The sequence below is a fragment of the Helicoverpa zea genome, chromosome 9 (assembly GCF_022581195.2).
Source record: "Helicoverpa zea isolate HzStark_Cry1AcR chromosome 9, ilHelZeax1.1, whole genome shotgun sequence".
Lineage (NCBI taxonomy): Eukaryota > Metazoa > Arthropoda > Insecta > Lepidoptera > Noctuidae > Helicoverpa > Helicoverpa zea.
In genome coordinates, this window is record NC_061460.1 from 1,307,490 (window position 1) to 1,379,578 (window position 72,089).

Genomic DNA, 72,089 nt, shown 5'->3' on the forward strand with positions numbered 1-72,089 from the left:
ATAAAAATAACATGAGACAACTCAACAAAAACTTCCAAGTACGTAACACAGAGCCCTCAAATCGCCGGTAGAATGAAAAGATAATCACGCTCCAAGTTACATGACACAAACTTGTTGGCCGCGCAGTCATTACTAGAAATTGGAGCCGATTGTCGGACTAGCGGGCCCTAACGGAGCTCGTACGTGATCCTGACTGAATATTCTTCCGAGCCACGCACTGTGAGACGTGACCATCCCCTTTTTTTGCACATGGAGAAGTAGTAAATGATAATGTTTCTGTAAATAAAAGTTTGTCGTAAAATTTTGTGTTATTTATATTAGGTGCTTATAAAACTGTAACGTATTTTAGTAGTAAAAAAGTAAGATTTTAGTTATGCGTAAGTTATTGACATTGCAAAAATATTTGTCATATTTGGACCACCTACCAGATCGTATGATACACAAAGCGCTTAAAATTCAAATCGAGTTAATATTGTATGTAGACGTCTCGTTTTATTTTAAACTAGAATTTAAGCACATTACCAGCCTATCAGTTAAAAAGCATACAAACAATAAGCAGTCGCAAAATTGGAACAAAGCTATCGTTTAAAATAATTTTTTGTACCAATAGCACTCCATTTACTCAATACTCCTTGAAAGCACGGCCGACTTCACCAACGTTACAAAGAATGAAGTTACTCTCGTATACGTGAATAATATAAAGTCGATTGTTAGACGCATTTTCTGTCTTTTTGCAACCTTCAGTGTTTTTTTTTTTTGATAATTAGGTTATTACTGAGTTGTATATGTTCAGATACACGAAAATTAACACAGTCATTAAATAGATAAGTTCTTATAATGGATTCATATTAAAAAAAGTACAGATTAAGCTTCGTTTTTTGAACTATAAACTCATATTAAGCTGCTGAGCTCATTATTTGGCTATTTAAAAGCACATAACAGTCTATTCAGTTTCTACGTTAAGCCTAAGTTTCATCGTAAAAATAAGTTTATTTTTTTCGCTCAAAGTAAAGACCCCAGATTTTAGTGTTCATGAAAGTTTTTTCAGGTCGTTTTCTTAACACAGGTCAAAAGAACAATGTTGAAAGCTACAAGTTTCTAGATATATGTTTCTGAAGCCAAAACTTCAGATGAAAAAGTAATTTCTAAGTAATAAAGGCAGGTATTTTTATTATTTATTCGCTAAATGGTATCATGTTTCCGAAAAGGTATGATAATAAGTTGTATAAGTTTTTGTCTGTGTGGTATAAATATTTTCTTTGAACTCAAAAAATAGAGATCAATTGCTTCGCAGAAACTGTTCCTTGTTTACCGTATTTCACTCGCATTGTCATCTTTTCAGTTATTTTCCCTTAATATATATACCAATAGACATAAAGAAAGTATTTCAGCTAAACAAAACAAAAAAAAAAAAATTAAAAACCGAAGAAAAAAAAATCTTGCTCTAATATATAAATAATAAAAACAAATCTGCTTCGATTCTGCGATAAAAAGGGAAACGTACACAAGGCTACCGTATTTATCTCGTCTCAAGTTGCTACTTATGGAAATGGGTCAAACTGGGCGATAGGCTAGCCATTTGTCACCACTCTGCTATTATCTCAATATTTTAAGCCCGTATTTTATTCGCATTTTCCGTTAACATTGGTTTATTGTGTAACTTGTTAATAGGTCGCCTTTTATTGTTTACCGATGGGAAAATAACTGAAGTAGGTATGTTTATTTTATTCTGCTTAATCTTTTTAAAATCATGTTAGGAGGTCACTTTAATTTTAGTCTAAATAAATGCAACGAAATATTAGATATTTGGTAAAACTTTTATTGACTTATTTGTAAAGAACAGTCACTGAATTATACTATCCTTAGAAAAAACACCTTCTGCAACATCGTATCGACTTCACACAATATAAAGACTTCATTTGAATGGAATGCAGCGCTTTATCTGTTCCATCATCAAATCAGATGAGCTCCATAGATAGTGGATTACAAAGACTTGCAAGTGCAGACCTGCGTACTCACAGAAATGAATGCAATCTTCCTCCCCAAGTCTTTTGCGTTCATTTTCATAAAACTCTTCATATAAAAGCACGGAGATTTGACTCTGACAAACGAGACTTGGCTCCTACTTTATTGAGTGGAGCTAAACTTTAAATTCATTGAAAAATTGCGGTTGGAAATTTTATTCTATTATGTAGTACAGTTCGGCTTGTTTCAGCGTCCAATTTTGTGGCTACATTTCAAGATGACCCGACGTTAAAGTGATATGGTTTCATCAAACCCTGTTTGGTAGCGCTACAATTACTACCTGCCTGAAATTTTACAACCTACCCCAGATGATAAGCACTCTGTAACAAGGTCTTAAACTTGGTGTCGTGGGAGACACTACAATTTTATGATCCAAATATACAAACAGACACATAGTCCTGATACCACATAACATTTGTCAATGTATTCATGCCTAGACAGCGTTTAAATAACCGTTCACAAACTTGCCATCTAAAAAAAAACTCAGCCAGCATGTCTCAAAAAATATGGCTATAAAAACAAATCTGAAGTGGGTGGAAACTGCGAGCATCGAGTCGGAAGGATCATAAACTAGTAGCAATAAGGCCGGGACATATTTTCGCGCGGAATTGAAGTACACACACAGCAGCAGTCGTAAGACAAACAGCATTTACGTAAATGAGCGTCTCAAACGACGCGGAGTCTATTACATTGGCCGACAAAATTCGTTGGGGAAAGAGCAAAAAAACACAGACAAAAGCAATGACATTTATCTAATTACGGGATCGCGATAAGGGCGCGTGAGGGGGTGAGAAGGAGGAAATTTGAGGAGGGCAGGGGAGTGCACGACTGGATGCTGTGCCGCAGTCGGTTAAAGGCATCCGCGCGCTCCGCTCGTCTCGGCGTCTCCATTTTCGCAGTCGATATCGCGTTGCGAAAAAATATTTCGTGTATCCCGTGCGTGTTTTGCATCCAGCTCATGGCTCCAAAAGTGTACCTCGGAATTAAAACTTAGTAAAGTGCCAAAATGGAATAATGTACGAATAAAAATGTGAAATGTACAGTGAAGGAAAAAGTTTTTGCTGTGTTACGGATATTTAGTTTTTATTTTCAATATGCCAGTACTTCTAGTTTTTGGACTTTTTGTGGGTAAGTTAACGAGTTCATTATGATGCGCCGAAGTAGTTCAAAGTTGTTTAAATTTTTAAAGATCTTTAGTTTTTTTTTTATCTATGTTTTAAAGAATATGGCGCACTCAATTTTTTTTATACAATGTTTAACAAAAATTCTTTGCTTATTACTTTGCTTTTATTTAAAAGCTTAGTAAAAGCAATAAAAATAGCTTTTTTATTTTAAAGATCAGCGCTTGATGTACAACTATATCCAAAACGTACGATGACCATTCTATGAGTGCATATTTATTACAGTATCATCCTCCGAGCCTTTTTCCCCAACTATGTTGGGGTCGGCTTGGGGTCGGCATATTTATTACAGTATATTGTACTTATTTTAATTGTGTAACAACTCTAGATAGATCTCAATTTAAAATGATAATTTTCGCAATCTAGCGCTTCGCTTCAAAGTTCAAAGGTCCTAGATTTAGCACAAACATTAATCCATTACACTGCTTTACACAAATTATACTTTTTACATAATATTCTTTTTGTTTCTCATGAATGTTCACGTTTATTAGAATGAATGAATGAACGAACATGTAGGTTGCTCAATTGCAAGCGGAGTGAGGCTGACGAATGCTTCTACTTACGTGAATTAATGCTCTGTTGGTAATCAGAGCGGAATTTTAAACTATACATCCTGAATTCCTGGTAGAATAAAAATAAAATTAGAGTTACTTCTAAGAAAATCGCGAGTAAAATTACATACTTTTAAATTATAGTTAACGTTACGGTTAAGGAAATCGCGTTTCGAGTTCTATCCGGTTTTAATTGGATATAACTGAAAACTTATTGAAGTGGTAGATACTGCATTTTCAATAGCATCAATGAACTGATAAAAATATAGGGCAGCCATTTTGAAAGGATATATTGAAAGGTACAGAATATTGAATCGAGATTATATAAGAAATTGGAAGTTATTGCCCTAATTCGATTTTATCAAGATACCTACTACTTAGCGGTTGCCCGCGGTTTTATTCACGTTCTTGCAGCATCAATTCCCGAAACCGGATAAAAGTAGCTTATGTCCTTTGCCAGATAGTGGGCTGTCTGTCTGTATACTGCATTTCGTTAAAATCGCTTCTGTAGTTTTGGCGTGTGTCGCGAAAAAAGGACAGCTTCTCTCGCATTTATTTATTTGAAGCATTGAATTGAAGGTGTATGGTGAATGAAATGGTCTCCACGATGATAAGATATTAAATAAAAGCAATGCGTAAAACCTACATATTTGATGGTAGGATGCACTATGCACTATTTAACTATAACCATAACCAAACCACAACCAGCCATAAAATTGTCGCCCATTGGTCAAATTGGCGATTTTAGTTAATTGGTGCAACGTGCAAACGTGCTGGATTTCCATAAGTTACTTATCCGTTGATTTGCTATCAGAGATTGAATTTTGACATTAGCTCCACATCAATTATGTCGTATTTCAATATCTAATCGCAAACCAACGGATAGGTTACAGAAATCGGGCTTAAAACAACAAGTCGTCCAGTTCCTATCTACCAGATCATAAGAAAACCAAGAAGTTATTCCTTTATACATTAAAATTGTCAATAGAAACTACTCTTCTTAACACCTGGCACCCTAGTACCTATTATCAAATTAATCGTCACTTTAGAGCAGATTATGTTACATGAAAGGAAGCTAGCTTAAAAAGAAAGAAAAAGAAATGCACTGGGAAACTAAAAAAGTATTTTAGCTACTCCGTTCTTTCATTTGAGTCGTTTTGTGGTATCGCTTCCGACCAGTCTACTTCATCACCTCGAGTGTCTAAAGGATTTTTATAATGCAGTTAAATTTTTTTAAGCTATTAAAATTCTCTTTCTTTTGGGACTTTTTCATTAAGAGATTTGTCGTCAGGCCAGGTAACGCACGGGTCCGTCGATTATCGGATTACGGGTCCATGGTTATATGGTTAAGCAACACATGGCGCGGTCAGTTCGTAGATGGGTGACCATATTCCGTCATAATGAGTTCTTCTATGCTTTGGCAGACACTTTTGTCACGGCTTGTCCGGTTGCTGTCATTTGAAAATGAAAATTGAGGATTTTCAACACAATTACACACACAATTACAATTTACAAACATACATTACATATTTTGAAAATACTGTAGCTGTTTTTATCAAATTTTATACTCAAACTATACAACAAAGATTGTATAATTGAAACCAATTAAGAAGTGCTGTATGTATGTCACGCAATATAAAAAAAAAAACCCGTTATAAGGGTGGGCCCCGTTGTACGCACCGTAATCTGCATAAAAATGTCAACGCATTATTAAAAAATATATTTAAAAACACTCTTTCACTTTTTCTATATAAAATATTTGCCATGAAGCTGTAAACACAAGAGTTTATCGTACATTTAGTTTTCGTTGAGGCGTTTTACAGCGCTGGTCATGATCCGTGAAAGAATTCAGTCATGTGCGATGGATCGGGTGTTCATTGGCTGTTGGCTTTTGAGCGCTGAGCCTTCACTTTTGAACCGATGTGTTAATTTCACAAGTACTTACTTATAAGGAACGGTAGGTACTAGATAGATGGGTGGTGACGGAAAAAAGGTAGTGATAGTTTTATCTGGACTTATGAAATTACACTAATGAAATTACATTATACATAACTAATTATAAACGTTAGGACGTGTGTTGGTGCTTGTTACCTTTTGACACAAAACTACTATTCAAATTATATGAAACTTTATAGAAATAGGTATTCTTTCATCTGTAACGATTACATAAGAAACTTAAATGAACTGTGTAACCGACCACAAAATTATACTCGCTCATAAGATTAATTTCTGAAAGTCGGCTTTCATTTAATTAGTATCATCATAATCTACATCATTATGTTCTCAGCCTTGTTTGGTGAAACTTTATATTTTAACAGAAAACCTAAAAATAGGTACTTTTTGTTGCCGACCAAACAGCGGTCGGACCAATTTGGTACATTTCTCTTTTTATAAATGTTCGTCATTGTCCTAGTCCGAATACGGTTTATAGAGAAAGAAAAATTGCTTGAGCGTCCCGGGAAATGGGAAAATTCTTTAAACTCGGAATGCCATTTTCTATGGGATTTTCGTGACAAGACACATGCCTTGTTTTGTTGTTTGGACAGATGGTAATGCGTATAGTTAGTTTTCAGTAGATTTTTTCACGTTCTAACTGCCTAGCCTTTTTTGAACTTTCAAACTATGTTGGGGTCGGTTTTCAGTCTTAATGGGATGCTGAGTACCAGTATTTTACATGTAGCGGCTGCCTATCTATCAGATACCCCTGGAGATTAAGAATGAAAAAAAAAAAGAATGATTGAAGATTAGTTGTCACACTTTCTGGCTTCTGATTTCCTGTAACGACTACCAAAGATGTTCAAATAACAGCCAGGATTAGGACCCACCAATATAAGAAAGCATGTGAAATTGTTCCAAAACGCAAAGACTTTTTATGTGACAGAATAATTAACATGGATGTTTTCTGCAGAGCATTATTAGCTTCAACAATACTTTTTTTAAAGAATCGTATATTAGGTACCTAGTTCATGTACCGATCTGAACTAATTATTGTCATTAAATTCCTCCCTAGTAACTTACAATTAATGATAAAAACCTTCGCAAATCAGTCTTATCAACATAATACGAAAATTACTATTCCAATCTACTGCACTTTATACGACAGTTGAACCTAAATCAAATGTATAATCGAGTCTGAATACTAAGATATCACTGTTTAACTATGCAGACTAACGTTTGGGGTCCTGATTGCCAATTTACCTGGTCGACCTTCTAAACTGAAAAGCACTTTAAACTTCAGTTAGACTTAACTGTACGAGTTACTTCAGTTTGAGTTATAGATAACTGCTCTTTAGTGACAGATAAGTTGCCGTCGATGGTTATAGTTTATAACGAATAGCTATCTGATGACTAGGATAATATAAAGGTGCACAGATTGATTCGTTTTTAGACAAAAGCCTTTTCCGTAGGTTTACGTAGGTGTAGGTTAGGTGATTCTGTTACCCAACAAATAGTCCTGAACTTTAAAAATGATACAATACTCTTATGTAATTTATTAGAAAAAACACTATGGTGTCCTTAAAGTAGTCAGCTATCTTATTTATCTAAAATATTAATTTCTGCAGTCAATCCTTATTGAATGTTGAAATTAAGTATGCATCCAGTAAAATTGGAAACAGCTCCTGTTCCCCTGAAAAAAGTACAAGAGTTTCGCAGAAAATAATAATTTTAGTTTCGACGATGTTTTCCACAAATATGAAATCACTAGAAATCCTATAAATAACTAGCGGCTGAGTCATTCGGACTCAGTAAAGAAGTACTCAAGCGTTTAGTGACCCATTTCGTCTGAGCGAGGGTGCTCGCTCATCACCACTTATTCACTTGCCTCGATCCGTAGAGATTCGATAATCTCTGCCATCCTGGTACACTGGATGAATGGACAGTCGCAAATATTATGTGTAAAGTAGGAATTATGCGTCATATTATTATCATTCCTTTTAAAATTAATTTAAATACCTACTAGCGGAAAACCTACTGTAGCTAAGTTAAGTTATTTAATCGGAAACCTAATTGAAATCACGACATAAATGTAAGCAATTTTATATTCATATTATTACTATTCTGAATGTTGGATTTTTTGTAACGTCAATACGTGAGGTTAGACCGAAGTAATGCTTTCATTTTCCCTTATTGCAATTTCTTATTTTTTTTTTTTAATATGACTTGTATTTGTTACTTAAACTAAATTACTGTAAAATTTCATCAAAAATCGTCGACTGGCTTTTTACTACTTACATATTGAAGAGTAACCCAAACCATATAATATCACTTATTAATATTAGCGTGAAAAGTGGTGATAATGACTAAGAGAGCAGCTTTGGTCAAGCATTTGACAAGCAACGCTCCAACTTTGTCGATGCAAATAATCGTCAAATTAATAATGACAGCGTGGCGTTGAGATTTTGAGATATCAGAAAGGACACAATTGTATTTGAACTTATCGTTAGTTGAACCAGCTCAACTATTGAGTAAATACTAATATTGGTTACTGACCTACACCAAGCCGTGCACCAATTGAATGGTTTGATTGATTTCCTATTTGGTGATAGATGTAGGTTCCTGTGTTAAGTTGTTATATATGTGCATGGCATCTGACAACCATGCGTTAGTAATAACTGAATGAGTTTTGGACTTAGTAGTGGTCTTATTTAAAAATAAAACGTAAATCATGATTCATATTTTACTAGCTGTTCACAGCGGCTTTAATTGCATTCTATGTCCTTTCTCAGGCTCTAGACTCTCCGTTGTCATTTAAATTGGTTAAGAAGTTTTTTAGTGAAAGCGCGATAGAATACCAGAATTATTTTTGCACTATTAATATTTTTTGGGATTCTTGTGAATCCGCTCTTGGTCGTTTCAAAAAGTTAACCTGCCCCCTAATATCTAGACAGACATGGCCTTACTACAAAAACTTTAACCACTGTTTTACACTTGTCTAAAAAAAATGTGGCTCCAAAATGAACCATATGTCAACGTCATAATTTGACATTTTTTTAAACAAGTCTTAAACTGACGTTAAAAAGTTTTAGTAGTTAGTAAAACGGACAGAGTTTTGTACAACTGACAATCCTACTTATATTATAAATGTGAAAGTTTGTGAGAATGTATGGATGTATATTTGTTATTCAATCACGCAAAAACGGCTGGACCGATTTGATTAAAATTTGGTATGTAGATAGGTGATACCCTGGATTAACACATAGGCTACTTTTTATCAACACACCAAGCGGGTGAAGCCGCTGGCGGAAGCTAGTATTAAATATGACTACCCATAAATAATTTTATCCCATCATAAAACATATCACGTACAAGATTTACCATAACCTGCGAATAATATTCAAACGTATTACTTGAACTGTAAGCGTAAAATCTACCAGGATCGCATAAAGTGTAACATATCTTATAAAATTTCATTTGGGAGCGTCCACGTCTTGATCCTTTAGAAGACTTAAAGCCGAGACCTCAATATCTAGGATATTAGCGAGGCCTCGACCCATTTACTGGGACAGTTTGGAAGCTATCGGCACGTAGATAGCATTAATATATACTGTAATATAGTGCGACTGAGCGAACGGCTGCTTTCCTTATCATAGACATTGATATTATATACGGTTGGACTGCCATTGGACGGCGTTAGTTAATCTTACTATCGTCTCGGACGGTGGGCTAATGTGGGGGCTTTAATGGCACATATATGCCTTTAGTTAAATATATTTTCTTGGGAAAACATGGAAGAAAGATTTTCAGATTTCTGAAGATTAAAAAACATATTGAGAATATTTTCAAGCTGTTTCTGTTTGATCCAAAGAGCATATTTCTTATGAAATCGGCAATATAAAGAAAATCCTTTTAAATATTTTAATGCTTTTTCTTTCATATTTTCCAAGATATTTGCGTATTTTCATTACGTAGAAAACATGGATCAAGATCTTATGTAGTGTAATATTTTCATTGGATAAAAACTTTTTTTAAATCCAGTATATTTTTAAACAGTTGAACTGTAGTATACAAGCAGGGGTTGCCAACATTGTAAAAGCTATTTCAACCACAGTTGGTTAGTTCCTAATGAATCATTAATTACAGAAAGTTTTTCAGTGTAAACAATTGTGAAGCCGAAAACAGGCGGACGACCATTATTACGGTGTAAATAGCCATTCTTGTTTACCCCATTAAGCTTTCTATGTTCCATGAGAAAGTGAAAAAGTTAAAATGTTAAACAGTAGGTTCATGTTGCTGGAACTAATTTCTGTTAGGGGTGTTTGATTTCAGAAAAGCGGGTGAGGCATAGTTTGTATGTATATTTATAAAAGCCTATAAAAGAAGTGAGATCTGAATAAGTACCAAGTTCCATACACATACCTTAGTTAAAAATAGTTACTTTTTAATGATGTTACTTGGCAAGTTTTCACACACCTTGTTATAAACCTACTAAACGCAATGAATCAAGTATTTAATTTTCTATTAAAACTTGCCAAGTAACATCATTAAAAAGTAACTATTTTATAGGCGAAGTATTCCCATTTTATCGAACTTGGCAGTCTTTCACATTTTTGTTTTGGGTGGGATTTCATTTATTTTTGTAAGGTTGTTTATTTTATTGTTTTCTTATTATTAAGTTTTGAATATGCACTATGCTTCTTACAAAGAAATAAACTAGATTAACTAAATGGACTAGATTTACCAACTGACTGACATGACATGTTATCATATATTATGTTCGTGGATCAAAGTTACACATTCGTTATTTTCGAAAGTGACTCCCACTTGGCCGTTTTCAGATTTTTACTTTACTTTGACTAAATACAAACCTTTGTAACGAATTTCAGATCGGTACGACCATTCGAAGATATATTATATAAATATAGATAAATTTAGTTCGTTTTAGTTCCTTAGGGGTATAAACACCTTCATTATTTTGAAACCGACTCACACTTGGCCATTTTCAGATTTTTCCCTTTACCTTGACATAAAGACCTACCTCCATGCCAAATTTCAAGTCAGTACGACCATTGGAAGTGGTCTAGGTTTTTGATGAGTGAGTGAGTCAGTCAGTGAGTGTATAGTAAAAATAGCGATTTTCTGACGTCAATATCTCAAGACCTATAATAGGTATATTAATGAAATTTTGTATTTTAGATAAGTGAGGGGGTCTCAACAGATATTAGAAATTTGATATGCGTAAATAAAATAGATTTTGAGTTATAGGGGGGTCGAATTTGGCCCGAAATGGTTCGTGTAATATAACCCACGGCCGGTGTGTCGCTTTTTTTGCTCGAACTTGGCGGACACACTGCCGTGTGTCTAGATATTTTACTATGTAACCGCTAAAATAAGATTTACGTTTACAAATGTATAGATAGGGCTATGGCTTTATGAAACTTTGTTTTTCATTTAAACAATTTAGGTGTTAATTTCATCGAAAGCAAAACAGTGAAAAATTTGTATATTTTTGAGGTGCTTAAAATTTTTGTAAGAAATAAATAAATCATTCTTAATAATAATTCACTGTTATGAAAAAAGTAAGGTAAATAAAGCCAATTAATTAGTTTTTCCTTTTTCCGTACCTACTGCTAATGAGTTTTGTTTGTAAATGTCACAACATTTGTTTTATTTGATGGCTGGCAATTAACCGCCGATTACAAATAACATTGTTGCCCAAATTCCCCGCTAGAGGTCGCCCTCGATCACTCACTGTCATTATTTATCTCCATTAACACAAGTAAAGGAAAACCTTATTCTTTTGGGCTATGATTGGCCGATTATTATGTACCTGCATAGCTTCTCGTGGTTTCTTTCCACGTTTTTCTTTCTCTGCTTAAAATACTCAAAATATCATTTTTATACTTATTTAAGTAGTATGAGTATATGATGTTGAATAATCTGATGTTTAAGCTACATTAGTGCTAAGTAATATCAAAATCCGTTTTATCCAGACATCAACACTGTCACGGATGTAATATTAGTGTAGAGTATTTTAAAGCTGAATTATTCTATATATTTTTTTTTTAACATTGAAAAATTATTTGAATATTAAACTGCCCATCTATCGAGAAATCAAATCAAAATTCGTTTATTCAAACTTGGCTGCAAAACAGCACTTTTTGTACTTTACAAAAACAGCAATTTACAAAAGACAACCCCCAAAACGCCCACCCTTCACCACTTCCTATGTGTTTTTGCTGGGAAGAAGTGGCGCAACAAACTCCCCAGCAACACATGTCTGTCTGTAGGTTAGAAGAACCTTTCAAAAAATTATTGAATTGACATTTGTATTCAGTACGTATTGCATTATACAATATGCAGCCACCACATGCTAGCTAGCACTCACCCTACATGCCTTAACTAACTCAAGCATTGAATGAATTTAATGAAAAGAAAATTAGCCTCCAATCATTAAACATAAAATTAAACCTAAATGTACCTATCTTTTCCAAATACAAAATACAGAAGTGAATATCAGGCATCTTTGAATTATGACCATTTCTGACAGCTGTAACACCTACATACTACTGCTCTCCTAGTACAAAAAACTAGGCCAGCAGGTTGTCACTTAGTCAATGAAGATAATTTATTTACTTTCCTGCCCAAGATCAAAGGGCTGGCCAGTGGGCACAAAAACAAAATACCCCTTTTTACATGTCACTGCCAAAATGGGCCGGTTGCTTTTCATTTTCATATTTTAGAGCAAATTGCGTGTGTAAAATATACATTGTGTCGCTTTTACTTTTTACCTCCACATACAGATAGATACGTAACAATTTAAATAAGTAATTTCATCACTTTTATAAGTCCAAAACGACTGGATTTTTTACCGCCCACTTTTTTCCCGCATTTCAAGTGAACTACTTCCCGCAACCGGATGAAAAAACGCTATACCCATAGTTTAAGTTTAAGTGTGGGTCCACACTGCGAGCCTAGCGCGGTTGCGACGACGGGCGCGAAATATCAAACATATGAAACGCGCCTTTGCGTCTATATTGAAGTGACTAAGGCGGAAGCCTAGTGCGATGGGACTGAGCGACACAGCGAGCGTAAGTTTCAAACGCTTCTAACTTCGCGTTCTGGCCACACTACGGGCCTAGTCATCGAGCGACCCAATGCGCGGACGGCGGGGGTAACAAACCAGTTCGATCTTGTCGTTCGGCGTATGTGCATTTATATTCGTTTGTCTAAAAAATGGCGGTGAATACTGAATCGTTCATAAGTGCAATTCAATCTAAACCACCGATCTGTCAAAGCAAACATCCACACCACAATAATCGCACAATAACAAGAAAGTTATGGAGTGAAATAAAAGAACAATTTCCTATAAGTCAAGGTGTTGCACTCCTGATGTACGTCACACCGCTACAAGAGCTCGCGCCTTCACTGTGGCCACCCGACGCCACCGCTCGCCGCGCCCGCCTAGGCTCCAATCACCGTGCTTGCAGTGTGGACCCACACTAAGTTTCATAACTCAATCCGCTATTATTTCTTTGAGTGACACATATCTCCGCATCTATCCATAAATATACCGGAACCCGAATTTTCACGTTTATAATTTTAGTCTGATATCGGCTGAATCAATTTTTCATACAACTCCAACTCCTCTCACTAATTTCACTGATAAAATAAACGTCAGTTTTTTAAACAACTGTTTACTGTAAATTTTTACGTTCAATTCTCAAATAAAACTGTTGTTTTAAGAAATACTGACATTTATGTTGCCGGTGAAAACGGGTCTAGGTGTTATGAACATCAAAAAGATTCACATCTAAAGGTACTGGCCTAGTTTTTGAACTGCGTCAAAAGCTCAATTTAGCCAGCAATGTCGTAAGCAATTTTAGCAACTCCATATTATCATATCACGTTTACCAAAGATTAGAGAGGTGCCTACTCCGTGCTTTCAGCGTCATAATGAAAATTTCATCAGAGAAATTTTCTCTTGGCCTAGTATCACTTATCCGCGCTTAACCTTTGTTAATAATTTATGTGAGACTTAAGAAAAGTTATCAAGTATCTTCCTGCCTTTTAACAAAGAGCGTTACGGTATAAAATATTCATAAATTATGCTGTGAGAGTATTATGGTGTAGTCATAGGCTGTAACGAGCTTGAAGCTGATGGTTCACATAAATCACCATCATCTAGCTGGTAATTATAAGGTGTGCTTGAAACTTGAGAAGCGGTTAAGACGACCGCAATTTTTATTAAATAAGTTCTGTTTTAGGGTTCTTTACTCGAAGAGAATAACGGGACCCTGTTATTAAGAGTGAACCATGATATTTATCGACAACGTTATAACATCAAATTCCGGAAACTAAAATAAAATAAATATTTTAGGAGGTTCTCTAACAAGCGTGTTTTTTTTGCTCGTTTTATAAATAATGGTACTGAACCCTTTATGCGCCAATTCGACTGACACTTGCCCAGCTTTTTAAATATGAGAAGTGTTTAAAAAGTTTTCTAAAGACAAGAAAAAGGGGCCTTTATAATAGTAACGCTTTATCATTTGATCTTATAAAGATGATCGAGTCCAAGATAGTCGAGTAAGGTCAACAGCCTGAAAGTTGGACAGTTGATCTAAATATAAAAATATCGACATTAGATACCTAACAATTTGGGCTGTGGGTATCAGGTTAGAGTTGGTTCATTATATTTTTTGTCAGACACACGGAGCTATTTTAAGAATTTTTATTTGAATTACTATAAATACCTAGGTGCTGAAAGAACGGTCTATGTTGTAAAACATAATGCTGGCATAGAATGTCAATTTTCCTCACAAAAATATTAGATACTCTTCGGAATTCTCGCAGCACGCAATAAAATCTTATTTCACTCCAGAGATTTAACATTTTCCATCTATTTATATAAAATAACCGCTGAAAACTCCCATAAGGACATAAACAGATTCATCAGCATAAAAATATTAGCAAAGGAAATTTTACGATTCCATTCTGATGCAGGCTCCTTCCTTGTATCTCATAAATTAATTTTACATTCATTGTTTGTGTTCTATGCTCTCCTGGTAATAGTTGTTGGGAACTCGAAGCGTTTTGATTTAATTATGTTTTTCTTTGCAACTAATTTTGTTTACTGAGAAGAATAAATTGTCGGCGCTAAGTTTGCCAAGTGAAAAATGTTAATGTACTTTGTAAAGAAAGAGCTTTTACTGAACTTCCTTGGCCTTATGATTTTATAGCCCTAATTAATTTTTCTGCAGTGCAGATTAATCACGAAGCAACCAGAATAAAATTGTTATACCCCACCCATGTTATGTGATTCTTTATACCTTCTTACGTATTTTGTGAAAAGTGTACTAAAATCAAAATGATGTTGGCGATCTAAACCACAATATCGAAATAAAATAAGCGTGAATTAACAACAACAAAAAAAAAAAACGTTTAGGGTGCTCTTTTTTGTTAACGAACTGCCGCTGGCTGGTTTGAAAGTTTTCAAATTCAGTTTGATGAAAGTTGAAACTAAATAAACTGCCAGAAATTTTACGGAGTTACCCATAGCCATGTTTGTGACCTAGATAGAAGTTTTTCCTAGCTATTGTTTTATGCTAACAGCAGAAACTTATTTTTTACGTAACTTAGATGTAAATGAAGAGATGAAAAGCTATGGGACTCATACGTCGTTTGCCTTGATATAAATATTTGTGCCATTTTTATTTTCATGAGTACAAGGAAATTAAAATAGCTACATGTCAAAGAAATAGTCACTTTACATAATTTAATATGATGCATAACATTTGAATGATATAAGATTTAGATTATTTTTTCGATACATGTAACACGACGTAATCTATGTCTCTTCTTCATGAGCATTTCTAAGAACTGCATCCATTTCTTAGTAGTAACTTAACTTCTCATAGCTATTCTGCCTAGGTATTTGTTATCAATTTCCGATCACTGGAATCGGACAACTTTTTAGAATCGGCCTACGTTTAATTGAGGATGAATATAGCGCAGTGTTCCAAAGAACCGATTCCATCTGCGAGAATCGATTCTCCGAAAGAAAACAGTCCAATTGCTTGTTTTCAATTTACTGTTCCTACGCCTCGCCTGAGGGAAATCGTTCCAAAATATTTCAACAGATTTCATGCTAACGTAAACATTGGTTCGTGCACCAGGAGTTCAAAAGATAGGTACAGATGCATCGAGCAACCGTATATGTTGTACCTACAAATAGGATGCATTCAAATAAAATATTATTTTTATCAACTACACCAGTCCTGTGTCATGTAATTGGAGCAATTCAGTTTGCTGACAACAAACGCGAACACAATCATGCACATAATTGATTAAAATTCTCAACAGAATTGGAACTAAGCTATTAAATCGGTTTCCTATTCGCTGCACGGCACTAATTAGCCAGCTATCGCATACTACAGCAAAATTGGGGTATTATGCTAATTCTACAATCTAGCGCTTTCAGCGTTGAGCTAGCAATCTGCTAAGTACAAGCTTAGCGATAGTTGCTACATCATGTGCGATATGAACGCGATTGTGCTCAATGGAGATTAGCGTGTATAGGTGTTGAAACTGTGACGGCTTATTCATTTATGCGTGCCTGGTGCCCGGCTATGGTGTGCGGTTATTTTATTGCGCGCAAAAACGTGTTAAAGCGAAGCGAAAGCTAGTATTAAATAAATAAAGTTTGAATAGCCATCAATACGAGTTGGCACCGCCAGCAGCACCCGTTCACTCCGTTTTGTGGTTATCGTGTATATCCTCCGAGCCTTTTTCCCAATCATGTTGGGGTCGGCTTCCAGTCTAACCGGATTCAGCTGAGTACCAGTGCTTTACAAGAAGCGACTGCCTATCTGACCTCCTCAACCCAGTTACCCGGGCAACCCGATACCCCTTAGTTAGACTGGTGTCAGACTTACTGGCTTCTGACTACCCGTAACGACTGTCAAGGATGTTCAATGACAGCCGGGACCTACAGTTTAACGTGCCATCCGAAACACAGTCATTGGTGTCTAAGATATACTTAGAAAAGTTGCATTGGTACTTGCCTGACCTGGAATCGAACCCACGCCCTCATACTCGAGAGGTTGGTTCTTTGCCCACTAGGCCACCTTGTCTAAATTTTTATATTAGCAGCAGATTAATTAATTCTTCTCTTATACCTAAAAAATAAAGCCGTCCCCAATATAGTTGGGAAAAAAGGCTCGGAGGATGGACATACCTTACAAATAAGTTACTTAATAACTATCTCGTCATGAGTAGATTTTATAACCATTTAAAAATGGTTTTATGCGTATATTTTTTCAATCTCCAAACCATAAAACGCTATCAAAACAAAAACATTACAAGAACAGATGCAGAACTTCAAATTATTTCGCAATACAGTACAAACAAACACACTAAAATCTGTTACATTTAGCACATTGTGCAAAATTAGTTTCCAACTTCTTAATCAGTGTCCGCGCTTAACAAAAACTGCACAAAGTTTGTGCAAACTTGTATATTGCACAATGTTATCGGTATTGCAAAATCTGAGCAATGGTTTTGCTGGGTAGCAATGCACAGTAATTTTCTTTGTGAATAGATCGTAAAATGATATGGCTGGTGTAAAGTAAGTTTGTTTTATAGCGAAAAGCGGTGAAATGTATACTGATTTATTGCTGTTTTAGATTCAGTGTCCTGTTTCATACATATATTACGCTCGAGAGCAATAAATCGTGGTCAGTTAGAAATATTGCACTCACCTACTTCTTTCGTATTCCCGTCAACTTCGTAATATGTATGGCAAAATATATAGCACAGTTAAGATAGTAGCTCGTCCTCCCCGTTGATGGCAATTATTGTAATGCCCTTATAATTCCTTAACATTTTTTCATGAAATAAGCGTCGCTCAAAAGAACTTCCTTGTTTTCATTTCTTTAATGAATAATTTAAAAGAAATTATGATTACTGCTACTCGAGAAAATAAGATTCTGTTTCATAATTTATTTAGTAGCAGATGGAATTCTAGAACATTTTAATGGAATTAAACGTAGGAAAATAACAGGGCTTTAAAATTAACTGAATAAATAGGTATATTTTGACGCGCAGTTGTGATTTGACCTTTAAACATCGAATAAATCATAACTCTGTTTAGAAGCGCTAAGTTTGGTATATAACTTCTAAAACATATGCCGTCTTACCACAAAAACTTTTTAACGTCAGTTTAAGCCTTGTCTAAAAAAATGACAAATTATGACGTTGACATATGGTTCATTTTGGAGCGACATTTTTTTTAGACAAGTGTAAAACAGTGGTTAAAGTTTTTGTAGTAAGACCAATGGTGTCCTAGTACATAGTCACTGAGGTTACTGTGGTAATTGTGTTGAATAAACAAACAGCTTACAAATTAATATCAAATAGCACATCTGCGTTTATCTGTGATAGTAAGATAGTTGATTGGTTTATGTGAATTATATGTAGTAACTTAAGAAGATTAACTATGTACTACTGGTTTGTTGCCCGCGGTTCCACCCGCGTTCTGAAGGAACTACCTCCCGCAGTTACATGTACTTAAAGTATGTTTTCCTGTTTTTGGTTTCACGCTAGAACTATTAATGAATTTAAGTACACAAAATAGTCCACGGGAAGCGGCTGAAATCACGGCTAGCACCTGTATTAAAGATAAAGATAAGATGAAATCTCCAAAAAATATGTATGTATATAGGCACATTTTACCCATTAATAAAGATTCTCTTTCTTTTGTCCGCAGTGATAGCCACGGCACACAACATAACATTCCTGGAGGTTCCTCGATACGGCGACCCCCACCAAGAAGCGAACCTGATCTGCCACTATATGAACGACCACGATGACCCGGCCTTACACTCCGTCAAGTGGTACAGAGGCAACAATGAGATATTCCGGTTCACGCCAGGCCAACAGGTAGGTGTACAATACTTAATTAAGTACAAAAAGAATTAGTAAAAAACCAACTCCGTCGAAAAAAGGTATATTGAACAATTGTTAGGGGATTGTTGTATGGAACACTAGAATACCCATGCACATTGCAGACTTAACAGTCGGCCGACAATTGACCCGAGGGTTGGCTAGCCTTTTTAAAGAAAATCTTGATTCCAATCGAAGTTTTCAGGCGGCCTGATGCCGACTAAATACCTGATCTTTGTAATGTGCGTACCATTCATCTTCATACTGTTTTATGAGCCCAAAACAACCATCGGTCAACTAAAAGTTTGCAGTCTTACTTCTTTAGCTATAATTTCCTCGTGTGTCCCGGGCATTAGCGACTGACCAACACTGCCAACAGGTGGGTTGAGAAGTAAAAACGTTGAGAAGTAAAAACGTTAATGATGTAAAAAGAGGAAGACGTTGCAAGTTATATTATGATTTGCGAAATGTGTGTTTCACCCGTGTCCGGGCTAAAAAGTCGACTACGTAAGTGTGTAAAATTTGACGCATTGGAAAAATTGTTTTATGCAATTTACACAAGGTTCGTTGTATTAGGTACAAGCAGTAGAAGTCTGCCCTATGTCTTCAGAACTTTGACACCTATCTCTTTAGCTGCCGAACTTATCTGTCAAGCTGTCTTGTCACCTTAGTGGCTTATGTAATTTAATGTAATTTATGTTATCATTGTAATTTCAGTACTATAGCATATTTTTGCCCTGTACTTAACAATAAAAAAGCCGTCTTATTTCGCCACGAAGCCTAATGGCCACTTGAGAAACATTACATATAAAAGCTAGCCCAGATAGTGGTCGAATGAGTTTCTACAAAAATCCATTAGCAAAAGCATTATCATAATTAAATAACAATAAACAATGCGAAACAGGGACCTTTGAAGTAGCTAAAAGTATATAAATAATATACAAAAACCTTTTCGAAATAGCTGTAATGGGATAAAATGTCTACGAATTAAGCTTTAAGTTGTAAACAATGTTGCGTGTTGTTAACATTTTTGAAAAGGATTTTTCAATTGTTTTAATGTGTAAAATAAAGAATATTTTTGATTACCAATCGTGATTTTATGGAGGTTCTAACAAGATACCCTGTTTTTAGCCATCAATGGCAGTGATAAAAGCAGAATGTATATTTTTGTGGATCTTTAAACATAGGTACATAGACATCCTATTTGGGAAACAACAGTTATTGAATACTCCAATCTTGTTCTGTACACAAAATGTACCAACATAAATATGTTCTAGCAATGTTTTAACGTTTTTCGTATGAAACTTTATTTACATATTTTAGCGGGATTAGAGCAGAAATGGGTTGTTGCGGTTTGCAAAATAAATAACACTGGATAAAATGGGAACGTTCGTTGGTTTTTTGTATTTTCCAGGTCCCGCAAATACAATGATTTTGTCAACATATTTACATTTTAACGATTCTATTGTTTTTTGTACGAAGCTTTTATATGCGTGAAACTGTAATCTTTTATCAGATAAAATATTATCTCGGAACGCGTTGTGTCTAATTTTCTATTCAGCGGTAATGGAAAATATGGTTTAAGTGTTTCCAAGAGGATGATTGAATATTCGAAAAGGAACAGGCTTTTGTATTTTAAATGAAACAGTAGCTATTCATCTTTTTTGCGTTGTGTAGGTGTCGTGAAAATTTATGTATTTTTTTTGCTTTTATAGTGGGCTTAGGATAGGAACTATATCATCATCTCCCGAGCCTTTTCCCAGCTATGTTGTCGTTGTCCAAACTATACCATTTCAACTTTAAGGGCCCCTACGCATTGTGCGGTTAGCCGGAATGCGGTCAGCCGTGCGGCTGACCGCAACAAAAGGTTTGTATGAGAATGTAGTTTTCATTCGCACTACGACGCGGCTGCCGCCCGACCGCTCCGGTCGTTCTGAGCGCTGCGGCCCGACCGGCGGCCAGCCGGACGGTCGCTATACACACTACGCGGATAAGCTAGTTTGCGGTTGCCCGCCATTGACGGTACACGTGTTCACCAACATTCGCGCATTTAACTGATACTTTATTAATATGGATTTCGATACCGAAGAATTTATAATCGAGATACAAAATAGGCCAGCAATCTAGAATACTAAATCCGCAGAATATTCCGATAAAAACCAACCGCAAACCACTACGGTTTCTAAACGCACTTTCCGGTTGGAGTTGCGGCTATCCGCCACCCGGCTAACCGCAAGCGCAACCGCTTCCTACGGTTATCCGGACGGCTGACCGCACTCCGGCTAACCGCACAGTGCGTAGGGGCCCTAAGCCGATTTAATCACACGATTCATAACGTGTGTCTAAAGCTCATTTAAAAAAAAATGCTGCAAATTAAAATGACCAATATCTCCAAAACCATAAAGTCGAATTTCGAACACATCATCAACAGCCATACTAACCACCTACTCTCTTACAGCCACCGACGAGGACATTCAACTCGACTGCCGGGGGCGTGTCCAAAGGCAGCTGCAACCTGAACAGCTGTGCCATCAGCGTAGTGCTGCCGAGGAACTATAACACGAAGCTGTCCTTCACGTGTGAGGTCTCCACTGAAGGCCCAAGGTTCGCTGTCGTTAAGCAGACGAAGAATTTAACTGTGGCTGGTAAGTGGTAGGTGGTTCATGTACTAGGGTCGCAGATGATTTGAAGAGGTTACCTGAACAATAATACTAAGCTGTCCTTCACGTGTGAGGTCTCCACTGAAGGACCCAGGTTCGCTGTTGTAAAGCAGACGAAGAATTTAACTGTGGCTGGTAAGTGTAAGCTGGTTCATGACAATTAGCCGGTTGATGTACTAAGGCTACAGAAGGTTTAAAGAGAACAGCAGTCTAATCTCTCCATTCCTCTAAAGTTGGCTGTGGGAGAACCAACGGAGAAACCAATTTTGCACTATCGGTATTTTTTTGTAAAATGTTAAATGTATTCTACGTATAGGTAAGCTGTATTACTGCTAAGTTTAATCAAAATATATCGGATAGTTTCAGTAAAGTGTAAACGAGTAACGATCATATCGTTCACACATATACACAATCACATGACATTGCAAACGGGGACTAAGATGGCTCGATTTCAATTCACTAATGCAATACAGACGATTTATAGAGAACGCATTATATCTTTAATCGAGAAGTACCATAAGTAAATATAGTTCTTAAAAAATATCGTGTAAAAATAAAAAAGGAAAATAACCCTGGTTTCAAAGAGTTGTGCAAAAAGTTGAACAATCACAGCTTATCAAGTAAGCGAGCAACTAACTTGACTTGCTAATAGACCACTAATGGTTATCCCTTCCTTTTACTCGTAAGAATATGAATTTTAAATTGAAATCAAGTGGCTAGAACGACTTTTTTCTTGCATCTTTAGTACCTAGTATTTCCTGGAACTGGTTGGAAGTTGTCCTGTTTTAATCAGAGATTTATCTAACGTATTATGTGTCTTCAAATATTTATATGTGTAAGTTCAGACGTTTGCTGTGACATACAGATGTCAGAATTTACATTTATTGAAATTTCGAGAACATTTTACCATCTACTTTAATTTCATAATCTCTGAACCATTATTTACCTAATGATATGAGTTAATTTAACTAACATATACTATTTCTTCGCCGCGGTTCCACACCATTCCGATGAAACAACCTTTCTCACCCGTATATAAAGTAGCCAATGTCCTCTCAGACTATCTGCGTTATTAGGTATACAGAAAGTAATTTCATTGAAATCTTTGAAGTAGGCGTGAAAGCCGGACAGACAGACAGACAGAGTTTGTTTCGCATTTATGATACCTATTTTTTCTTACACAGTGACGTTAAAAGAAGACCCAGTGATCACAGGCATCCCGGGTACAGTGCAGCTCGGGGAGGATGTGCTGCTGAACTGCACCACGCAGCCGGCCATGCCGCCCGCTAATATTGTGTGGTACATTGATGGACGACCTGATAGAGTGAGTATATAGTATTTTAAGTACTTCATAGTGATTTTGATGTAGTTGGAGGTGAATTTTGCTTCCTAAAAGAAATCAGCCACTTGTGTAGACTTGGGTCACTTTCTATTCACAACATCGTGTCCGTCATCATCCTCCGAGCCTTTTCCCAACTATGTTGAGGTCGGCTTCCAGTCTAACCGGATTCAGCTGAGTACCAGTGTTTTACAAGGAGCGACTGCCTATCTGACCTCCTCAACCCAGTCACCCGGGCAACCCAATACTCTTTGGTTTTGACTGGTGTCAGACTTACTGGCTTCTGACTAACTTAACGACTGTCTAGGATGTTCAATGACAGCCGGACAGTTCGTCGACATCGTGTCCGTAATAAATACCTATTAATTGTATATATGTAACTAATTTGCCTACTTATGAGTGTGGGTCAAGAACTCAAGATCCAAGTAGGTACAAAAAAAATGCTACAAAAAGTTTGTATTTTGAAATAAACGCAATATTCAGTTTCTTCGTAATTTAGAAGCTTTTATGTTGAATCGTTCAATAGTGGCTCGGATACACCGATTTCTGAACGGTTGATAGCAAAAAATTCGCCCGTTTAGGTACCTACTCGTGTATCATTTTTATGAAAAACAGTAGGTACTTATATACATATTTACCTAGCCTTTTATTAACGGGTCGGCTGCAACTTCATTCATGTACGCACGTGTAAAAGTTTATTAACAATTAATAAAATTAACTTATTCGTCACGTGGAATCATTCTTCGTTTAATTATTTTCCATTGTCCACAGACGGAGCTAGGCCTCCTAAACAACACACAAGTTTCCTCAGCCAATGACTTCGGCCTCCGGTCGAGTTGGCGGTCCCTTCGGCTAAGGGTGGCCACATCCAGGGGCTTCATGGCCTTACGCTGTGAAGCCACTCAGCCCACGTGGCCTCCTTACACGAAGGCCACTAATGCGACCCTGGTAGTTGCGAGGTCGCCACATTTGTCTATGTTTACAGCTGCTGGTGAGTTATGATAGCCTAGTGTATTTTGCATGTTACTAATTAATTTGGCTCAGTTCAGTTCAGTTACTGGACTAAACTAGACAAAATATAAAAAGGAAACTCGTCAAGGATAGAAAACTGCCCTTTCAGTGAAAAGAAAGCAAGCTATTTATAATAGGCATGATGACAGTAATTAAAAATCATTAAAATATTATACTTATTAAATTAAAGTTGAAGCTTGGAATATAAAACGCGCATTGTTTTCTTTTTTAATAATGTGATTAATATTTATTTTTATAAAATAAAACTACGAAATAAGGCAATCCGCCATGATATCTTGAACACCAATCAGAGCGCGTGACGTCTCCTTTTGGTCGACGCATTAAAAACTCGCACAAACGTCACATTTCGTATTGTAAACTTCCTCTGCGAATCTCTGTGTTTTCATTAATTAATTGTTTATAACGAGTACTATTTGAATGTAAATGTTATTAAAATCGAATATAAAATAACACGAATCATGAAGCAAGGATTGATTAGGCAAACAACGCTAATTTGCCTAGAATCGATATATGCTAGGAGAGTTTTTGGCATCAAATAAAGATATCTTTAGGATGCAAAAAAGATGTATTATGCCTTGTGTAAACTAAAAGTAACAGACAGTTGTGCACCTTTTTAGGGTTCCGTACCCAAAAGGTAAAACGGGACCCTATTGTTTTCGCTCCTCTGTCCGTCCGTCCATCCGTCCGTCCGTCCGTCCGTCCGTCCATCCGTCCGTCCGTCCGTCCGTCCATGTTGGATTTTTCACAGATGATATATTTCTGTTGCCGTTATAACAACAAATACTGAAAATTTGAATAAAATAAATAATTTGGGTGGCTCCCATACAACAAACGTGATTTTTTTTATGGTACGGAACCCTTCGTGGGTAAGTCCGAGTCGCACTTGGCCGGTTTTTTACCATTTAGACCTCGTACAAAACCTATATTATACTAGAATCTAGAAAACTATGTAAAAACTTACATCAAAGTGATCTTCACAAAAATAATGGTGTGGGTAAAAAATACTGGGCAATATTGGTTTTGAATCTCGCCTTGCAAGTTTAAGCCACTTTTTTCGTATTTTTTAATGTGAGAAACCAGAGAAACGTACACAAATAACTTAAAATGAGTTGTTATGGATGTGTTCTTACACTGGGGGACCCCACACCACTTATACACTTTCGAATTCATATTTAATAATACAAAAAAACTTAATTATTGAACGAGCGTTGTTTACTTGCATCTTGTCAATCCAAGGCGTGACGTCACAAGTGACGGCATGACACTGACAAGCGTTTTCGTGCCGGATTCAAAGTGGACAGAGAAAAATGCAATTATTTGACAAAAAAACTTCGCATTTTTTTTAAATTAATGATTTTCCGTATAAAATAGACGTATACCTACATCATACAAAGGAATTTAAAAATTTGTCATCATGCCTATTCTCAATGTATTCATCTGTAAGGTACTGCAGCCGTTTCTTTGATTAGTCCTGGAGCACAACAGTGATGAAAACTTCACAGCTTTCGCGACAACTAGTTTACATCAAAAGACTAATTAGCATGCCATGCTACCCTAGTAGACGTAATGAAGACAAGACGACGGATGACTTGCATACCGTTCCACGATTCTGGTGAAAACCGCTTAATTCTCTTAAGGGTTATTTGTCTAATTTCGTAAAGGGATGATAGCGATAACTTTAGAGTCTGCGCGAGTTTTAGTGAAGGTTTCAAACTATTCGGGAACTCGCGAGATATTCGAGCTCAACTTTATCTACTTATCCTATACATTTTGCTCATAACAGACAGGCAGGTATGTAACCTAGCTGAATATGTTTGAAGTATTTCATAAACGCGCTAAAAATATCGACATCAAAGGAATTTTAATTTGGCTACAGCGAAAATTTTTGCTTCTAAATTATGATCAAAGATAGTTTGTCAAAAGATAGTATTTGTTTAAGAATTCTGTATTTAATACATTAAGAGGACGAATTGGAATTTTTGGCGTCAAGGATCTCAATTTTTCTCAGTAAATACAAAACGGATCAAAATACAACTTGGTTACCTGAAAGTTCATGATATAAACCTTATTTTGTTAGACGTAAAAACATGATTAGGTAACTTTTATAACAGAGAAAAATATATCAAACATACCACTTTTTAAAAAGAGATTCACATATTATGGGCAAACGGGACCTATTTAAGCCTCTTAACTTTTTTAGTAGTTGAGTATATACATACTCTTTAAAATTTTAGAAGGATTTTTTATCAAATTATCATTTCTAAATAATAAAATTACAAAACCATTTTGTCGCTTACGACTTTTAGTTATAAGCTAGCGCGCGTATTGTTATCCTCGCCCCGCTCAGACGCTCCGACCCCTTTTAGCGCCTTAGATGCGCGTGCCGGTTATGGAATTATTGTTGACCAATTCGTCGCCTTAAAATAGAAAGGTAAAAAAGGTTTTCTCATAACATATGACTCCACTTACAATACACACGCTGCTTTTCAACTTTACATATTCAACATCAGAACAGTCCAATTTTTGATTTTGCCTGAAATTGGACATTGACAAAAGGCCGAGCCACGAGCCATGAGCAATTTCTTGCTCAACTGGCTAGCCACTGAAGTAGCGGCAATTACGAGTTAACATGGACGCACACGACTCTCAAATAACCCGTCCAGTTCGATAACAAATCTATTATTGGTCGAATGGTTTTCTCTGTTATCAAAGAAAAGTTAATAGCCCGAATGCTTACGGCTGGGCGGACGAAGAATACTATGGAGCGGTGTATGCTATATTAATGTTAGCTCGCTATTTCTACTTGCGTGAATATGAAAGTAAACTGGCGTTCGATGCATTTCAAAAGGTTGCATTGTCCTGGGGTGAAAGAGATGGTAGTAGTGGCGTGTATAGTTTCGTCTCTGTTGCACGTTGAAACAATGGTGCAGGTTGCATGGGCGATCTAATATGAATATAGGTGATTGTGTCGGATAAATATGTACAGTTAACTGTTAATCAAAACGATTATAATTTATGACAAAAGCTTACCTACAGGTTTATCATGAGAAAATGCCTTTTGTACATCACGATTTTTTTGTTAATACCTTTGTTCTTACCATTATTCGTTTGTTGCAGGTTCAAGCTCAACCATATTGGAAGCAACAGTATTGATAGTCGCGATGTGCATCTCAGTACATATATTTTCTAATTACAGTGCCTTGAGTGAAGTCTAATCGATGCTGTAGGTGTCAGCTTAAGTATCGAGCGATTAGTATAGTTAGATATCAATTGTATCACTTGCCATGTTTACACGGAAAACAGAAGAAGAATTATAAAAATAAGGAACGAGAGTGATTTGCAATCAGGAAAGATTTATTGCTCAAGCGTTGACGAGTGTGCAACCATTTCAAAAGATGATCTCATTATTGTCTGAGCTAGTTCTCTCTAACGTTTTCCAACACCACTCTCCTAGATTCCACTGTTCGCCTAGTACCACTTCACAAATACGCTAAGCGACGTAAAAGCACAATTATGTGCAAAACTGAATGAGACGATCGTTAGTGTAAAAGTACCATAATAATACACTATCCATCCAAGTACTGCATCTACATAGATAATGACAGCAGTTAGTGATTTGTGGGGAACGGAAAACAGTATTTTTCTTCTACCTTTGCTCGGATTCTTCTCTTGTAAATATCAAAAATGTTTCAAGTAAAAATAAAAAGCATCCCCATTTGCAAGGAAAAATAAGTAACCGTTAAATTATACGCTTTATCATTCACATTCAACATCAAAGAATTTTACTCTCAAAGAATAAATAAATTCTCGAATTATAAATATTTATACCCATACACGTTCTGTACTATGCAGAGCATCAAAGAGTCTCCGTATCAATTGTATCGTCGTAAATACATAACACGAACAATCGTAGGAACATTCAGTGATCTTTTATTTCCGTTCACCATTCAATATTTATGAATTCCTGGTACATACAATCAAGTGTGAGTCTCTTTTCGCGTGTAAACATTGTATGCGTAGCTGTGTTATTCGTTTGTGGAAAATGCAACGCGAAATGTTCTTGTTTGGATAGTTAGGGAATGTGTATTGTTTCATTATTCTATTTCACCAGGTAAAGTTTACTTACATGATTTGAATTTCTAATTCGTATTCATGTCCAATGGGAGAACCGGAGAACAACGTATAAGCGATGAATTATTGGTGGTTATTATCTGTTCTGCTGCTCGCTAAATCACCAAAAATAACATCTATTTGGATCCTGGCCAAGGTTTAATAATAATTAGATAACACGTGAATACTATTTGTATCGAAAGTAATTAAAATTTGGTTAATTGAAAGAAATATAAATTAATGACACTAATTTATGAAACGTGCAATTTTGACTTTAACTGCAGTTCCAACTAAAACACCAATTTAAAATCAACTACACAGTGCATACGTAACCAGGGCGGCAGAACCGATGTGGAGTAAAAACAACACATTTGAAATTATGTTAATATTTGAGTTTGCATCGTCCGCAGTGTCTGTAATAGGCTTTGCAATGGTGCTGGGGTATTCGCGCCTCAAGCCTTTGTCAGGTCCCATAAGCTTTTATACAGCACTTTGACCGTACCTCCACTGTTTTACTCGCAATAATGCGCTGTTTTCTGTTATCACATTTATTTTTGATGTGATGTGAGTTTTCATGGCGGTAGGTATGAAAGTTTCCAAGTAAAAGTGGCGATTCCAGTTGGAAGTTTGTTTTTGTTTGTTCCCCTACAAAGTATGGCGCTGTATTTTAGATAGGAGTAAATGTGAAAATAATGCTCAGTAAATTATAGATAGGGTCGAAGTTTTATTAACGTTTTTATATAAGTATTTATTAACGATGGAACACAGCTACGTGAAAAGTGATAATTGTAATAAATAATGTCGTAAAAAAAACAAAATATTATTATAAAAATCAATTATTCTATAAATAGCAAGCACTGAATTTCGATGTTTTATGTCACGAGAAAAAATAAAAATTTGTAATATTTACATATGTTGGAGGGGCTGATGCGAATACGATTAAGTTAATGTAATGTACAGAGTAAGGCCGGGCCGCGTCGTGTTGACAGTTAAGCGTTAAACTTCAGTTTAACTTAGCCGTTAAGTTGCGGTATAGTTTTAAAGTTAACCCACTTCATAGTTGATGTACTGTGAAAGTTTTCAAGTTATGCCACATACAGATATGAGCAAAAAAGTTAGGTTTGACGTAACGACGACGGCAAATAAAATAAGAAAAAAAATGTGTCTTGTCTTAGGTATTTTCTTTATTGTCTATTGCAGTAATTTGACGACGTATATACTATTAAGCAAATGGGGTGAAACGAAAAATGTCTACAATATATTTTCTTGTATTCGGCACTATATTAGAATGAATCAAAAGAGATTTTGATAAAGCGACTAAGATACCAAATACCTGTCAAAATATGCCGGGAAAGCTAGTAAATGCTTTTAATTTACACATAATATTCATTACATAAGTTTTTCCATAGCTTTACCTTATAAGCCCCTTTGTTAAGATGAATTTAAAATGGGAACTATATTTTTGCTTAAATCCGCCATCTTGGTTAGCTGTCAACGCGATGACGTCAAATTGTTGTTAGAATACATGTTAAAGAAATTGTTTGTACGTTGTTATTATTATGTTTTTTGTATTTTCATAAATTGCTTTTGTTAGATCATTGTGTCATTTATTTTGAAAAATAATGTGTACTGTCCTATTGTCTTTATTGTTTCTGAGTGAAAGTGTTCTTTGTGAAATATGTTCTCCTAGTAATGGGTGCAAGATCCGACTGGTCACAGAGATTAATTAAAAGGGTTTCAAATTCCTATTTTGAATATTTCAAATTACTTTTTAATGATGATAACAAAAAGCCATATGAATAGAAAAACATCAATGATATTCGCGGGCTGCGCTTTTCCAACAAAGATCGTATTTCAATGAGCTACGGCAGTTGGTAGGCAACAACATATCTGCGTTCAAATTTCGAACAAAAGTTTGTTTACACGGGACGGGACGTTGCGTCAACGAGAATGTTACTCTCGTCCAATTCAAACCAAACAGAACGTATGAAAGCGTGTACTAGGACGAAAATGTCATGAAAAAGTCAAAATTTCAAATGGATTTTATTGAAAACCGAGTTTTTATACGTTACGTCATCCCATGTAAATGGAACAAGGCATTTATTTGCCTTGTTGTAGAATCTATTTTAGAGCAATAGTTATAACCATTGTGTATCTACCCAAGTATTAGGAGAGCAGTTTAATAAGAAGGTTTAAATACAAATATTATTCCTCTTCTATTTTTTCATGTCCTAACGTTCCTATAACTCTTCTATTGTATATACTTATATAGCATTGTATTACTTTGGTGCCAAACTTAGGTACCTATTTGTTAATAGCGAATCACTCAAATTCTAGACTTTGCATTTAAAAATGTTTTATACAGCTGAATGGATGTCTGACGCGGGGTAAAAAGTTGCTTTTATGATTATTTAATGTGGCTTTCAGAAGATGAACAATCTATTTAAGTAGTTATTTTATGAAAGGAATAAAAATGTAATGAGATCTTACGCATGAAATATTTTTGCTGTCCTCATTTCTCTTTAAAAAATCTAACAGAATAAGTAAACTACAAAAACGTTATAGTTTAAAAATACCGCAAACAAAATCTATTCTTCTTTTGTTTCGTAAAAAATCTAATTCCAGTATTTTACAACACACGTTTGCGAAAACGCAGATTCGCGCGTAAAACTGTAGTGACGTCATCAAAATTCATGAATCCGTACCATCCGTACAATCCCGTACGTAATGTGATTTAAAAACGACTGACGGGGCGCGGCACGGCAGCTCGTGACGTCACTACGTGTAACATTTGAACACATTCCATGTTCTGCTGTATTCCTGGTACACATACTCGTTAATACCAGGTGTTAGGTTTGGTTTTTAGATCAAAATAAATATACTCTTTCGGTAATCTGAGATTCGCAGAAAATGTAAATAAAACTACTTACCTAAGATTTTCCTTTCGATTGAAATACAAGAAAACATTCCAAACACTTAATATTCCAAGAATTATCTTCAAAAGTCTTAGGTAGGTATACAGTTATTGTTTTCTTCACGAAAATCTCTTTCCCAAATCCTATCCTCAAATCAATTTACGATAAAAAATGTTTTCAACACTTTCGTTCTAAGAATTTCTCAGATCGAACAATCTAGAAGCTATATATTCTAGAATTTTCTAAAGACGTCGCATAAGGGTGTTAATGAAGGCATAAATTTGATTTCTATCGCCGAATTCGCACGTTCGAGCGTTCTTAACAAGGTCGAGATACAATGGTGTCAAATGATGGTGAAGTGTCGGCACATTGTCTACAAAATTCACTTCTTTGGGTTCGATCTTAAGAAAAACTGGCTCGAGAGAAGTTTTATTGGCTATCGGAGACAAAAGTGAGGAAAAATTTGTAGTGGAGGTACGGACAGCAAAAGTTGGTGCGGATAGAAAGATGTACATTGTATATACAATGTTTATGCGACATGATGTATGAATTCATTACTTAGGTATTAAAGGAAAATAAATCTTATGACTATTCCAAAGGATAATCCATATAAATAGAAAACAAAAGGGTGACCATGTCCTTGCAGAAATAAAAGTTACAGCCACTAGGGTGACCACATCGCTGCAAAGGCAAAAGACCTCACAATAACATTATAATATTTACTTCTCAATATTCCTTTGAAATTATAATGCATAGTTTAAGATCCCGACATACATTTCTACTTCCATTGTTACGACGGAAAGAATTGTATTTTTCTTCAGAGAATGACGGAATATTTTGTACTGGCAATGTTATAAAAACAAAGTGAACTATAAAATGTAGTAGTTTCAAAGTTTATTCAGTGAGTTTTCTTTGCTAATAACATCGTGATATTACATTGTCTCCGAGAAATGTAAAGAAGGAACATTTCAGCTGTTTCAAACATTTTAATGCAGGAATTCTTGTCACTTGTCATGCCAAATTATAAATAAAATTAAAGTTATTATTGTGTAAATTGTATATAAAATTAAGACAGCTAGGTAGTTAAAGATGTCTAAATTTAATAAATCTATAAAAAACATCTATTGACGACTCTTTTTGTGACTTGTTTTAAGTGATTGGGAGATGTTTTCAGTGTGTTCATAACTAATAATTACGCTCTGTTTAATGTTTTAATTATATTTACGAAATAGCTGTTCTCGCCATATAAAATCACAGTTGTATATTGTTAATTGTATGAATATGTATGTGTATGTCAAGCCCTATGTTTTTTACTAGCAATATTTTTTTACATCTAAAAATATAAAAAAATGTATTATACCTATTTATGTTAATTAACTCTCCCAATTTATTTAAAATAAAATAAACATTATAATTGTAAAATTTGATTTCCACGTGACTTGTATTTTCAGTTTATTAGTGATCGTCCACTTTGTATAAATATTGGTCAATTTTGAACACTATCAAAATATTCTGTGATACATTCGTTTGTTAGTTTAATATTGCATTATATAAATATTATGTAACGTAATATATTGTCATTGGGTGTCACGTTCTTAATGGCGATAAATAAATGTATTTAATGAATTATACGCATTTTTTATTTTGAAACTTCACATAAACTACCAATTTGGTTCAATATTGCGGTACTGTTACATTAATAGTTAATTTAATTAATGGAAACCTAATCCCTATTTAGTTTCATATTTAATTATCTACAGAATCGAATGCGCAAATTAATACATAGCTTAAAAATTGGTTAATGTTACAAGCCGTAATTAATGACGCAATGTTGTATTTTGATTGCAAAGTGGATAATTAAAATAACTAGGTAGTAGTTTTGTGGCAATCTGTTTTGCTAGTTAGAACACTTTTTACACAACACATTAGTGAGAAATGTGAGACTTCGTCGAAATATGGCGAATTCAAACAATACAACGTGAAACGAACAAATTGCAAAACAATTGCAAACACAATTTATCCACGGCATCTCCGAGCACAAACAACATTTATTCTTCCTCATTTTACAGGTAACTAAAAGTATATTTTTACACAAACAGCATCGTGCAATTTTTATTCCATTCATACAAACATTTTGAACGGTACAATAACACGGAATCGCAAACCAACCGCGCATTAGAAGAAAAGAGGACGCTAGCAACGATTTACGGGTCGCGAACTCCGAATACAGCGGTTTTTATCGCAGAACTACGTCGCTTCATGCTCCCCTGGTATATTTTTTCTATAACACATATATGTATACAGAATAGAATTTAGATTGTGCAAAGAACTTTAACGAGTGGGACTCGTCCCATTGTCTCCTCGTTCTTATGTCGGCCTGGTATGTTAAATACGTGAAAGACAAAACATGAGTCTCTTTTCTCGAAATTAAAACAAAGGAATAACTAAAAAAGGTAAACAAACATACGGAGTTCCCATTTTGATGCGAATATGAAGACCGAAAAATAATAAAGCAGTTTCGCTGAGCTTTTATGACAAAGCTAAAATTATTCTTGAAATCTGAATATATTTGTAAAATTCACTTCTTCTTACTCCGATGTATGAAAAACTTTGATGAAAATTATTCATCAAGCTTTTGCGTAAATTATAGTTCGGCCATTCAGAGAATGCGTTCCTGACACGTCGCGATTGAACTGACGACGTAACTTTGCAATGGCGTTGCAGTTACGATAAAAATATTTTTGCTGGTTGTTTACCGTTTTAACAATTGAGGAGCATTAAAACAACATTATTATATCAATAATCAATGAATGTTATAATTTTGTGCCAAACTGAGTGTCAAATAACTTGGTAAACAATATTTTTCTAAATCTATACTGCGCTATTACAAGGTTATGTCAGCGGTTTATATTTTGTAGTGCTGTGCTAAAAATAACAGGCAAGTATCGTAATCTGTTCTTATACAGTTATAATATAAAATAATACGTTTTGATTTTCTTTTTAAGAATTGGAAAATAATGGACTATAAGACTTAATTATAACGTTTATGAAATATAAAAATAAAACTATGACCAAACCGCATTTTTATACTTAGATTAAAAATGGTAACCCCAAATGGCGTTATGGGCCGCCATTTTGTGACGCTAAAACAGTCGTCCGTTGTCGTTTCGTGCGCATAGACCACGTTTTTCAAGTGTTTTCGATCTGTTTTTATTTGATTACCCGGCTTTTGTTAGACCGAGATATCAGGATTGATTCTGTTATTGATAATAATATAATTATACATGTAGGCGAAGATGATGATGAAGACACCACCTCCTCAAGCAAATCGGAGTCTGATTAATATTCTGTTCGCACATTCAATTCAATGTACTTGTAACAAAGAATAAATAAAACAATTTTATTATATGAATATTACCTTTTTTTGGTTTCCACTTAAATAACTAAAATATAAAACAAATGATTCCGCCAATTTAAAACGAAAATAATCTTAAAATAATGCGGCGGTTCATTTTGAAGGAACGGTAACGAACTCAGTGTTATGTTGTGCCCATCACTAGTCGTGACTAACTGATAGGTGTCAGGAACGCATTCTCTGAACGGCCGAAGTATAGTTTCTAGTTATTAATAGCTTTGTCTCTTACTTCAGTATTGAGAAGTAGCAAGATACTTGTCTACTTGTGTACTCGTTACATTATTAATGTTAATTTAACATTCATCAACTTTCGTTATTAATGTTAATTATGTAAATATAGAATTTCTGTACAGTTTTTAGGTATACAAACATAATGACATCCTAACAACCCACGCTCGCTCAGTCAACTGCCAAAATGATATTTAATTACATTCTATTTATGATAGGGTGGAATCCTGGAATAAAATTGTTCTAGATATTTTCAACAATAGGAACATTCTATATACTTGTTTCCATTTTATGAACATCAATGTTTGCCTTTTATTACTTTCTCTTGATATTGAATTTCCACCGCATGTCAGCCACACGTGTTTATTTCTCGGTTTATGTAAACACGTTGCGAGTAATTAATTCCCGCTCAACGTGAATCGTGATTATGCGCTTACCACCGCAGTTACTGCTCTCCTGGTCTTCTAACTTACTAACTTCGGAATTTATTAATGTTGCTGTAAGTGAAGTAAGTAATATGTGTACTCCATCAAATCTGTTGTGACAATATATTGCATGAAAGGTTTTGAGTATAAAAAATTGAGAAAGAAAATTAAGCCTTGATAAAAATGATAGATGGTTGAAAAATATAGCTGTAATGGGATTATCCTAATGTGTATGCATCATAGAGGACGACTAGAAGACACATCAATTTTTAGTATTCATAAGGTCACCCTACCGCATAATTTGGAAGTCTAAACCGAGTTTTATTATAAAATACTAGCTTCTGCCAGCGGTTTCACCCGCATCCCGTGGGAACCTCTGCACGAACCCGGATAAAAAGCTTATAGCCTTCCTCGATAAATGGGCTATCTAACACCGAAAGAATTGTTCAAATCGGACCAGTAGTTCCTGAGATTAGCGCGTTCAAACAAACAAACAAACTCTTCAGCTTTATAATATTAGTATGGATTCCACACTCAATACAATCACATGAAGGTCATAGAGGCTACAAAAGAACACACGTTAAGTCGTAACCGTAACTTCTCTGGTCCACCACTACCACGGAGGAGAAAAGACTAGCGGAGATGCCCTAACGCAGGTAGGTCACGCGCCTTCAGGTAGGTCAAATACGTCACGACTACGTCACGACAGGCGTGGCTGGACACCGCCCATATACCGTCCTTCACATCAAACTGACATCTTGTCATAGTTGTATTTTTACCACAATTTCAACAAATTTTATTTGTTACTCGATTAAAACGACGAAATGCGCTATCATTAATTGTAGAAATTGCTCAGGATCCAAACTCAAACATACCATAGGATAACATTTCACGTGTAAGTAATATTTTTACTATAAAGCATATTTTTTGCTAGAGACATCTGTCGTCGAATAGCTGCATTTCTAGAACCTCTAAGTGAATTTGTATTATTTTCGTATGAATCTTGTATCAATGTATATTATTGGTACCAATTTTTGCCTTAAAAAACAGCTTCATTTTTCCTTGCATCCTACAAGTTTTTTTTGTAGATTATTTACAAACCAAAACATATGATATATTATCATGAAAATTTAAAATTATAAAAACACCATCTTTCGGTAAGTAGTCGACTTACGTATATTTGAAGTAAAATTGTGTTCATCAAGACAGAGACACCCGTTACAAAATTAAGTGCTACCAGACATCGAAAATTCAATCACCCATTCTTAAAAAAGGCCTTATTTAAAAAAGCTGCAATTATCTTAAAATTAATCATAACTCTAACTATGTATTTCTTTTAGTAACCAGGCAGCATCGTTGTGATCAGTTACATGTAATAAGATCTAAGACTACATTTTATAAAAACAGTATTTTTGCAATGGCTCCAAAAATTTATAACAAATATAAGATTTTTATATAGGTATATCTCTCTTGCCGTACATACTTTTTGAATGTACCTTTACTCAGAGCAACATCCGACTCACATAAAGTCTGCTACTTAGTGGATGCGCCGTTATGATACAGTTGTGAAAACTCTAATTTGGTACTGTCCCTATAATTTTAATTTCCATTTTTCTTGGTGAATTTCGTAATATGGCAACATCGAAAATAACAACAGTCATCGCAGCACGGTTCTAGAACAAATAGAACGAATTTTCGTGCTTGTGATGCCATAGTGGCTAGTAGACGAACTAACACAATGACAATAGTTGATACTTAAATTACACCATGGGGGTATTTTAGACCCGTGGTGAATAAAAATGATTTTTCATCGAGTCTCCGTTTAATGGTTCCTAGTAGAATTATACCCATTTCATTTCTGGGGGAGTAAATAAATTGTTGTGGGGCAAGTTCTCTGCACAAAATAATACCTATATAAGAATTAATTTTCTAACTTTTTTATCTCTCTCTTTTTATTTGTTCATTTCAAATGAATGCTTCTTCAAACTTTCTAATTCAATTACTATTTTAAAAGAATGATTAATTTTGAGTATTTACTTTACTTTTGAGTATGTCACTAGTGGTCGATGTTAGTTTAGGGTTAGATTTTAATCATCCTATTCCACGCTAGATGGATTTACAAAAAATGGGTGGCTTCCCATAAAAGGCGTATAAGGGTGGAGCACGGGTGGAGCCAGTAACGTTCCTCGTCCCCCGCTCACCCGAATTTTGGCGCGCTGCTTTGTTAGGAGATTTTACGTTAGGGCACCTCCGCTAGTCTTTTCTCCTCCGTGACCACTACCATCCGACTGATTGGCTACTAATCGATTATCCCTATCCCCGTAACAATAACCGAGCCTCGCCATAATTACCGTAACCGTCAAACACATTATCGATCCCTAATATGTTATTACTCGGAACGTTTTTCGATGCCCTCTGATATCTTGTTATAATCCCTCCGGCGTCTTTTATCTCTCCGATTCAGAAGGAATAGGAAAGGAATGGATAATATTATAAGCCAAACTGTCTTGGGATTGGAATAAACATGTTCATTCATAGATAGTGGCAATGAGACGACTGAATGTTTGTACGAAATGAAGATACAATTTTGTCTTTTATGCAATAAGGTTGGGGCATCAATAGAGGAGCTTCCAATTAAGTAGCCGTCACATGCTGCGTTCGATTAAAGATTAAGCAACCCTTGGCGCGGTCGGTCCATGGGTGAACATCTACTTTTGCAACCAGCTTGACTTGATTGGTAGGTCCCAGCTGTCATTTTAACATATTTTGAAGTCATCACGGGTGGTCAGTCAGAAGCCAAAAAACCTGACCAAAAGTGTTGAAAAATTGGGTTTCGCAGGTAAGTGGGTTGAGGAAGTCAAATAAGCATTTGCTCCATGTAAAAAACACTGGTTAGACTGAGAGTCATATCGACTCTCAGTTTCACATCCACTTTATTTTCATAAGTTTGATGGGGGTGTGGTACATTTCATCTTATCAATAAATTGATCATTTTTTTACGATACAATTTTAGCACACCATTTTCATCTAAGAATCGCTATAAATAACCAAACACATTATGACATAAACATTCCTAATTATAGCTCGCATGCCAACCCACGTCAGTTCTAACATCCATATATTATGAAGTAACAACATAATAGAATTTGTGGCGTTTTTGTTAACGTTGTCGGCAGATACAAAAGCGATACGTACAGTCGAAATTTCGAGAACATTATATCGAAATCGGAATACTTACCTTCGGGCTTCAAACTCGAATTAACAATGAGAAGGGTCCCTTTGATATTCGTTTAGGAAAATTTCGAAATGCAACAGCTGAAATATGTCTATACTTTGTAATAGAACTTATTGGGAATTTTATTGCTATTTTATTTTTTACCGGGTTTCGAATGGATGAAGTTTTCGATCTGGCTGGATTCGGGTTATCAATTTGCAAAAATGATTAAAATTGGTTGGTCGAGTTACATAAAATATGTGCTTTTTTGATATTTTATAAATGGATTTCATGGTATTTTATGAATGAACAATGCATATTTTCAAAAGATTTCCTATGAAAAATAGACAAAACAGATCTTTCGAGAAATACTCAAATGAAAAATCAATCGGTTACTACCAAAAAGGTCATAAAATGACAAATATTTGAACTTTTGTTACAAGGAAACTAATAATACTCCCTTCCATATATGAACTGCTCTGAGCTTTCAATATGAAAGGATATTTAAGATGAAAATCTTATCCATACATCCATTGAATTGGGTTCTACGTAATAAAATACCGGAGTGTGCGATGTTCCGCATACATTTTTAAATTTATTGCTAACCAACCTGACTACCTTTATAATGCAACATGTTGGTCACAATTCTGGATGTCTTGGAAGATGTTGGAGCGATATCGCTTCGTTTTAGAAGAGACTCTTAAAGTCTGTGATATCCTAGGACTTTGTTAATTGCATCGTTGATTTACACAGAACACTACAAACAAAACCTGTGAAAATGTGAGTTTGTTTCAAAATAGCCAAGTTTATAAAGATGAAATTCCATAGCAAAAAATGCGGTACTCTAAGGTTATTCATATTTTTACCTGGGCATAGCCATCGGAGTGCTGATAATAAATAAGGAAACAGCCAGAGCAGAAAACGTGTATTTCATAAATATTCAATGTTTCCAAAAGTAGCTACAAATATCAACATTTCCTTCAAAAAGACATCATTCACTTAAATTATTATTACAATCAAAACACTAATTAAAAATCTGTTAATGCCAAAGTTGTTTACCAAGATGTTGTGATGAAAAGCTTTCGGGAAAATAATTAAACCACAATGACCATTAATAAGAACAATAATTGAATTAATATTACGGCACATTTTACTCTGAATTTATGTCGTATTGTTTTAGGTTATTTTCTTGAAAAATATACCTACACAAAATCAACAACTGATTATAATGTCAGGGCAAGAATTAAGACCAAAATGTTAGAATATCTGGTGTATGATGTAATAGCAACCGCCTCGTTAAACATTAAGAAAATATTTAATGAATAACCCACAAAATGTAAAAGCAAGTCAGCAAAACTTGCTAATTATGAGCCAAGTAAGACAGATGAATTAGCAAGTCTAATTTTCCTAGTCATAAATATTATTATATTCCGAGGGCTAATCAAGTCGAATAACTTGACTTCGTAAATTAGGTAATACAGTAGGCAGCAAGTTTTTAAGTTCATTCCGAAGTTATCATTGGGGTATCCGAACTTTGTTATATCTGATTACAGTTATTTGAATAGGCAAGTGTAACGCGAAGGTCGTTGTATAATTTTGTTTCTTACTTCAGTTTCTAGTGTTTGGTTTCTTATTTATGCCGTTGTTATTTTTTTATTTGTTTTGGCATCTGTGCCCATATTCTGAGAATCAGTTGTATCGGTTGTTGTTGTATCAGTGTGGTGCTCGTCAAGTAACTTTGCCTCTGTGAAGGCAACCATTTCACGTAGGTATTGCGTTTGTGCATTCATCATTGCTTCAATCTCCAGACATCTCTGTTCTCCTAGTATCTACAACCACTTCATTCGTCAGTCCGTTCCACATTTACACTTCGCACCACACAATACGGCCACCATTAATATAATATGACATCTTGGTGGTCCACGACATGCTGAGGCTCTCGACTTGGCACGTTTTCGATTCTATTTAAAGCTCCTGAATAGTTAATCGACGGATCTCTCTAACGGAGCGTTAGGCTAGTAAAGGCGGAAACACACTTACGTATCGTGTTGTACCAGAAGCTATTGGTTTCAAACATTTAATTACACGTGTTGAGACACGACACGACAGACAAACAAGTCTCTAACCATATTCAATGTATGAAACCGATATGCTTCTGACGCGTCAAGCCACGACACGACACATAAGTGTGTTTCCGCCTTTACCGTGGTGCCGGGTAGCTGTCAAATATGTATGCGACTGGTTAACTGGCAGATAGTTAGGGCATTGTTACTGGCTAGCGTATAGGGTTAGGGTTTTATGAACTTTGAATGGCAAGTGGTAGTTTTAGTTATGGTTATTGACATTGGTTTCTGTTGCTTGTGTAGATGGGCTCAGAATTTTGTGAAGTAATTTGTCGACTGTGTAGGTCCTAAGTAGGTATTAGTACTTGTGACAATATAATAATTTCATACAATTTTCTTTATTGTGATATTTTTCAAATAATTCTTTGGTTAACAAATTCAGTGACAAAGTTTGCGTTCTGCATTTTCATCTATTTTCACCTGCCTACGTATAGGCATGCAATATCCAAACCAACACCTACAAATACCTACATTAAGCTATACTTTATCAACACGGTGATCGTCAAACGGAATATCCCAAGCGAATTCGCAATAACACCACGATTTTCAGCCAAAATATCCTTCAAACAAACATTCATTTGATAACCGAACCAATGAATTGAAAGATACGTTTTCGGGAATTCAACAATGCGGCGAACTATTGAACCGCCGTTTTGTATACTCTGCACACTGGGTGACTATTTAAAACATGTTTGAGTGTCCGTGGACCGTAAAACTACGTTGTCATACACGGCCACGTGCGGGTAGTTCGAAATTTAGATTTTTTGTTCCCGTTATGAATATTTTCGTGGCTTTTGTACAATATTTTTTGGTTTGAATAATTTTATGCTGTATTTTAAATAGAGTCGATAGTAAAGCGTGTGGCTAGTTCAACGAATTTTAGTTTATTGGGTACGGTTTTATCGAATGAAAAAGTTTCAGCCATTTTATGTTGGCAGTTCAAATTAATGAAAAAAAAAAGAAAAATATTAACAAAATAAAAATAGAGGACAACCTGAATGTAAATCATAATTCACTTAGTAAAAAACTAGAATAGAATTTCACAAACAATCCACACGAAAGGTATCAAAAAATATCTTCGCAGTAACACCGTAAACAAGTTTAGGGACACTACAACACTCCGTTCCATATGTTTTTACATAGCTTAGGGTAAATCGAGGGAACCCGCCCGATGTTGCCACAGAGAGAACCCTTTTACGTAACCCTAATACACTCAAAAACAAACGCCTACGCTTGAAGCAAATAATTTTGTTAACTCATTTATCGTGTATGTCATAGGTAGGTACTAGGAATTCAGAAGTTAGAGGTACTTATTAAAATTTAGTCTTTTAAGTTTCATAATAAGGTAAACTGATGTAAGCTAACAAAAAAGACTTAAGTGGTTGTGAATTGTGATGTAAAACTGTGTGATACTTAAATATTAGGTATGGTTTTCAAATACGTATGACATGGACGTCATTAATTTACCAGTAGGCAGCAGTAGGCAGTGGACAAAATTGTATGAAACTAAGTATGAGATGATGTCATCTAGTATCGTGTAAATCGTAATCCATATTTATATTGCTTACCACTTTAATGTCTCCATAGTACCTATAACAAATAAAAAATACGTGTGGCACTCGGGGACTGCCGCGGTAAAGCTATTGCATAGCATTCTGTATTGTATTCGTCCGATTTCAGAGCAGCTCGTCTCGATTCGGGCGAGTTCCGTAAAGTCGTACAATACGTCTAATCGCACGACACACAGCGCCGTGTCGAAGACTGCCGAACTGACACGACGTTAGACGATGCACGGCCTTCAAGCCACACCTCCGTGCCCGTCGGAGTGGGGAGCGTGAGGTTTTTTTGTTACGGAATTTCTGGATTTGGTCCCCGCGCTCAAGGCCTGCGATAGAAGCTATGCAATAGCTTAAAAAAAAAGTTATACTAAGAACATGGTTTTAGCTTGTAGATATGATCCAACCTAAGGCTGAAAATCTAGTAATATCATTTTCCAAATGTGGGTATTTCTGCAATAAAAAGGAATCGTTATCATAAAACGTAGATCGGTCTTAGATAGTTAGGACCCTTATCATACATCTTATATTACTGTCCGTCGTCTAACTATGTCAGACGTGTCAGAATCTGAAATAGGTCTAACACTGATAGTGCTTTTAAACTTAACACCTTTGTCGAATAAATCGTACCTGGAATACTTATGGAAGATATATTGAAATATCGGCTGTTGAAATTAAAATAACGACAGAAGAGATATCCCTAGGGAACAATCTTATTTAAGCCTTTTAATAATTCTTTCATGTTATTATCCTAGGTATCTCTTTTTTGTTTTAAAAATCTACCTTGGTAATTTAAGAAGAGTTTTCAAATCAAGTTTTAGTAGTTTAAATTTTAGCTTAAAAAATGTGCGATATATAGAGTAGCGTTTTGGATGTGTCATCTGTTAGCTTGTAAGATGCAATGAAATAAATAAATAAATATACATAGGTATAGTATACTAGCTGGCATATACTACATACTAGCTGCAGGGTTATAGGCATATATAACAAATTTAATAATTACAATACTTACAAAAAATATAAAAACACTACAAACATCTTTGCAAAACCCTTGCAACTTGTAACACACATAAAAAACAAAAGAGAAAAGCCCAAAAGTCCAAAAAAACTGTACACAACAGACTTATCAGGGAACTAAAGTCACACAGTACATTGTCCTAATTTGCCTCATTAAACCCGTTCACTGCTCACAGACCGTAAAAATCCACCATGTGTTTGTTCGCAACGAAATGGGACAAAACTGAGACGCGAAAACTGACGCGTATTGGACCTCTTAGACTACTTAACCAACTGGAACAGCCACGGTCTTAATTATATGCAAGGAAGTCTGCCATGGGGTGAAACAATTTAAATAACCAATACAATAAAAGTATAGTTCTTTACTTATATGTCACTATAATAGCGATATTTCACTGTAGCGGTATCTCACTGTAGCTCACTGAATGGATGTGGTTTGATGCAGATCGAGCAAAGCCAGCTTTCAGATAGGTCTTTGCCTATCTTTTAGCCGACGCGATGATATCTGACTCATGCATTTTCGACCACATCGTTATGTTCGCATATGACATAATTGACTAACTCAAGCATAAACAATGCATATTATGCGAGTATGACCGGTAATCTGGTGCATTTGGCTTAGGTGATGGCAATGGCGCTTCCGCTTGGCTATATACTCTAAGATTGGATCACTCTCCTGATTAACTTACAGACTGACAACGTGTAGGCTATTTAACGTTCGTAAAGCTTCGTATGGGATAGTTTTACCATGTACTAGTGACTGGTTGAAATGTCACGCGTCAGTGGTAAGCTTTGCAAGTACCTACTGTTGAAGATAATATCCTGGTACAGGTAAAAAAAAATAATGAGGTCAGTGTGTTAATAATACGAAAGTCCGTCAACAATGATGATTGTGAATTAGTATTTATAGTAAAAAAATCTTCTACATTGCAATGGAAAATTAAAGTATTAAAAGCTATTAAGACTCATGAGCTTATTATAACTATATTATGAGCTATTTCAACATTAAACCTAATCAACAACATTGTTATTATATCAAAATGCTAGGTAGATTTAATTCGAATCAATCCTGTTACTAAAACGTGAATGGCTACTTCCCAGATAGACTAAATTAATCTGTAATTCAGTAAATTGATTACTATGATAAAGTTTATCACGTTTTCGTTGTAGAACGATTGTAAATACAAAATAGCCAATCAATTTAAAAACCCGCTGGAAAATTCCACTCTCACATTTATCTATCACTATCGAAGTAGCAAATCCCTTTGATACACGTAAGGCGTAAGGGCCACACGCACGGAGCACGCATGGGCGCCTTCGCTCTGAGCACGCACGGCCGCTCACGTTGAACGACCACGGAGCAAGGAAGGTGAGCAGAGATGAGAGGCAGGTAGGTCAGGCGCCTTCTTCTAGGCCAAATAAAAGTAAACTAACGAGGCGTTCGGGTTATTTGAGACATCATTTTTTGGTATTACGAATAAATGGCCGGGTTACTAAGAAGCTGTATAAGGGCGGAGATGATATGGTTCTAGCAAGACGGATGGACCGCATTTGCAATCCAACTGCAAACTGCAGTTCAAGTGTAGTTGACACTACTGCAATAGAACTGCAAACCAAACGTGCAGTTCAATTGTAGCGGTTTGGTTCATGCATGCGTTTAGTCGCGCTACTTTTGTTCCGTAATGGCACCTCCGCTAGTCATTTTGTTATCCGTGGAGGCAAAACTCCTCTATCACTCGCTAGAACGTTCTGCGAGTTCCGGCACTGACGGGTTGGATCTGTGTTTATGCTTTTGGCAAAGAATTTAACTGCCTGTATTGGTTTTTTGTATAGTCAGGATATTTATGATTTTTATCTTATCAGCTTTCGTTGACGTTTTCCGCCCATCCCGACCTGTGAAAACTAGGTAAAAATGTTTAATTTAACAGAAAAAATATAGAACCTAATAAAAATACCGAATTTGTTACTCGGTGTTTAACTTTTAATGAATGCGAGAAAGTACTGACTTTCCAACTTTCGCCTAACCCTTTCTGGGAAAAACCGTAAAACATATGGAATTTTCACCAAAATAACCAGAAAGGCTTCCTAGAAATAGCTGTCAGGTATTCAATTTAGTTTCAAATTCAAGGATTATGAAATTTTATGTATAAAGCACGAAAACACTTCAATATATGTATTTCATTAATTCTGCGTACATTAAGTATTTCTTAAGAGCTTCAGAGTTTGTCTATGGATTGAAAAAGTCTGACAGTGGAGTTATTTATGTTTTGACATAGCCTTTTGACCAAAATTGGTCAAAAGGTGTTTACCTAGAAAATTAATTTAATGGTTTCTAGTTTTACCTAGAAACTTAATTTACACAGATTTTCAAAATTATATTATTCTAGCTTTAACAAAATTTACAAATTCTGCTGATAACATAAAGAAATTAAAGCGGCATAAATAACATCGTCGCTTCATAATTATTATAACAGGTAACATAATTTAGCTTCACACACAAACCTACCTTTTAACATGAAAATTAACTGCTAAAACAAATTCCATAAATATATACAAAACTACTGAAACTACAGCCGTCCGCACCTTAGACCCGAAAGCGGTCATTATTTCTATCGTAATTAACTCGTTTAACCTGCTAAGGGGTCCCATGTGGGGTTGAAATCAACACAATAACCCAACAGAAAGCAACCCAGCCTGATATTTATGCCCCTCTAGGGACGAATTTGTCTAGAAAAACAACGCAAGTAATATCTAGGACAATGTTGTATCGTGAAATAAATCATAATGCTATTGGGAGTTAGCGTTTAAATTAGAAATGTTGAATTTTAAACAGTGTTTGTACTGTTTAGAAATTTTAAACGAACCCTTTTATTTTTAATACTTTCTGTACGCCGCTGTTTTACCGGCGTCCTTAGGGTATTACTTCGCGCACCCGGATCATAAGCCTTTGTCCTTTCTCAGGCTCTTTACTTTAGGTCGGGACGAAATCTTACGTGTGTTTTCGCAAATCTCTTTATTGCTAGATGCAGAACATATCTTTCGTCATAAAGTTAAGTTTACTTATAAGCAAGGAAATTTTAATAGACCGCTATGTCCCGGGAAGTTTGTTCATCACCGATTTTTTTTCCCAACCCACTAAGAAGCGCTGAAAGCGTTTTAAGGGGCGTTTAGAACGTTTTAGGACCGCACTTCAATGTAAATGACGTGACAAAGTGCTAATTATATTAGCCTAATTTCAATAAACATATTAAACTTTGACTGGTGGGACTAAGTCACATTGGAATAAAAATATATATTTTCAATGAAACTTATACATACGAAGCTAGTCTAAACAAGCTTGTCTATGAAACACAACACGCTAGTTTCTCCAGATCGGATTATTTCGCACAATAATCTGTGCTCGGCTCAAAAGCCGCGGGTTCCAAATGATAATCTGTCGGCGTAATGCTGCCACTAATTGAATTGATGATACCGGGGTATGGTGACCAGGGTATAGGTTCTAATTGGGATAAGTACGTAAGCTTTATTGTAAGCTTATACGTGAAAACTTTAAACAAAGTTATACAAATAATGATAAGTAATTCTACTAACCTGATGAGGATGATTTTGAATTTTCATAGATTTCAACAATTTAAAAAGTTTTCTCAATAAAAGTGCTGAAAATATGATTATTTAGTGGACAACACTTAATTGCCACATTTTGCAAAACAATAGGGCTTACTTAATTTTGTGCAATTTTAAACAACCATCTACAATTTAGCGTCATATTCATTACACGAATATACATCAGAAATTGAGCGCTAACATTGTCGGACAATTCCATCTAACGTGGTCACCCCACACAGTACATTGAAGGATCTCTATATTTCCTATCGTAATATTATCCTTCTGTCATACGTATATATTGTCATCCTACATGGTGTTGGTTAAAAGCATGGAGAACAAAATGACTAGCGGAGATGTCATAACTCAAAATCTCCTAAGAAAATAGACCAATCTTTGACAGATTAGACTTTTTGACAAGGAACCCAAATAACTACCTACATATTTAATTCTATAAAGGTACAATGATCAATTATCTGTTCGTTTTGATCACGCCTACCGTACGTTACTTGACCTACAAGAAGGCGCCTGGCTTAGTTTCTATATGACATCTCCGCTCATATTTCCTTCCTCCATGTTTAAGGGTAATAATTTCTGCCGATACGGAACATACGGTAATTAAGTGTAAAGATTATACTGCGAGATTGTTTGGGATGAATGCTACTCGGAGACTGAGTATTGTTTTGATTATATAATTTAATTACAGTTTGTGGGAAGCGATACGGTTTAGTTCATTAGTTTCCTGAATGCGGGGATTTGGGATTTGTGAAGATAAGAAATAATATTCTTGTGACTTTTTGTAGAATTTTATCATTGGTGTAGTGAGTTACCTGACAAGTAAGTGGTGATTATGCTAGAAAGAGTGTGTTAACATTCTATTTTTCCTAAAATACTTCTTACACAAAATAGGGCAGAAAATAATAACCTCTACTTCTAATATAGTGTGGTGGTCGACAATATTGTGAACAAGTGTGTCGTCATTTTCAAAGGGGTTCAAACGCCCATGCTATTGTTGCTCACGCGATGTGAGTGACGTTTATGGGAAATCTCGCCCCATGGTTGTGCCGTTTTGTATTACCTTTCTGAGGTGAGGTTTTATGCGTGGTAAATCATTGCGTTTTATTTTGTTGGAAAGTAAGCCAAGTGTAGGTGAATAAAATGGCTAAGCTGTAGGCTTTTTACGACTTATGGGAAAAATAATGGAATCGACAAACATAAAAAAAAACCTGTTTTAAATGTTGACAGTAAATATTTTTGAATTAAATAATTGCAGAAAATAACTTGACAAAAAAAAAACAATTACTTCAATAACACACATCCGTATTAATCCCTTCAGTACCAGGCGAGCATAAAAGCGAGGCACGTCCGTTACACCGCATATTTGATACATTATCAGCCCGTATTCGGTTAGTGTCCGCGTCACGCTTGACGGATTCGCGGTCCTACCGTAATTGTGGTTTCTGGGCTCGATAGCGTACCAGGGTTTCATAACATATGCTGGTTACTGTTAGAGGTTTAGAATATTGGGTTAGAAATGGTATGGTGTGAAATTGGCCCGTAAATAGTTTGAATTATTTTGTGTTTCTTGCACGCTGACTTTTAGGGGCTGGTATGCAATGGAAAATAATTATTTTGTTTGCAATAAATATACACATTTTCCTATAATCATTAAGTAGGAGCCGCGGGTAGTAAGTAGCACTGACTTAGGTCAGCGTAACTAGTCAAAGTTGATGAACTCGGTGTTGATGTTTAACCTGTAACCTATACTCCTATAACTGACCTAGGACATTCCATGTATTGGTTGACATTTTCATAACATATCGAGACTCCCTCTTAATCTCTCTAAATAAGCAAAATTTTGCAAATTATCTCTCCTCGGTAGTTACGAATTACATAGGAGTGTGAAGGAATAGAGAGCGCAGTTAGCTCTGCGCAAATGGCTCATCTCTTCTGAAATTATCCAACACAAAGTTCGTTCGAAAGGACCTTATAGCTTTATACTCTTATAAAGCATTCATAAGGTCAGTTTTCAGTAACGCGTAAAAAGTAGCACACAGGTGATACATTACCAACTTTTACGTTGTTCATAAAAATACTGGCTGAAGTTGTGAAATGCCAGATGTTTTCACTTCACACGTAAAATGAAATTGTAATAAGTCCTCAACTTTTTAATCTGCATTAAATTATTATGGGTTTCATATCCAGTTTACTATCCATATGAAATTTTACCTACTTTGTTTCAGTGTAACAACAGAGATACTTTAGTGCACTTCAAAATCCTGCAGCAGCATACTCAATGCATCTGGGTAATTTACTGAAACTATTTCCAAGGATCCCATGGTCTCCACTATGTCCTAGATAGAATCTATATAAATATAATCCAATTTCATGACAGTGTTATCCCTGTCACATGAAGCTCTTGGCACCTACAATTTTAGTCAAGACTTTTCCAAATAACACATCCAAACCAGCCATTAGCAAAACTACAATAATTACCCACCATAACTAACGGTTCTACCCTTCAAGATAATACCACCACATGCCAGCGACTTCGCTCACAGACTGCGACTTCCATTAATGCCGCCTTTGACACGCCATAATGACAGGCCTGCCATTGACGCCTATATTAACGACGTATTCAAATAAAGCGAATGTTGCCACAAAGATTCTCTGCTTTTATTGGAAACTTGAATATTATGGTCTTCTTATGAGTAATATGAATGTGTTAGGCGGTTCTCACACGGTTAATGTGAATGATGACGGTAAATCAGATTTCGAAGCGGTGCGTGTTGTGTTGAGTTCAAGTGCAAAGTATCATTGGATTTCATAGATGCCAATACAATATGAGATCTGCTTTTCCGCCTACCGGAGTGGCTCGCGCCGCTATATTTTAAAAATGTGGCTCTACTCTACGTACTAACTAAACATTATAAATGTCCGAATCGCTCTTTTCTTACTATGTATTTATCCACTCTGACGTCCGTGGATAGTACAGTATCCAAGAAAAAAGTAGCGTCATACGCCCATGGATACTATATAAGTATCCAAAGCGACGAGTTGTGTTTAACTCCATCTATTTTAAAATTCAGTATTATTTGTTGAGTTTTGACAGATTATCTATACAGCTGATGAAATAGTTCGACGAAAAAATAAGAGATGGTAGTGTAATAAGCTTTTGACAAAAAAAAAATATTTTTTTAAGTTCAGTTGACGCGTTTGTCGTTCGTTTCGTTAAGTGTTTTTATAAGTGTCAACTATTATATCGTTTTGTTTTATATATTTTACAAGTGTTATACATCAAAATAAACTAGAAGATTTGGGCTTTACGATGATGTTTAAATATCACAGTTTTAGCTGATAAATCTAGTCTAATTTTAACTTCAAACGATTGTTGTTTGGAAAAAAGTCCGGTCAAGGTCATAGGCCAATCTTACTTTTGTTTATGCATATTTTACATACTTTGCATTAAAATATTATATCTAGTATCGTAATAAGCAAAATAATACATTTTTCAAACAGAAATATACTAAATTCATTGAAAATTTCGTAATAGCCTTCTAGAGCGCGGGAGACATCGCGGTAAAATTACGAAGAGTAGTGTTTTGTTTCGATTTAATTAAAATACTTAGAGTTAACTGAATATAATCAAATATACATCAAAAGAAAGGGTAATAAGTAGACATCGGATTATATGCACTATCAAAATGCCAAAATATGCATGCAAATATGCACTAAAAAAGAGCGAAATATGCACAAAATATGCACAGTTAAAAAACCACTATTAGAATTAACTTGTATTTTCAGAACATATATTTAAATATACATAGAGGTACTATTAGTTGTAATTCTTGTGACAATATACAATTACATATTTTTCAAGGTTTTCTGCCGCAAATTTGTGACGTTTGTCACTTAAAATTAATTTATAGGCTGAAAATGACCTTTCGACGTCAACTGACGTTACCGGACAGAACTTGAAATTTGGCGCCATTTCTGCCGAGATATACTCTTTGGCGAAAGCGCACTGAGGAGAGCGTACTAATTATTATTATACTCTTTGGCGTAGTACAACACGTCTATCACGTATAAATACTGAAATATGCACTATCAATGAAAAAGTACCAAAATATGCAATAACGCTAAAATAATAGCATAATATGCATTTGCATATGCAAACATGCAAATGCATATAATCCGATGTCTAGTAATAAGCCTAGTTTGTTCTGAAAATATTTTATTGATAAAATATGCAACAGTTGTCCCTTATATTTTAAAATGGTAGAAATAAATGTGTTTTTTTCTTCTTAAAATCATGTTTAACCCGGATTTTAGTATCAAAGATTATAACTAACGATTTTAAAATATCATTAACTTTGATCTGTATTCTTTTATCATTTTTTTCATATTTTTTTTCTTTATTCTAGCCATTACGGTTCAGTAGCTGTATAGGTTTTTTGTTACGACGAAGTTGCGAATCGCGCGCGGCTCGGACGCCGCGCGCGGCTGGACGTTAGAGAGAGAAACGGTCGCGCGGCCCGGACGTTAGAGTGGATAATAGACAAGCAAAAAAATAAACTTCAATTGACATCCAAAGAACCAGATTAGCATCACAAAAAAACGAAAAAGATCTCCGACTACCAAACACATTAAAGAACTCAACAATTTACTTCATAATAAATTAAATTTTATTTTATCCATTTAAGTGATCGCATCCATCTTCGTTCCGTTTCTCCATTAAGGTTACAACCCACTGGCCTCTCTCCAAATGCGACGATATACAGCGACTAGCGACGCTTGTCCGATTTTCAGAGATTTGTTGATAGACTAACATAACAATATACAGGCTTATCCAATTAAACTGAAATGGAGGGTTTTGTTGGGTAAGCTGATTTTGGTGAGGTTAGGGCGTGGATGGGTAATCGTGCGTATTGTTTTTGAAGCCAGAGGTAGACGAATTTTGGCTGATTATCAATAAAGGAGAATTTTCTGCGAAGCTTTCAATAAAGCGAAGGATATGTAAGACTTATTGAGTAAAACCCACCCATGTTCCTTTTTGGACACATTTGAATTCCAGGGCCGCGGTACATGTTTTAGACGTCAAATAAAGCAGCTATCGTAATATTATAATATTTCATTTTTATTTATTTTGTCCTGAACATTCAATAACTATACAAAAATATCTTCATGCCGTAGGTAATAGATACTTTAGTTAATCCTTGAAGAAAGAAAAGTAAAAATAAGAAAAACAATTTGAAACAAACAGGTGGGTCGTAATGCCGAGCAATTATGTTTTTATCTTCAATTCCGAGAAAGAAAGAAATTGTGATTGAATACAAACAGCAAAATGGGAAATGTAGTCATATTTTCATCTAAGTACTCCGTCGTTATTAAAACATGTCCGAGATAAGCTTTTTTCATTATTTCCCCGTCTTACGTAACACGGAACGAAACTTTTATTAGGCATCGTTCAGACCAAACGTATTGTCGGCCGCTGACTGTGAGCGCGCGTTACGCAGTTTATTGCTTTTCCATATATATTGAAATTGTCGTTCACACCGAACCGACTATACGCTATTACGTCGCCTGTTGTCGCTGACTCTCAGTGGCCGATTATTTTACTACGCGACTATGCACGGCGGACGCGGATTGGCTACGCGGACGCAGTTGCCGAATAGCGCCGCTCCGCCGCGCCCGCACCGCCGCGCGCATCGGCCGCAATACACTCGAGAAACAAACTTCAATGAGGACAGACGTGACACGTGACACCTCGCGATGTTCGACACCGAAAAGTTTATTGCAGAATTACATTCTAGAAAATGTATTTGGAATGCGAATTCAGAAGAATTTAGTGATAGATACTTACGAAGATGCGCTTGGGAAGACATAACATCTGTTATGTATGAAGATTGGGGGGTTCAAATACTGAGCTCTTTTATGTGTAGAATAGTCAGCCGCTCAGCGTACGCATCTAGTGTGAACCTACACGAGCCTATTCTTTTGTTCACACATGTAGCGCATCGTACGCTATAGCTTAGTGTCGGCTTGGTGAGTACGCGTACTGCAGATTGAGTCGACGTTCATACTGGGGGAGACAGTGAGTATACTCACAGTCAGCGGCGGACAATACGTTTGGTGTGAACAATCCCTTAGAGTAGCCCTGCACTGCAGACTAAACAGTCGGCCGACAATTGAACCGATTTACAACAAAAAAAAAAAATTAATCTATTAAAATTGTGTTGCTACGCCCTAACCCTAGGGTACGTATGTACCTTGTACCTACATGTAGGTATATGCCTTAATATTTTATAACAACCTATGTACGTACCTATCTAATATCGAATACTCACGATTGTTATGAATATTTCAAGTTTGAAGTTTTATTCTAATCAAAGTTTTCAGTCAGTTTGATACTGGCTAAATACCTTTGTAATGTGCATACTACCATGAAAACTATCGGCCGACTAAAAGTTTGCAGTGTGTGGTTATACTAAGATAAACTGTTTTCTGAGTATTTTTCCTGTTGTTATTCTTTGAATGACGGCTGATCGTTGGTTTTGGTAACAGGTTTCGCCTGAAGGTATACTCACGTGTATTTTGGGGTTAAGAGATGCTAGGGATTTCTTTTTGGTATGGATCTGATTATATTTTAGTTTCTTTATTTGTATAGAAATGTTTCTTTGTATAACAGTTTTTTAAAACATGTCACTGTGAAAGTGTGAATTACGGTTACATTAAAACAAGCACTTTAGCAGGACCTAGTAAAAGTAACCTAAAACCTTACTCAATAAATGAACTATCTAATACTGAAATAATTATACACTTCGGTGCAGTATTTCCTGAGATGAGAGCGTTGAAGAAAACAAACGTGTACTTATCTAAAAGATGCCTCATTTGTCCTAATAAACAAGTTCAGCAATTATTCATCATCATCATCATCTCAGCCATAGGACGTCCACTGCTGAACATAGGCCTTAGATCTCCACAGATACCTATTGGAGGCGACCTGCATCCAGCGTCTTCCGGCGACCTTTATAAGGTCATCTGTCCACCTTGTTGGTGGACGTCCTACGCTGCGCTTGCTAGTCCGTGGTCTCCACTCCAGCACTTTTCGACCCCATCGGCCAATTATTATTTGCCAATAACTATAAGGTGCATATATAGGTAGTACATATATTGTTTACTATTGTGACATATGCCAACACATACATTCTAACCCACAGATAACGTGAAAGGCGATAGTGAGTGAAGGGATTCCGCTCAAGTCCTTATCGGCGGCCATTTATATCAATAGAGACAAAGGTGCTGTCAGCTATCAATCTTGTTGTCTGTGTGTACGGCTGTGTGTTTGTGTGTCAAAGGTGCTGTTTTTTGTCAATAATCAACGTTAAAGGATGTTTTGATTGTGATGTAGTATTAGGTTGTTTGACAAAAGGTTTTATGTAGAAAACCAAAAAGTTCGCTCGCTCAATATAAAATTTTTCAAGCCAAAGGTAAAATAGAGCTAAACAATAACATCTGTTGATCACTAGATATTCAAAAAAACGACACAAGACATCTTGCACCGTTATCCCAAAATTTATTTATAGTTTTTGCTCAGCCAATCCAAGATTTAGACCTCTGCACATCGTAAACTTAGTCGGCCGATAGTTTGATTGGGCTCATAAAACAGTATGGAGAATTGGAGGTACATGGTAGTGCGTCCATTACAACGACCAAGTATGTAACCGGTATCAGGCTGCACAATAATAATGTTGGATGTGTTATTTACCTTTAAAGACAACTGTCAGCCGAGTATAAGGCGATCTAAAGGCTTACACTTTACGGCCGGTTCACACATGTCTCCGTTTTACTGTTCCGTTTTATCGTGTACGTTTTTTTTTCGTCGATGGCGTATGTAGTTGTATGAGTGACTTCACACATGGCACAGTATTCTGTATACAACTACATACGCCATCGACGAAAAAAAAACGTACACGATAAAACGGGACAGTAAAACGGAGACATGTGTGAACCGGCCGTTAGTCTGCAATGAGCGGGGGGGGGGTCTTAGGCCAAAGTGTGCCGACAACACAAACGTCAGTTTCCTTAAAACAAAGTAACCAGTCGTTTTAAGAAAACCGGCCTTAGTTTTGCAAAATGTACCTGGATGCACACAACCACTCCTTGATAACCATCACATCGCAACCTCAGTTTCTCAGCGACCGCTATGTAATTATTCCGCCCTTCGAGACGTGAAGATGCATACGTCACAGCACAGATTAGGTTGCGGGTTCGGTTCCAGTCGCAAGCTGGAATCAACAGTCATTTATCTAGATACTGACACCAGCGACCAGTAATCGATCTTACAGTTGTCTGTGTTGTAGCCATGTTTGTGGGTTACGTCTTTTTGGGGGTTGACTAGTTTATATCGTATTTGCGATTTAATTTACCACTTTTTAAATGTTTATTATTTTGTCATTTATTACTGTGGCGGCTTTAAATACTTAAAAAAAATACTTGAACAAAAAAAGAAAAGTCGATTCATATATTATTATTTCTTACTAGCTGACCCGGCGAACTTCGTACCGTCTAATTATTGGAGGCATATTTTGTAAGTCACAAACACACGACACAATACTTTTTTAAGTTTTTCCTTATTTGCTCACCGTTTAGAAATACTCTGGACTTCGACAAACATTTTAAAACCAAAATCAACTCAATCGGCTCAGCCGTTCTCGAGTTTTAATCAGACTAACGAACTACAATTCATTTTTATTTATATAGATTGTAATAATTAACGACTTATTTTAAATGTGATATTATTACGGGCTTAGGTATGTACCTAAGAACGTGCTGTAGATTTTCTATTATGCCAGTATTTACAGTTTTGAAAGAGATGGAGATACTGTCAATCAAAGCTGCTTGCTGATAAAGTGGACTTAAAATCTAAGACATGTCGAAAAAGTTTGCGTTTCTTATTTTTCCTCCTTACACGTAATGCAAACATTAAGATGTGTGGCTACTTTGACAAATCCTATTTTATGCGGACCCCGAAAGGATACGGAATCCCTTATAAAGCTATAGAGATTACCGTTTTTAAAAGGTGCCTTCGGAAAATGTAATCGGTATAGGAGAGTATTCCTTACGAGGTCAGTTCTGTTTGAAAGGATATAACAACATAAGTATATATAAACAAATATAAACATACATATATGTATTACGCAGCTTTAAATCTATGTATAAAGAGGGATTATCAATAATGTCGATATGATATGGATTCATTTTATAAACCCTTTATATCCATGAAGCCCTGATTGTACGTATTGTTACAAAAACCGATTAACATTATAATTAACCCACAAACACTAAACCAATAATTAAACAGATATTAAATACAGTGGCATTAACTTCATTACTAGAGACATAAAAAATCATAGGCAAAGACTAAAATAACAGTAAAAAATAGATTTTTTTCTGAAACTGCACTAAAATGAGTAGGCATTTCCCTCAAACGCCAATTTCGCACAGTACCTACAACATGACTACTCCTCATGTTACAGCTGCAAGTAATCTCTCAGCGGCGTGATATTTGAGCAGCAATTGTTCGTGTATTTGCATTGCATTGATTCCGGTTCATGCTTCTTAATAGTAGCGTTTACACCACTGTGTCGATGTGTGGGCATTTGTCTGACCAGTTAGAAATTCTGTTTTGAAATGCATAGTTTTAGAACCTTTTTCATGTAGAAAAAAGGATTGAAAAAAATATTTTCAAAATTAGAATATTTGTCAAGTTCGCAATTATTTTGTTTATTAAAATCCGACTATGTGCGAGTCGAACTCGCACGAAGGGTTCCGTATCATCCAAACTAATATTCTATATATATTTATTTATCGAAATCGAGCAAAAAAATGACGTTTGTTGTATGAGAGTCCCCCAAAATATTTATTTGATTCCTTTTTCCAGTATTTGTTGCTATAGCAGCAACAGAAATACATCATCTTTGAAAATTTCAACTCTCTAACTATCACGGTTCATGAGATACAGTCTGGTGACGGACGGACGGACGGACAGAGGAGCGAAAACAATAGGATCCCGTTTTATCCTTTGGGTACGGAACTCTAAAAAACATTATAAGAATCCCGTTTATAAGAAAAAATCTTTTTGAAGTCATCAGATCAATCTCTGTGTAGAACAAGGTATTAATAGACTATTGACTTAATAACAGATGATTAAATCCATTGACCGTTGACTTAAAATAGTTTTTTTGTCGAATAAAACATACACAAAGTATTTACATTAATTGAAAAAAAAAACATATATATACAACTTAAAACTAATACAGTGCTTCAAAAAATTGCTCCTCATCGCTGTCACTGGGCAATGTACCCAAAAGACTGGCAGCATTGCCACGTTGGATGGCAATGCTCAACCTTTGTGCGAAATAAAAGCCAGCCTTTGGGTCCCGGGAAGTGTCAACCAGGCGCTGGGAAATATCCCTGGCAAGAAGGTGGGCGCTCCGGACCCCACGGCCCGTTTAAGACTTGTCTAAAAAAATGACAGATTATGACGTTGACATACGGTTCATTTTGCAGCCACAATTTTTTTAGACAAGTGTAAAACATATGTTTAAGTTTTTGTAGTAAGGCTAACAATGTCAAATGAATCGCTAAATTTATTTTATTTTAAAAAGATATTTTAGTCTGTATTAAATATCAGCAAAACATTAAAATCTACGTAATATTTTGTAGGTTTAAGCTTTTTCAGAATTTCGTGGAATATACATTATGTATTACAAATGTTTTCCCATATTCAATGCTATCAAATTATTTAGGCTTAATACGTACATATTTAGTTGTTCATTGCATTCACAAATGATGATAATGTTTTAGATAATATGATTCCTGTTTAAAATGAACAATAAGTCAGAATCGGATAAAAAACTTATTTGCTTCATTACTCTATTAAGTTGTCCATGAGTATGTTTAGGCGGAACAAGATTATTTTTTTTCTTTTCTCTACATAATTGCTAATAACAGTTTTCAAAAAACGAACATAAGCCTCAAAAAAAGAATAATGAAATTTTTACCGCTCACAGAGCACTTTACAATTTCCAAATACACTCGTACTTGCAGCAAAACATTGCCAGCAAAATACTCACTAAAATATTAAATAAATCCCAACAAAACTAGGTCTAGCGTTAAAGCCAACAAAATCCAATCGATTAAGCGGAACGTAACATGTATTATTTACTAATACCCGGTTTTCCAACACGGTTCGTTGGTAGTACGAATCCGATACTTTCGTCATTTCGCTCCCGGGAGCCTAATAAAAACATTACCGGCTCACCGCTAAAAGCTTTAGGTCGTACTCCAAGAAAATGAAAGTATGACTGACAAAATTATATGTGCTGTCAACGAAATTTCTCACAACCCAATTTCAACCATATAATTTAAGCGATAGAGTTCAAATTCAGGTGTGTCGGTCTAGTATTGTGTACCTTTTGCCAGTGTAAGATATATTTCGTGTCAATATTTCTGTAGAAAATATTACAAAGATATGGCCTAAGTATTATATACACATACAGGTCGATCCATAAGTGGATAAAAGACGATAGAATTTTTGAAGTTATGTCAACTTTCTTGAACCTAGGTTAGATAGCCATAGACTGTCATTTCTGCAAGAATATGTTACGTACAGCCCTTGTACTAGCGAAATATTTCTTCAAGAATGCATCTTTTCTTATACATTTATAAACTGATTTCGAATGAGCTTTTCTATAACTTTCCTTAGGAACTAACTTCTCCAGATCACGCTGTAATATAGAGTTTATTATAGTTTCAAGAGTGCGTGGTTCGTTATACGTCAGAGAAATTTATGAGTATTTAATAAGTAAAAAAGGCATAATTAATGACTTTTCTTTGATTTCATAAAGTTAACGATGCTAAAAGAATAATGTTAAGTTATTATTATACCTGGAATTGAATTTGGATAAAATATACTTACTTTGAATTTCAAGATAATTTGAGATTATCCTTATGAATTAACTAAATTGTTCTAAGAAGACTTGTATGTGAGAGCAAGGATATTTATGACATCATTAATTTTTAATATTTCATTTTTCATTTATTTCAATTTAAAATCTAACTGTTTTATAACTGGAAATTACTCTAATTTTCAGTTCGATAGTTCAATTCCTGTGTAAACACAGTATACTAAACAATAAGCTGATTACGATCCCCTATTCTTTGCCTCCTTAAGCAATTGCTTAAATGCAGATCTTAATAAGCTAACTGTACTACTAATCATGCCTGTAGATTTGCTCACTAGACTCAAAGTCAAAAATATTTATTTCAAATAGGCCCATGAAAACTCTTTCGAAACGTCAAACTAGTTGCAATAGAGATAGGAATTTAATATTGCTTGTATATTCCAGGAGCTAATTAATAGTCATAATAATGCTATCTGTAATAAGCCAATTAACAGCCAGATACGTAATTCAAATTGCTTAAGAAAGGAAAGTGTACAGGCAAGAGGCAAGGTAGAAAATATTCCACAGGTAGACTCACGCCCCAAACCCTTTTCACGAACAATCCTTCCATGTATCACCCAAAATTTGAATACGAACATAAACATGAAAGTACCGTTTTAATTTCCACCGTTAACACATTCATCACGACCATCACAATATCCTGTTGTCCTAGTACACTTGATTCAATAATTTGCGTCCGGCCCGTAATGAATTGGACCGGCTTATGAATGTACCGGCATTCAATGATGCTGTTTATTTTGTATTGAGTTCGACTGCTTGTTTGTTTATGGGCGCCTGGTAGATATTTTTAAATACAGATATTAAAACCGAAAAAGTAAATTCTGTTGTCAATATGTGAACCGAGTTATGGTTTTATTCTTCATTTTTGAAAAACTTTGCACACGTGCAAATCAACTTTATAAATTTTTTTGCTGACCTCGTTGGTGCAATGGTCATCATGCCGGACTGCCGAACTGATGGTCCCGAGTTCGATTCCCGCTACGGTCAACATTCTCATTCTTTCTTTCTTCTTGTGTGATAAGCATGAGTGCTAGCTGTGATCTGGGTGCTTATAATTGTAACTAACTATATGTAGTTTACCAATTGTGTTAGCAACCCTTAGCACAAGCTAATAAACAGCTTACCTTCAAGCTAACCGTGTCAAAAGGTGTCCAGGTATTATTTAATTTAACCCAAATAATATTAAAAGCCCAACCTCTTAGCACCCAGGTGTTTATACAACTTCACGGTACAGTCGGCAACAAAAGACTATATAAACAATAAGCAGATGGAGTAGATTTCCCTCGCGACTGTACGTGTGACCTCCGACCGTCTGCTGCTAGATATTCGGCTGCTAGGAATTCTATTGTATTTGCTAGTCCTTGGTTCTAATGTGAAAATGTGTAAACGGTTATTTACAATACATGTTTTTTGTGAAGAATTTTGTCCAATTTACTCCACTTGTAAAGGGTATATCTATCTGTCTCCAATATTTATGGCACATGATGAAACATTTAACTGTTATAAAATTGAATTCAAGACCTACATATGCAGCTAAAATTGACATCTGGATTCTGGTACTATGAAAGTATGTATGTATGAATAAAATGAAAAATTTCGACGTTTTCAAATTATTTCACCCTGACTGAATATTCCGACTTTCAGCTTCAACTGAATTCAAACACAATGCCATGTGGTAGTTCACTCGCTGAATGTACAATTCTGTAGTTGCCAAGTTCACTATAAACGGTCACATATTGTTATACTTACAAATACATAGACATACTTAGTACATAACTATTCATCATCTACGTATTTCCGACAAAGATATTAATATACAATATAGAGGCAGCTTCCAGTCTAGTGACTGCCTATTCGTCCCAGATACCGTACAATCTCATACACTTTGGTAAGTAATAAGTAAAAAAATACGCAATAGTGCAGCTTTATACTAAGCTCTAACACGTTGCGTAGCACGTGCTACGTCGTAGGCGTGTTTGCTACGCCGTAGCCAAGTCGTAGCACTGCTTGCTACGAACTCATAAAAGTGTACAACATAGAGATCGCCCTAAATAAGTTTACAATTTTGAAGTTTGATTCCTCACGCTAACTATTGTATAAAGTTGTGGTCATGTACGGCAAACAAAGCTTCCAGTTAGATCTTCACGAACAAAATGTGTAACGAGTCAAATGGCTAACTTCAGAATGTAACGCTATTTGTTACTGCGTACATAAAAATAATAATAGACTTCATATAACTTCTCAGAGGCAAAACTATCCCATACTTATCGCTGTATCAAATATAGACGGTTCCTTGCTAAAGTCCTTTTCATAGGACAAAGCCAAACCATTAAAACTTAGGGTCAATAAATCACATAAACAATAGGTTTAGGGCAAGTACCCTCGCTAACAATCAGATAGTTAACGAACTACAGCGACTTACACACATAGTGGTCCATTAACTAGACAAACTTGTGATCTGAAGCTTATTATGTACTAAAAGTTAGAACAGAAAATCAAGTCCAAACAAATGGTCAAAAGCTTATACCTACGTACAAGTTCATATTTTGACTGGCACTGCCAACGTAACTTCCCTGTCCCATGAGTCATATGTAATACACACCGATTGTTTAACTATTGTGTCTGCATCGTGGACTGTACAGTGGTTAACTTTTGCCTAAAATAAAAATCAGTCTTTGGGCCGCTTGCAGTAACAATGAGCCCCATTGACAGATGTTTAAAAATAAGATGAGTATCTGGACCCTAGGGCGAGAATTGCAACCTCAAACGGCTCAAAGTTATAGTTGCCATCGAGATAAAAAAAATATTATAAAAAATAAATAAGTAGGTACCTATTTCAATTGATATTTGAAAAATTAACTTGTCCTTTTGCATTTAACTATCAAGTGTAACGCAGACCAAAACGTCCAAATTGGCTGTTACGTGCGCGATTATCTGTGATTATGATGTCAGAACAGCGTCAGACCAACTTACCAGTCATAGGTCGGTGAACCTAAGTGAAGTGGGAACTTTGTATTATTATAGTTAAAGGGAAAAATATATTTTATAGTTCCCATGGGCTCCGTATGCCCCAAATCTAAATTCACCACTATTATACACCATTGAATTTACTTGATTGCTTGCATAATATTAGGTTAATGAGAATAAAGGTGTTTCGTACTATTATTTATAAAACGTTCCATAATTATAATACATGGACCACACAGTCCAGGTGCTGATTTTCAGCCTTCTTTGAATAAATGACTTTTGATTTTGAGTCACAGAAAACTGCCATCTTCACTCCAATTAATACCAAAAAGTGTTTCCAACAAAATGCCCTATTATAAATACCCAAAATTACGTTAATACAATATAACAATTAACTTGCATATGATAACATATGCAAAGCTTACAGTTAAATGAATAACACGCGAGCGTGGTTTGTGGAACATAATCACAATTACAGCTAGAATATATTTAGCAAGAATAGCTCGGTGATAACGAATTTGCACAGACGCGATAGTGGGGCGCTTCTAGCTGTCCAAGGTATAGGAGCCAGCGGTTTATGACGTAGGTACCTAATAAGACTGGTAGCCGACCTCAACATAGTTGGGAAAAGACTCGGGATGTGGATGGATTAATGTAGGTTATAGTTATAGTAATTCCGAGATTCCGAGAAAAAATATTTTTCGAAAATTTATTATGTATTCATTAAAATAATAATGTGCTTACCATAAATTGAGAATAAGGTGTATAACAAAAGTGAAAGTTGATCCTACAAAATAATAAATGTGAGAAAAATATTTATGCAATGCCATTACTGAAAAGCGACTTGTATACGCTTTTTATAATTTGAAAATATTTATATGAACAGGTGTAAAATAAAAATCGACTACATTGTTAGTGTTGTCGGTAGGAAAAGACTAATCGGACAGTAAACTATATCGAAACAACTTTATCTCAATCACGTTGATCTCTCTAGCTTTACAAAACTAATTATCTAACATCAAATATGATTAGAATTTAGAACATCAATTAATTTCAAATGCTCATTCCCTCGTTGACATCAACACCTAAACACTAATATTCGTAGATTTCGATGTCAATGTTGTTAGAAATATATCAACAGCGGAATGGTATTTCGAATAACTGTGCATTTGAAACCAATTAATATTTGAATCCTAACATCATCATACCAGCCTAATCCTTACTAATATTATAAATCGGAAAGTGAGTTTGTTTGTTTGTTTGTTTGTTTGTTCCGCTTTCACGCCGTAACTACTGAACCGATTGCTTTGAAATTTTGCAGACGTAAAGTTAGAAGTCCGGATTAAATAATAGGGTACTTTTTATCCCGAAAAAAATAGATATTCCCGAGGGAAAACAAAAATATTGTTTGCTTGATGGATGGATTGTAGATGGCGCTGTGTGTCGTTTAAAACAAGGTAATATATTGCAAACGAAACAAAACTAAAAGTAGGTGTTCCGGTGATGCTCATGCGTAATCTCGATGCCCCTAGACTGTGTAATGGTACCAGGCTGCGTGTCACTCAGCTTGGGTGGAACATTATTACAGCCACTATTTTAACTGGCGCAGCAAAGGGTGAAAGTGTACTCATTCCTCGGATTCCGATTATTCCAACAGACCTCCCATTTAAATTTAAAAGACTACAATTTCCTATATGGGTTTCATTTGCAATGACCATTAATAAAGCACAAGGCCAAACTCTAAGGGTTGCTGGAGTACACTTAGAAAAACATTGTTTTTCGCATGGTCAGCTCTATGTAGCGTGTTCCCGGGTTTCCAGTGCCCAAAATCTGCATGTTTTTGCTCCACGGGAAAACGTATAATATAGTGTACCATTCAGTTTTGGTTTAACAACTAATCGTATCCAGCGTTACATCGCGCTTCTTAGATTTTTCCGTGGGAATGAGAAGTTTTCTTATAGTTGTGATTTATACCGCAATATAACCGAATTCCACGCGAGCGAAGCCGCGGGCGGAAAGCTAGTCAGTACAATAAATGAGAAAATTATGTTGTTTGTTACGACTTTACCGATTTCTATGAAACTAGCTTCTGTCAGAAGTTTCAACCGCATCCCGTGGGAATCCCTGTACGAACCCGGATAAAAAGTATGCCTTCCTTGATATATCCAATCTTTTACCATTCAAATCTATCTATGTAAGTCAATTTTAAATGTTGAACTATGCTCTCATGGATATGCAACCTTTAACTGTCAATCATTTTCACATGCCCCAAGTTTCCAAAAATAAATGCATTCACACGCTTTAAGAAGCTCATTTTCTAACCAATCCTATTGATTGGCCTGCTACCGCGCACTTGTCCGCTCTCCCCACAACTTGAGACCACGTCCCGTGATCCAGTCGCCGCCGACTATTTAGCCAGGCGCGGGGAGTTCGTTACTCAATTAGACGCCGGTTAATCAGCGCCTTCCAAACAGAATGTATTCAGAGTGAATAATTTCGACTGCACACCGTCTGACAGCCTGGTCATTTGCATTTCCTTGTGGAGATACCTGAGATAATTTTGTTTTGTGGAAATCTTTGCTATGATAATTTTTGAGTGTGTATTTCACTTATTGATATTATTGAGAGACTATTTCAATCTAGGTTAATGAATGACCATTGATTCAGTAAAACGTACATAGTTTAGAGAGATGGTACTCACTGGAAGGATGCGGTGCTCATGACTGGAGAGGGCTACGTTCAGCAGTGGAAGGTAATGGGCTGAAACAATGATGAATGATGATGTTAAAAAGAAACAATAGTCATTACGGACAACCATAAATTGTATTATAAAATAAACAAGAAATTTAATAGTCAAAAGAATCTTTAAACACGTTTCGTAAAAGTGTACAGTTCTACAAAAGAATTTAATTCAAAACTCCGTACATACAATGCCGCTGGCAGGTTTTTGTGTAACTTCCAAGTAGTGTACTAAAGTAGCGAATGTTAATTAAATAAAATGTTGTTCATTTTGTAAATAAGCGCGAAAATACGAGTACTAATACACAGAGAACATTTAAAATTAAGCTGGAGGGTCTTACAAAAGGACTGTCTGTTACATAAACTAAATTGGCACAGATCTTACCTGACAGAACTTAATGGAACTGCATTCAGTGTGCTTTTACATTGTGATATAGGCTTTAGAATGAACACAAAGTTAAATAAACCGTGCATTTAATACGATTTTAAATGCGTAGGTATTTTCTCAAACGTATTTTTTTGTAGTATTATCAAATATATTTTATCGTTACTTATGTAATTATTGCGACGATACAATTGTAGTTAAATTCGATTTTCTTCAAAACTACTTAAACAAACTTCATTTAAAATGTGTATCAGCATATTCAGTTACGTCAGAACATATCAATGTGTCCATTAAATTCAGTGAGCGTGAAATATTTTGCTTTATATTCGATTTCTAGGAATTCTCCCTTGGAACGAAAGGCTCAGATCAGATTTTAAGGCTTACGTATGCATTGGGTAAATAATTTCATTAACTCGAAATTAATCACGGATACTGAAACTCTTTAATTATTTTTATACGGATAACCTTGAGAATCCGATATTTTGAAAGCCTCGAGTATTGAAAGCCAAGTACTAGCCTACTAGGGTCGCATAAGCTTGGTGGAAGTTGTGGTTTGTAAAATATTGATGTTCAACTGCATCTATGTAGAAACCAATCTCAAAGTAGAATGGCTAGACGGATGATGAATAATGAAATAGTCCTTCGCTCAATTAGTCGCAATAGGTAACTATTAATATGTACAAAGCACGATCAGGTTTCCATACCTTCAACTTTCAGACAAAGGTTAAACCTTTTCATTCAGCAACTGCACTAAAAATAACATAGTAATATGACTTATTTAAAATTTATATACATAGAATAAAATACGATTATTGTATCATTTTCTTTTGTAATAAATAATGACTGAATTGGATCAATTTATTTATATGAGTATCAATAAAAGTGTATGAGTTTCGTCGTAGTAGTTTCAGCCGAAAGACTTCCACTGCTGGACTTAACTCGCCACTTTGTTCACCACTTTGCTCAATCTTCAGCAAGCCGCATCCACTACTTCCCGGCGACCTTGGTCAGATCATTTCCCTGTACGTAACTTAAATGCATGGTATTCGAATGCAGTTTATTGAACGAGTGAAAGAATTATGAAATTGATCCATTGACAAAGATATAATAAGTGCCAAAACGTTAATCGGCTGGGTTTGGCAGTTGCAACAGCGGTCAAAAGTTGGCAATACAACGGACACTCGATGATATGAAATCTATGAACAGATAGGTAGTCTGTAGGAAATTATTTAATCCATAAATAATTATACCAAATCCTATCAAAATTAATACATATCCTTTGCTGATTTATTTATTAATTGACAAGGCACACCAACAACTTATTTACAAATGCTACGCAGATATTGTATAGAATTGTTAGTTCTGTGTAAATAAATCAGTTACAGGCGTGCACAACGCTCACAGAGAATAGCGTGGTCGGCTGTAAAGAACTTAATCAATAAAATTAAATTAAAAGTAACTAAAAAATAAAATTGATTTAATAAAACTGATTACAGCTCTTCATGAAATTTCATCATAATTGATTCGCAGAACCTTTCATATTCCTACAAACTATTTTTACATTTCTTCGTAAGAAAACATAATTAACACACGATATAATTATCCATGAAACGACCTCTGAAAGTCAGATATATTTCATCTTTTCTCCCTTTTGTTCATTGTTTATCTTAAAACAAAAGCGATCATTTTCATTCAGGAAAATTGGTTGATATTTAATCCAAGAATAAAGGAGGGTAATAGTTATTTCAAAACCACGCTGTTTCGCTAATTTTCTCATTATTTTCATAAAAGGGTAGATCATTCACCGATCGTTCTCAGTAATTATCTATGAATAATTAAATCTGGGCTTCGGCCTCCTTGCGTTGAGCGTTTTATGTAATCAACTCGGAAACTCGACAAATATTTGGAATCATTTACCCGTCTTATTATGAGTGAGGTTCAGTCGTTGGTATTTAATTTCAGGTAGTTTATTTATATAAATAGCGCACGGTTTGTTTAGGGTAATAAGCGGAATCTTAGGCCGTCATGTTTAACAGTTTCAAGACATCGAAATTTGGTAAAAGACCATCCAAAAATAGTTCGTACTTCTTTTCAATCAGCTAAGTTGTATTAAATAAACATAGTGGGACGCCTGAAGATAGTTTTCAGCTGATTTCCATACGCCCTACATTTGGTGTTTAAATATTAGAGCGTTTCAGACCGGTCCACGGCGACTGACTTGTTTATTGGTATCGCATTGCGACGAGCTGCGAATGTGATGCTTTAAAACTTGGGAAATGCCTAAAAATGTATGTATTTTAACTAGAATTTAGTTTGGAAAGCTCGTGGCTCTGAGTTCTAGATGTGGAGGACAGATATTCAATGAAAGTGAAGATTAGGTATTCGACCTCCGATAACAAATGCATTATGTCACCTATTTATATAGAATCGTATCTTAGAAGCTTCAGTATTTGCTTAATCAAATCAATCACTCCATTTCATGGACTCAAGCTTTCCCTGAATATCGTTTCGTAAATTGCCACTTCTTGTATTAACTTCACTGAGTATACCACATACTATGAACCTTTCTTAACACAATATACTTAACATAACTACAACAAAAGATACAAAGAGCACCCCAACTGGTTTATCCTATCACTGTCACCATACAGGGTCCGGTTAAGAAGCTAATTCGGGTGACTGTCAGTCAGGCGCGATCTAATCGAAAGCGAACTCGCTATTTACATAACAAAGGCGGGAAGCGAGAATCTGACGAATGACTGCCAGAGACATTCTGTCTGGTGGAAGATAAAATATGGTAGTAGTTAGATTGGAAGTGGGGATAATGTGGTAGTTAATGCTATTGTGTATTGATTGTTTTAGTGTTGAGTGAAAGGACTCGTTATTGTTCAGGTGTGAATACTAGCTTTCATCGATCTGTGCTCCTGGACATAATACAGCTTTCTTAAAAAAATAGACTATCTAACAGTGACAGAACTTTTCAAATAGGTCTAGTATTTTCGGAAAATGGAGCTTTCTAAAAACAAAATCTTGAGCTTCGTAATAATATTACAGATATAGATAATTCGAAATTGGTCAGATTTATTTCCTTTACCTACATATTGGAATTTAGACACATACATATGTATTGATCACTATCCTCGTTGAAGCTCGGTTTATTTTAGACTTCAGATTAATTTATGTTAAGACCAGGCTGCCTGTGTCCTTATTCAGAGTTCAGCTTAGAAAATACCTTGAAAAGAATTTACCAAGCATCTAACCCGCGACAAAGGTAGACTTTCCTTTGTCAATATTTTCATTTTAATACATGGAAGGTGCAGTTTGGAGTACAAAGTTTAAATATAAACACAGAAAAACTTTGTAAAGAAACCAGAATTTCCACCACAAAGGTGGTGATTTTATTCTCAGAGTTGAAATGCAAAGTTCAATCGTTTATGGGAATCAGCGATCGTCGCTCCATCGGATCTTATTTACATGACAACGACAGTTGGCAACTGCGCGCGTGACAGATGAAGTCGGGAGAAGCCAGTAGAGTATGGCCAGGTGGACATGTTAAAAATAGGGTATGATTTTGGTTATTTATACTTGATCGACGAGAACGTGGATTTAAGGCGCGGCTCCACCGCGGTGCACGGAGAGGCTACGCACGCGTATTAAGCTTCGCTTTGTAAGAAAATGTATGTGGTTGTGTCCACTGCAACCCACGGAGAGGCTACGCATGAATTGACGTCATTGATACACGCGTGGCTTGCTCGAATAGGCGGTTACATAGCTCAACGCTGTCAACGTGGGTCTACGTTTCCACTGGAGTACACGAATAAGACCCACGACTATGTACAGCTCGGTTATCGCAGAGCAGTTGTTGTAAGCGGTTACGTAGCTCAACGCTGTCAGCGTGGGTCTACCCGTGCGCCGTGCCACGCTATACATAGTCGTGGGTCATATTCGTGTACTTCAGTGGAAACGTAGATCCACGTTGTCAAACAAATGAATACACGCAGCTAAAATGCGCCGCGTGTCCGTGCACAGCGTGCACTGCGGTGGAGCCGCGCCTTTAGAAGTAACATTTGTTAGTATCATGGGTCACCGTCTTTTGTTATATGAAGTCAACACAGGCGGGGAATTGTTTGCAGAGTTATCACAGCTTTGAAATGCGAAGTCAAAGTCAAATAATTTATTTCATTTAGGCCTTTACAAGCACTACGTTAACGTCAACAATATAAATAACTTCGATTCTAGAAGATTATAGAACGAAAGAGTTTTTGGTTGGTATTAGTGTGATAGTCTCTGCTATTTGATCCACAGGTAAAGCTTTATTTAAGATACCCATTTCTAAAAAAGCTTCTGGCTTAATCTTTATAAACGAACGCTATTTAGAAACTACCACGTCACAAGCTCACTAAACAACAGAAGAAACTCTTTAATACTGCCTACATCACAAGTTTACTACATAACCCACAAAAAACCAAGCTCATCCATAATCCATGCATACAATTATCATAGTATCTTTCTGATCAATTATTCATTTCACGAGAAGACGAACTTAATAAGTTCAACGGCGTACGATCGATCAAAATTGGCCGATCTAATCGGGCTATGAACGCGAACCAAATGGCCTTAGATTAGCATAACAACAGACTCAGAGTACAGATACACTGCAAGTTTTTAGTCGGCCGATGGCTACATACAGGGTGTGTCGTTCACAATCACATTAAATCCTATCGCATATACTTTATGATATTCTATGGCGAATTTTAATTAAATTCATTTTTATATTTTTACGTATTTTTATTTTTTCTTTGTGTTTATCGACATTATATTAACTAGTATATTAACGCATTTCATTTGAACGCATGTGATTGTGAACGTCTGACCACCAGTCTTACCGAGGGGTTGCGCGTGTAATTGAGTTGAGGAGGTCAGATAAGTAGTCACTCCTTGTAAAACACCGGTACTCAGCTGCAAACGGCTAGACTAGAACCCGACCCCAATATAGTTGGGCAAAGGCTCGGCAGATAATGATCAGTATGAAGATGAATGGTAGTACGCACATTACAAATACCAGGTATTTAGCCGGTATCAGGCCAACTGAATACTTTATTTAGATACAAGACTTTCTTAAAAAAAAATTGCTAACCGGGGCAACTGTCGGCCGACTGTTTAGTCTACAGTTAGCGGGCACTCTTATGGGAAAATCGCCTCTAAAAATAGGAAGGCGACAATCGCAGATACTCGTGCCATCTGTCAAAGGATGGACAAAAGATAAATCTTTATTATGTGGGCTTTTGTTGGTGAATATATTTTTATGTTGTTATTGTTGTTCGACGATTTTTGGATGATAAGTACATAGTTTAGTGAAGAATGTTGCGTATTGAGGAAAAAAATAATAGTATAACAAAAGGATGTTTTATATTGAGTACTAGCTTCAGTCAGCTGTTTCACCTGCGTCCAGTGAGAACATAACCTTGCTTAAGAAATGGACTTTCTTCCATTGAAATATTTTTTCAAATCGATCCAGAAGTTTCGGATATTAACATCTTTAAACAACCAAACTCTTCAGCTTTATGCGTATTGATAAAAAACATAAAATAAAAATCCACTTCAATAAACTACAAAATTGAAATTATTTCTGTAAAATAATATTAATCTCTAAGTACACATAGACAGCAAACACGATAAGTTAACACAGGTATAAATAAATTAATGCTAACTAATGATTAAACTGTAATATCAACTTAATGAGATTAATTAATTATCGTTGCACGATTGACTCTATTAATATTAACTAGATAATGAAGAATTATTGCATTAATAATCATTACTACTTGTATAGACTAATAATATGTGAACAAACAATTTAAACAATATCGTGGCATATTAGACGCTAATCAGATTAAATTGTAGAACTAACTGTTACCCGCGGTTTTACCCACATCCCGGGTGAACTCTTGCCCACAACGGAGTAAATAGCATCTAGTATCCTTTGTCTAGACTATCTATGTACCAAATTTCATTCAAATCGGTCTAGTAATTTGGATGTGAAAGCACTATAGCGAAACTCGAAAAAAAAATTTAAGTTACCAACTTCCCAAGTTCGCAAGTATAGTCACCAACAACTAGCAATGTCTGTCATTATTCCTGAGTCCTCAAACGACTTCTGTTGTGCAATGTACCTGTGACGTCACTGTCCCAAGGTGACCACACTTACTGGTGGACTCCATCAGTGATGTTCGACATGAGGGCTGATTTTGGTCATAACATTGGGGATTAAGTGAAAAGGTAATAGCAATTTTAGTGTTGAAATTTAGAAGATTTACTAAAATCAACGACGAGTGTACATAATAAGAATTTTGCAATATGTATGTAGATGAATGTTGATTTTAAAAACGGAAAAAATATAACATATCGCTTTTATAAGCTACAGTAAATATTGTTCGAAAAATGCTTGATATCTTCATCTTTTGCGTAGCCTTAAATTTCCACGAGTAAAGCAAAATATCTAACATTTATCACCAACATTTTTCATTGCTCAAGCTCGGAAGGGATGAAAAGCCATTTTAAAAACACACACATTTTTCGCTTTTACTTTTAATATTTAAACAAGGCATCTGCAACAGCTGATTAACTAAATAATGAAATTCTATCGCAACAACAATCATTTATTCACGCCATTTCTCATGTCTTGTCCCCCATTACATATTGGACATATTAGTTGTAGCCCGCGGGAGCAACGTGCCGACCGTTAATTAATGAAATTGGATGTTACGCAATGAATGGCTGCTTAGTTTGTTATCAAATGTCCATTAATTGACCGCGAACAAGCTATTACGGGAATTACTAATGATATACCATTGTGGACATAACGTTATGGGAAATTCGTAATAACATTTCGGCAAATTTTGCAAATAATCTACGTGTCCTCTTAGGTTCGGTTGTTTGTTGTCATCCTTGTATTTTAGTTTTAGATATAGGTTTTTTTTATTAGTCAATTCATCCTTTATTTATATATTTACACACTTACAAAAAATACAATAAAGATTAAGAACCATCCAAAAAAAAAACAACTAAAACTAAAAAGCGTCCAAAAATGAATCCCCATCGCTGTATAGGATGTGTTTTTAGCTGATTATGGCTGGTCTTCAATTTATAGTTGAGTTGAGATGTAGACTATTCTAAGCAGTCTAAATGATATTCGTAAGACATTTCTCGAAAACTGGCTCTGAAAAGTTAAATATGATGCCTTTTTCTAAGCACCGTCATTTAGGCAGTTAAAAGTAATCCTCGTTAAATTCTCTTTTATATTTTTAATTTTTATGACACTACATTACATTTTTTTTTATCGGAGAGCGAATTTATTTATTAATACTTTTAAAAGTGATGAAAACGTAAACCTAGACCATTTTCGTATAAAAGCAACCTACAATGAATATTTGAGCGTCCATTAAGAATACCACCTGTATTTCAATAATATTAAATGTTATTTATTAGTATTTCAGAAGCTCACCTGAAGTGGGGACCAAATGGGGACAATAATATGTTACCATTATCTGAAGGTACTAATTACAATTTATCTTACGGTTGCAAACTTGTGACCTCTACTTTGTCCTAAAATTGTAAATGTTCACCTTACAAAGAGGTTTACATATAAAGGGGATATTAAGATATTCATGCCACTAGCATTGGATTTGTAAGTAC

The 72,089-nt window shown here is 35.6% G+C and overlaps 1 protein-coding gene across 1 annotated transcript; it reads left to right on the plus strand.

The window, feature by feature from the left end:
• Positions 1-2,885: 2,885 nt before the first annotated feature.
• Positions 2,886-32,320, plus strand: LOC124633378. Its single transcript, XM_047168568.1, has 6 exons — positions 2,886-3,153; positions 18,462-18,634; positions 21,096-21,282; positions 22,482-22,621; positions 23,408-23,627; positions 26,786-32,320. Exons 1-6 carry the CDS (start codon positions 3,120-3,122, stop codon positions 26,881-26,883), a joined length of 852 nt encoding a protein of 283 aa, XP_047024524.1. The 5' UTR covers positions 2,886-3,119; the 3' UTR covers positions 26,884-32,320.
• The last annotated feature ends 39,769 nt before the right edge of the window (positions 32,321-72,089 follow it).

What these genes read in the sequence shown, in the direction of transcription:
- LOC124633378 (XM_047168568.1), top strand. Translation starts at nt 3,120, where the DNA reads ATGCCAGTACTTCTAGTTTTTGGACTTTTTGTGG. An exon ending in GAAGAATTTAACTGTGGCTG is followed by an intron (nt 21,283 to 22,481) that starts GTAAGTGGTAGG and finishes TTTCTTACACAG; the next exon opens with TGACGTTAAAAGAAGACCCA. An exon ending in GTCTATGTTTACAGCTGCTG is followed by an intron (nt 23,628 to 26,785) that starts GTGAGTTATGAT and finishes CGTTTGTTGCAG; the next exon opens with GTTCAAGCTCAACCATATTG.